Raw genomic sequence first — 66084 nt, forward strand, 5'->3', positions numbered from 1 at the left:
TGGTGCCACGAAAACCTGGACCTCACTTTTGGCAGGACCACGACGGGGTCTGTGAAACACCCCGGTGGAGAGTCCCAGCAGCCCCACAGGCTGGGTGCTGCAGGAGAGCCCAGCTCACCTGGTCAGGGCTGGGCGAGCGGCTGCAGGCGCACGAGGCAGCGCAGGAGTCGCAGAGCGCCTTTATTCACTTATCCATTAACGTCCTTTGTCATTTCCAGAAACACTGGGAGCTGTTTTCTGGCTCGGCTGCTGCTTCCCCTTCCCTCCGGCCGGCAGATGCCCCCCGGTGCTGCCGGGCTGGGGCAGGATTGCTGCGGACACTTCGGTTAAAGGGCTGTGGATGAGCCCACATTTTGGTAAGTCCTTCCCTACAGCCTGGGGTCCTGCTGCTTTTCTCCTTTTCCTCTCCCTCCCTGATCTGTGATCGCTGTGACCCCGGGGCTGGCATCCCTCCTGCAGGGCTCCTTGTGGCAATGCTCCTTATCTGAGTCCGGTTTTCCTTTTCCCTCCCCAGGAGCCCATGGGATGAAGCTGCTCTCCTGAGGAGCCTCCCCGGGTGCCTGTGCTGTGATGAGGAGCAGGACGTGCCCTGTGGACACCTGAACCCCGCAGCTGTCAGATTTTGGAGTGCTGAGACGGGGGGTTTCTCACCTACCCGCACACAGAGGGGCTCAGCCACAGCCATGGAGGGGGACGGGGCCAACGTCACCACCTACGAGCTGGCCCTGCAGAACCGCTCCAATGCCAGCGCCCAGTTCACCGGGGTGCAGCTCATCCAGTCCTTCAAACCCCTCATCATCCCCTGCTATGCCCTGGTCGTCCTCGTCGGCGTCTTCGGCAACTACCTGCTCCTCTACGTCATCTGCAGGAGCAAGAAGATGCACAACGTCACCAACTTCTTCATCGGGAACCTGGCGTTCTCCGACATGCTGATGTGCGCCACGTGCGTGCCCTTCACCCTGGCCTACGCCTTCAACCCCCAGGGCTGGGTTTTCGGGAAGTTTCTGTGCTACTTTGTCTTCCTGATGCAGCCCATGACCGTCTACGTCTCCGTCTTCACGCTCACGGCCATCGCAGTTGACAGGTAAGTGCCGGCAGGTGTCTCTCCCCCCTTGTCCCCTCAGGTTGTTGCTCCCTCAGCTCAGGGTGTTTACTGACAAACACTCAAAACTGGAAAAGGAAAATCCCCGAGGATTCCCTGAGAGTATCCCTGCAGCCTTTTCTTTAGCACCAGGACTCAGTCTGGGGGGAGGATGCGCAGGGGGGACGTTTGGCATTAGCAAACAATGCCGTGCAGTTCCGTGTCCCTGTGTGAAGCCGTCACCACTGAAATCCCAATCCGTGCTCCCGGCACAAGGGCTCATTGGAGTTTGCACCCTGGTTTTCCTACTTTGGGTAAATTTGTGCCCAGACCTCGTGCGTCCTGGCCCTGGGGTGGAGAGTGTTTGTGCCACATGAAGTGTGCTGGGTTGGGGGGTTAATAAAATTTGTGTTTCCATAAAGATCTCCTCTCATCAGAGATGATCCAAATGCTGAGGGGACAGAGGCAATGCCTCTTATGCTGGTTCACCTCTGCCTTGGGGGGAGCGGGGCAGGACCAGGAGGGGAAGGGGAAAAAATAAAAAGAAAAATAATAAAAAGAAGGTTTGGGTGGAACAGCAGAGGAAGCCTGGAGTGCTGGTGCAGCCATGCTGCCCTTGGGGGCTCAGAACATCCTCAGGAGTGCTGGTGTTTTTCTGCTCTTCAGCAGAGCCCAGAGCACCCCAGGGGGATGCTCCGAGGGCTCGGGCTCCCCGTGTGTCTCCCCACAGGTACTATGCCACCCTGCACCCCCTGAGGAGGCGCATCTCTGTCACCAGCTGCGTCTCAGTGGTGGGGGGCATCTGGCTGCTGTCCTGCGGGCTGGTGGCCCCCGCCGTGGCCCACACCTACCACGTGGAGTTCCGGCAGGAGGGATTCACCATCTGCGAGGAGTTCTGGGTGGAGAAGGAGACGCAGCGCCTGGCCTACGCCTACAGCACCCTGATCCTCACCTACATCCTGCCACTCTCCGCCGTGTCCCTCTCCTACCTGTGCATCTCGGTGAGGCTGCGGAACCGGGTGGTGCCCGGACACCCCACGCAGAGCCAGGCCGAGTTCGACCGCCTGAGGAAGAGGAAAACCTTCCGCCTCATCGTGCTGGTGGTGTTGGCCTTCGGCGTCTGCTGGCTCCCCATCCACGTCTTCAACGTCCTCCGGGACATCGACATCCACCTCATCGACAAGCGCCACTTCCTGCTCATCCAGCTGCTGTGCCACTGGTGTGCCATGAGCTCCTCCTGCTGCAACCCCTTCCTCTACGCCTGGCTCCACCACCGCTTCCGCACGGAGCTCCGCAGGATCTTCGCCTGCAAGAGGAGGATCCGCCCCGCCAAGGCCTGCGGGGCTGCTGGTGGAGTGCTCTGAGCCCGGGGTCCCCCTGCCCGGACCCTCCAGGGCGTGTGCCTCGTCCCGGGCATGGCAGAGCCTTCCCTGCTGCTGGGAGCAGAGGGGATGGGGTGAGGTGGGAGGAGGGAGCAAAGCTCTGTGCCCAGCCCCTCAGGACCCCTCCTGTCATTATGCCGTGTCAGCGAAAGGAAAGGGCTGTGGGAGCGTGGGGAGGGGGCATTAAATGAGTCCCATGTTTTGGAAGTGGCATTTCTCCTGTGAGATTGGCTTTTTGGAGCAAACAAGTAAAGGGATGGAGCCAGTGCCAGCACAGGTTGGCCTGCTCAGCCTCACACACCCCTGCATGCACTGGTACCCCACAGCCCCCCTCACCTGGACCCCTGGACACGCACCTGGCTGTGCTCACAGGCACCTCTGCACCCCTGAAACACCCACACCCGGCCCTGTGCAGACACGTGCAGCTCTGCCCCTGCACAAAGCCACACACACACCTGTACCTACACACACCTGTACACACCTGTACACACCTGTACATTCATGCACCTGTACATGTGACTTTAACATGTCACACACCTGTACATACACACATCCCAGTACATACGCCTGTACATCCCTGCGTGCCTGTAACAACACCTGTGCACACCTGTGCACACCTGTACACGAAAATACCTGAGCGCACCAGTAACGTCACATGCACCCCTGCATCCCTGTACCGACACCTGCGCACACCTGTGCACACCTGTGCACACCTGTACATCCATACACCTGGACACAAAAATACCTGAGCGCACCTTTAACCTCACACACCTGTACACACGCACATCTCTGCATTCCTGTACCGACACCTGTGCACACCTGTACACACCTGCACACACCTGCGCACACCTGTATGACTCGCGCCCCGCCCCTCCCAGTCCCCGCCCACCCCGTACTCTCGCGAGAGGGGCGGGGCGGGCGCACCGGGCGGCTCCGCTCCCTGTCCCTCTCCCGGTCCCATTCCCATCGCACTCCCGTCCCGGCCCCGTCCCGGCCCCGCTCCCGCCATGGCGGCCCCGGGCTGGGCGCCCACCCACGCGCGGGTGACGGTGCTGCGGGCGCGGGGGCTGCGCTCCAAGGCGGCGGGCGGCGGCGGCAGCGACGCGTACGCGGTGATGGCGCTGGGCCGCGACAAGTTCCGCACGTCGGTGGCCGAGCGGTGCCGGGGGGAGCCGCTGTGGCGGGAGGAGGCCACGTTCGAGCTGCCGCCGCGGCCCGCGCTCCGCCTCACCGTCCTGCACCGCGCCCTCACCGGCGCGGACAAGTTCCTGGGCCGGGCGGAGGTGGATCTGGCGGCGCTGAGGGACGACGGAGGGCGGCGGCACACCAGGTGGGACAGGGGGACAGCAGGGGGGACGGGGGGGACAGCAGGTGGGACGGGGGGGACAGCAGGGGGGACGGGGGGCACAGCAGGGGGACAGAGGGGGACACCGGGTGGGACGGGGGGGACACCAGGTGGGACAGGGGGGACAGCAAGTGGGACGGGGGGGACAGCAGGTGGGACGGGGGGGACAGCAGGTGGGACGGGGGGGACACCGGGTGGGACAGGGGGGACAGCAGGTGGGACGGGGGGACAGCAGGTGGGACGGGGGGACACCAGGTGGGACGGGGGGGACAGCAGGTGGGACGGGGGAGGACACCGGGTGGGACGGGGGAGGACACCGGGTGGGACAGGGGGGACACATCAGGTGGGACGGGGGGGACACCGGGTGGGACGGGGGAGGACACCGGGTGGGACAGGGGGGACACATCAGGTGGGACAGGGGGGACGCGGGACAGGGGCGGCACATCAGGTGGGACAGGGTAACACGGGACTGAGCTGGGAAGGGACTGAGGAGGGCATGGGATGGGGGACTCTGGGCACCACAGGGGATGGGGAGAAGGATGGGGGGACCCTCTGTGTCCTACGGAGGCTGGGGAGGGGCCAGGAAGAGGGGTGCAGGGGCTTCTGTGTTCCATGGGAGCTGGGGAGAGGGATGAAGAGGGGACTCTGTGCCCCACAGGGTCTGGGGAGGAAGTTGAGGGGGCCCTCTCTGCTCCTCGAGGGTCAACCCCAGTTGATCCTCATGGGATGTCCCTGTTCCTCGTGGAAACCTCTGTACACTACAGGCATGTGTGGGTCTAGGGGGGAACCCTTATGCTCCACAGGGGACTGGGGTTCTCTTGGGAGACACGCACGCCCCACAGGGACCCCTCAAGCCCCATGAATGCCCATGGGGTGACCCCTCAGGGCAGGGTCTCCCCCAGTGTGGGTGAGCCCCTGATAGCTCCTGGAAGAGGCCAGGGGCCCCTGGGAAATGTGGCCAGAGCTTTTCCAGGCAGTCCTGCCTGGTCCTTGGGTTTGATTTTTCACTATTTCTGTGTGTGTAGTGACACTGTACACAGCGAACAGCCAGGCTGGCTCCCGAAACCGGGTGTCCTCGGAATGCCGCCTCCCTGCAGCGGGGAACGAGCGCAGGCTCTGCCAGCTCTTTATTTATTTTCCTTAATAAACACTTAGCACATGCCAGGGTGGATATTTCCACGGGCTGCCCTCGCTGCTGTCAGCAGGACACCGAGCCGGGGTCGTTAATGCCCAGCTCCAGCTCTGTGTCACACTCTTTGAACATAAACAGTGGGGCGGTGAAATCCAGGGGTGGTGCCTGGGAGGGTTTTACTGGGAGTCAGCAGCCTTGTAATGTGGCTGGTGAGTCACCTTCCTCCTCTGGCTCACCTGAGCAGGGCCAGGAGCTGCCACCCCTTGTCAAGGCTTAATTAGGCCGCGGGTTCATTAAGGCTGTGTCAGGCACTGCTGTGTTTACACTGCGCAGCCCAGCGTGCCCTCGGTCAGCAGAGCCCGGGGCCCCGGCGGGTGCCTTTGTGTCTGTCTGGGCAAAGGAAAATTGAGGGGCAGGAGAAAAGAAAACACAACTTCGGTGCTCCTGGGGAAATTTCCCGATATTTTCGGTTGTTTCCAGCCCTCATTTCCTGTTTGAAGCCTGTTTTGTCCTGGCTGCCACGGCGATGTGCAGCTGGAAAGGGCTGGTTTTATTTGGAGAATAAATACAGGTGCTCACGAATGTGATAAATGCCATTAATGAGGTTTTTTTGTGGTTCGGGGGGTTGTCAGTCCGTGATTTCCTTCCAGTGGGGCTGTGTTTGGTCGGGGCTGAGCTGCCTTTGCTGAACACGTCGTTTGCTCCCGGGCAGGGAGCACATGGGATCAATTGTGGCACCGAAGCCCTGCGAGCACAGGATGCTCCTAGAAACCACGGGTTTGGAACAAAAGTGCCCAGTGCTGGCTCATATTAAAGGCAAAGGATCTGTGATTCCCAGGCTGCAGCCTCAGGGACTGGGCAAAGCCTCAGTTTCCTGATAAAATCTCTTCCCTTGGTACCTTGTAACTCCAAGCTGGAGCATCTGACTGTAGCTCAAGGGTTCATTTAGAATTATAGAATCACAGAATGGGTTGGGTTGGAAGGGACCTTAAAGCTCACCCTGCCATGGGCAGGGACACCTTCCACTATCCCAGGGTGCTCCGAGCCCCATCCAACCTGGCCTTCCAGGGATGGGGCATCCACAGCTTCTCTGGGCAACCTGTGCCAGGGCCTCACCACCTTCACAGGGAAGAATTTCTTCTGTATATCCATCCCTCTGAAGTGTAGCAGATTCCTGAATCCATCTCCTTCAGTAATCCTCATTACTTCTGAATTTTCTCTGGGGCAAATTGCCTTTTCCTGTTCTCTTTCTTGTTGCTTCCAGTGCACCTTCAGAGGTTGAAGTGCAAATTTGATGGTGAGGCACATTTGCATGCTCTGTTTCCTTCCATAATTTTCCTGTTCCATCTGGTGAGGAGCAAGAAACCAGCGTTTTCCAGGCAGCCTTTCCCGTGGGTTCTGTGGAGTTGGGAATTCTGCGGCTCCAGCAGTAGCCAAAACCACAGTGGTGTGCAGCGCTGATAATTCTCTTTCCTGGCCCACATGTGGTTTGAGAGTCACTGAGTGGTGGTTGAGGGTGTATGGATGGTGGGATTGTGGTTTGGGATGCCCTGAGCACTCACCACACGGAGCTTGGCGTTCTGGAGCCAGGTTTTGGGAAGGGATGTGACTCTGTCTGAGCAATGTCCTTCCTGGTGCTCCCTGCTCAGTCACGAGCTGGGGGAGGTGGGTGGAAATCCCCAGCGGTCTGCAGGGCTGGGGTTGGCTCTCTCCTGCTGATTAGAGGTTCCTTGGCTTAAGAGGCATTAGGGAGCTGGAATGAAAGGTATGAGGGTGTGGGACGCGTGTGCAGCTCTTGGTGCCTCGTCTCGCTCTCGGCTCCCACTTCAAAGCCGTGGCCTCTGCGAGTGTCAGGAGGAGATATGAAAGGGCAGAGGAGAGTGGCTGAGCTGAAATACAGGAATTCCATGTTGTGTTTCTGTTTTTCCTCCTTCTTTTTAACCCCTCCTGATCTGGGTTTCAAACCAAACCTTACTAATAACTTTCTGTTCACGATAAGGAATGTTTTCCTTGGCACCTGGGGCCGTGACTGTGACGTCCTCGTAAGATTAAAGGCTTTTCTTTTCCTACACTGGAGGCTGATTTGATTTTTCAAACATAAGCAACCTCTGTGTTCTCAATTACCCGTGCCTTGGGAACTGGTTGGTAGAAGAAGTCTCCTTGTTGCTGCAGGTGGTACAAGCTTCGCTCCAAACCGGGGAAGAAGGAAAAGGAGAGGGGGGAGATCGAGGTGGACATCCAGTTCATGAGGAGCAGCATGACAGCCAGCATGTTTGACCTGTCCATGAAGGACAAGCCTCGCTCTCCCTTTGGGAAGCTCAAAGACAAGCTCAAGGGCAAGAGGAGCAGTGGCCTCTCGGACACGGCGTCGGCGATTGTTCCCAGCACGACCCACTCCCCTGCTGACAGCGAGGACGAGGCGGTCGAGAAGGAAAAGAAGAAATCCAAGTTCAAAGCGCTGTTCTCCAAACCTGGGCTGCAGAAGACCCTGTCCCAGTCCATGTCAGTGCTGCCCACGCAGCAGCCCGTCACCCAGAAGGTTCGGCTTCGGCCCAGCGACTTCCAGCCCCAGTGGGATGAGGAGGAGCCTGAGACCTCTCCGACCTCAGAACGTGAGTATTGGCACTCGCTGCACTGGTGAGCACAAAGCCTTTCTCCAAAGGGTTGTTTACACTTTCCACAGCACTAGTTAAACTCTTCTTTCTGAAAAAATCCATGGAAAGCCCCTCCTGGCACTGAGGTTGTCAGTAGCAAGTGCCAGAGGAAAAGTTTTTCTTGTATCTTGAATTTCTCCCTGTTTGATTTTTTTTTTTCCAGGAGCCCTTGGAAATGCCCTGGAAGAGAAGCCAGCTCCTTCTCCTCTGTTTAAATCTCGCAAAACAGCCCTTTTGGACAGCAGGCAGCTAACCCAAGGAACCAGTAACCACACCAAGAAGGAAGGGCTCTCTTTGTTCAGTGGCCTGAAATCCAAAAGCGATCCCGTTTCCAAGTCTAGCCTGTGTATCAACGGCAGTCACGTTTATATGGAAGAGACCACAACGAAGGACAACACTCCAGCCTCCTCTCCCTCTCCTCTCAACTTCAGGAGGAAGCAGCTCTTCGCTTCAGAGGAGAACCTGTCCTCCAGGTCCAGCAAACCACCTGAAGAGACGGGAAGAACCTCTCCTAGTCAGGCTTTCTCTGGGCCCACGTCCTTGGAGACCTTCAAATCCATGACTCTGCCATCGTACAAACTGCTGAGCAGTGAGGAGCCCCTGGACACCAGCGTTCCCCCGAGCACCGAGGCTGTGAGGGAGCCCAAAAAACCAGACCACAAAAAGTCTGCCTTGCTCTCCCTGGTCACCGGGAAGAAAGAAGTGGGGAAGATGGGAGATGCTGAGAATATTCCCGACAGGACCCTGCAGAGTGAGGAGAACAAAATTCCAGAAGAGAACAGTGAAGAGGAGGCCAAATGTCTTGAACCCCCAGCAGAGCTGGGCAGAGGGGACCCATCAGGAGACACTCAGAGCACAGAAGACACCTTTGCAAACAAACAGCCACTCGGCCCTGGTGAGGAGGAACGGAAACCCGAAAAAGCTGCTGCCCCAGCCAAGACCAAAGCTGTGAGGCCCACAGTGAAGCCCAGGTGAGTCCCAGCTGCTGGTGGGAATTGGGATGGGCAGTGGTGGTGGCAGGGTGGTGGTGTGGGCTGTGTCCTGCCGCACCTGGGCTTGGCTGGCGTTGGGCACTTTGGTGGCCAAAAACTCCCAGGCTCTTTCTGGGTACGAAGAAAAGATGGATATAGGAATGCTCCTTGTAAGTGATGCCAGAGTAGTGGTTCTCTGAGTGCAGGCACCTGTGTAGGTACTGCAGGGGTGATTTTTCTCACTGGATCTCCTGCAAAAACTAACTCTGCCTGAGCTGTGCGACTGGAACCTCCCTGGGGTCAGAAATACCTGTTCTAACATCTGTGCTTTCCTCTTCTCTACTTGGCTGTGGTCTTCCAAAGGTTAATCTTGGAGCCCTTCTGCTTTTGGCATCATTCACAGCAACACGAAGGGATTTTGTGTGGGTTTGTACACCAAGGCTTTTTCGGAAATTCTGCTCCTCTGTCCTTCATATGCAGATATATATAAATTGTGTGTGTCTGGGGTTTTATATATATCTGTAGGTATGCCCTACTAATAAGGCTGTGGTTTGTGTGTATCCCTAACTCCTCATTTTCAGTGCTTATCATGTTTAAATTTCTTGCCTATGAAGTGTTTTATGTACTAATAGACCTGCTTGGGGTGCAAAGAGATGGTGCTTAAAGCAACAAAAACAAGCTCTGCAGCAGAAGAGTTCTGACACAAATGACATAAAATCCTTTGTAAAGATGCAGTGAAGGATATAAAGTCTCTCAGACAGGCTCTGAGGTCTCTTGCAAATATAACTCATCCCCAGTGGCAGGGGCTGATGGAGGCTGGTGCTAAAGCTTGTCTGTTCCTGCCTCGTGTTGCATCTGCAAGTGACATGCGAGTTTTTTGTCCCTTTTTGCAGACTGGGCCTGTCTCCAGAGGAGGAACCCAAAGCCACGCTTCCTACTCTTGCACCTGACCCCCTCCCTGCTTTTCTTTCTGTGCACCATATCAGCAGTGCCAATAATCCTTTTGTTTCTAAAACGGGGCAGAAAGTCCAAGTGCCAGACTCTGAAAACATCACTAGTTCTTCTGCCTCTCTCACTTCTCCTGCTTTTGCTGCAGAGCTTTGGAATGACAAGAACCCCTTTAGTCCCGAGTGGGACAGGGCATCCACAGCCCTGGATCCCGACAGGATTGCCCCTTTCCCTTCATCCCATCATCTTCCAGCCTCTGTTCCCAAAGCACCTCTTCCTGGATGGGTTTCTGCCAGGGGTAATAATCCCTTTGCTGCTGACTGGGGGCAGGGTCCTGAGAGCTCTGCTGTGGGGGCTCCCCAGAGTCTCTCTCTCCCTCCCACACCTTCCCTCCCCTCTGGTTGTCACTTCAATGACAATAATCCCTTCGTGTCCAAGCGTGGGGGACAGGCAGGTTTCCAAACTGTCGCTGGTTCTTCCCCTTCCTGCCTCCCTCGTGGTGAGGACTGTTCCTCAGCAGGTCACCCTGGTCATGGTGCTTCAGGGGGCTCTGCAGATGTGGCTGTAACTAAAGATGTCACAGCTGTGCCAGACCCTCTTGGCACCTTGTCTGATCCCCCTTCTGACCCTCCTGGGCTGGCTCAGAAGCAGCACTGCGATTCTCCCCAGCTTCACCCCGAGGATTCCTTGGAAAGCTCTCAGCTGGGCGATGGGAAATCCGTGTCCGTTGTCCTGGGTGGATCGCAGGGTGTTGCAGCAGGTGGTGGAGGTTTGGGTGGGCAGGAAGGTGGAGAGCAGTGCTCTGATTCCACTGGAAGGTTGGGTCCAGGGGCAGCAGGGGGGCGGGCAGGGTTTGGTGATGAGCTGGGAGCAGGGCACTGCCCATCAGCAGAGCTCTGCAGTGACAGCACAGGTCCCCTTCAGAACAGTGAGCCCACCGTGTCCCCTCGGGAAGCAGATGCAGAGAGGGATGGCAGTGAGGTCCTTGTCCCACCAGAGCCAGCCCCACGGAGGGCTGTGGCACTGAGGAAGGGCCCATTGGTTTCCCAGGCTGAGTTAAAGGGTGATGCTCCTTCTTCAGGTGATGGTGTAAAATCCGTGCCTGGGCTCCTGTTACCTGCTGGTGAAGCCTCAGCTGCTCGTGGGTGCCTCCCCCAAAGTGGCTCCTCTGAGACTGTCCCTCCTCCAGTGACACCTGGAGGTGACAGGCCCTTAAGAAATGAGGGTGACGATGATTTATCTGCCGGTCTCACGAGTCTCAGGGCTGCCACTCCCGTTCCTGGAGACCGCGGCTCCAAAGTGGCCAGTTTGCCAGTGATCCTGGAGGGAGGCTCCGATGACGAGCTCCTGGGGGACTGCCAGGAGGGCCGTGGGCTCACTGCAGGTGATGAAGGTGTTTCAGGGCCTGGAGAGCAGCCCCGAGGTCTGGCACCTTTGCATGGAGAGCTCTCTGAGAGCTCGGCTGCAGCCCCCATGACCCTGGCTGCTCCGGGAGGAGGAGGAGGTGTTCCTGGTGCTTGTAAGCCTGGCAGATCACCCGTGCTGCCTGCTGGAATGGGTGCTCCCAGGGTCAGTATCCAGGGAGCTGACTCAGGCTTAGGTGTGACGTCTCATTCCGGGGAGTGCAACAGTCATTTTGAGAAACAGGAGCTGGAAACCAGTGCAGGTGTTGAGGAGCCTGCAGAGCGTGACCTCTCTGAGCCTTCTGCTTCCTCTTCCTCCCTCTCAAGTCCTTGCCACCCCTCCTCTTCCTCTCACTCCCTTCTGTCTGACACCCCAAGTCGTAGAGCAGAGTCTCCGAAAAAGCCAACAGCCGAGGGCTTCGCAGCTAAAGCGGGAAATTCGGGCAAGAAGAAGCTTCTCCAGGCACGGGTTTCACCCTCTGAAACATTCCCTAACCAAACCCTGCGGGGTGGTGAAACCGTGTCTCCCAAGCACAGGTGAGACCACGTGGGGGTCACAGCAGGTATCTCTGTGTAGGTGTGAGCTGGGCTTTTGCTTCCAGACCTGTCCCTCCAGCTGCTGGATCTGCTGCTGCTCTTTGCAGTGACTTGGCATCAGGCAGCCCTGACTTCCTCTGGGGCCTGGATTTGTCAGGGCCTGGGTGCTGTGGGGTCGTTGCTGGCTCCAGAAGGATCTGTGCAGCTCCTGAGGGTGCCCAGAGGGGACCAGCCACTCATCAGAGCTCTCAGGAAAACCATTAGGGAAAGTACAGCAGGTGAATAGGGTCATTTCATCCAATTGGGGAAATGGGCTGCAATTGGGCCCTTTTTCAGACGTGGGAGAATGGTCACCCTGATAAACCACAATGCTTCATTTCCTGGCTGAATGGGGCTCCTCAGAGTGATCACAGCAAGTGGTGCAGCTCCTGCTGTGCCCCTGACCTGTCAGCTGTGGGGGCTTCACCTGCCTGGGGTCCAGGACACCTCTGGGCCAGCACTGGCTGAGATAGAAGTAAAATTTGCTTCCTGTGTTAAAACTGATGATACAAATCTTGCTCAGGCACATAACGACAGCACTTCTTGGCAGCTCGTGGTGTCAGCTCAGGTTGGAAAAGGCCTAACACGCTTGTCCCAGGACAGTGGAAGTATTTGATTATGTTGCAAGAACCACAAATATGTTCTGGTTAGGAAGGTCAGGCTGAAATACCAGTGCCTGAGATCAGAGAAGCTGCCCTGTGTTCTGCCTCCTCGTGTAGCCCATCCTGGCTTTTCTTCCATGACACACTCGGGATGTATTTCCCTTCCTGCTGCTCCTGCTTTATCTCCAATGCCTTAAGTCAGTAAAGATCATAGAGAACTGGAGAATACCTACAAAATCCCTATAGCTTAGAAATGCCTTGTCTGCTGAAGCTGAACCTCTTCTCTCAGGAGACAGAGAAGGGTAGGAATCTTCCCCCATTTCCTGCTGTATTTGTTTTGAGTCAGGAGATCTGTGTCATGCTGGTGTTACATGTCCTGCCTAAACAACAGAAACCCTTTTTTCCTGTTGCAGACTCCATCCTGTGAAGCCAATGAATGCCATGGCAAACAAGTCTCAGAGTAAGAACCTGAATGTCATCAGCACCATGAACGAAAAACTGCTGGAAATGAGTGTGAAGGTATGGAGGGAAGTGGCACTTTTCACTGCTTAAGCTTTGGTTTGATTGAGGAGTTTGTGTATTCCAGATAATTGGCCTGGGCTCACATCTCGTGTCCTGGGCAGAAAAAGAACCCTGGTTATTAGAGTGTGTTGGGTGTGAACTTGCCTTTGGTCAGCCCCCAGAGGTGGGGACAGTCTTTAAATATTTATTCTCTTGCAGACTGATCTAGAGTAGAGTTGATCTGAACGGCTGGGAGCATTCCTGGGTCAGCAGAGAAAACCCTGGGCCCTGTTATTGTCTCTGAGGGTATTTTGGGGAACATGAGAAGTTAGAACTGAAATAACAGCAGTGCCTCCTTCTGGTGTGAGGGTGTGAATGAAGTGATTCAAACTGACACACTGCTGTTCTGAGCGAGTTGAGAACTTGTTGTGGTGCTCTTGATTCCTCGTAAATCGTGTGTGAGGCACCATGGGAGCCTGTTGTGCTCACATTCCCTGCCTGGGCAGTGTTCTGGGAGCTGGAGGAGTTGGCAGGAGCTGCCCAGTACCTGCCAAGTTGCTTGAGCAGTAAAAACAGATTTTTCAGAGAAATAGGAGGAAACACCAAAGGCCTGGAGGGGTGTTTCTTGCTGTTTAAGCTGAATTTGCCTTTCCCAGTCTCTGGTTTGTTTAAGCAGTGGCTGTCCCAGTGCTTGTCTGTAAACGATGGTGGTCGGCAGGGCATGGCTGTAACTTCCACACATCCATGACATTCCTTATTCCTCCAGCATAAACTGCAGCAGGGCTGAGTTACAGAACTGACATCATGCAGGGGCTTGATGCTTTTTGGAAGGTGTGGAGCACAGAGCAGCTGTGGCTCTGCCAGTGCCATTTGTAAACTCCTTTGCTGGTGCTTTGAATTCCCCAGGCCGGTCCCGGGCGTGTTCTGTTGCTGGTTTGGAATGCCCGTGTGTCTGGACTGACCCTGCCTTCCTTCTCTCCCCAAGAAATACGAGCCCTCAGACCCTGCCTACGCCTATGCCCAGCTGACACACGATGAGCTGATCCAGCTGGTGCTGAAGCAGAAGGACACGATCACCAGGAAGGACGTCCAGGTGCGGGAGCTCGAGGACTACATCGACAACCTGCTCGTCAGGGTCATGGAGGAAACCCCCAACATCCTCCGTGTTTCCATGTCTGGGAACAGAAAAGCTGGGAAGATGTGAAGGGTCTGGGCATGCTGGAGAAGAAGGGCCGAGTTCCCACCGGAGGAGCGTGAGGAGCCGGTGTGGAGCTGGTGGTGCCGGTCGTGCCGCCCCTGGAAAATGACCTTTTTCCTGTTTCTGCCTTGAGCAACTCTCGGGTTGATTAGTAGTTCCATCAGCTCTTGTAATGGAGTCACCTTATCATATTTATTACTTGTTTTCTTCCCATTATCTGGGAAGATCAGGCATTAATCCAAAGGCTGGTAGTGTTGGAAGGGAGGATGGTTTTTGATGTGTTTTGCTTCCCAGCAAGGCACTGATGATCCTTTAGGAAGATTGGTTTTTTTAATGGTTTTGTTTTGTAGCATCTCTGATAGATCAGTTACTCTTCTTTCCATATCTGAAGTTGTAGTGCAATATGGAGCCTTGTACAGTAGAGCTTGAAGATTTGATTGTTTTTAAAATAATAATTAACTACACTGGAGAAGTCCAAAGATGTCCCAGCTTCAGACCTGGGCTGTAATTTAAAAGGAACTAATGCCCTGAAAGTTGAACCTTAGTTGAAAGATTAGAAAGGAAGAAGCAAATCTCAGTTCAAGTGGATGTTGTTCCAGAGAGTTCTCCAAGGGGAGTTTTGCAGGTTTTTTGGTGTAGGAGACGTTGATGTTCACGGTACATCTCTACCATAGGAATGGCAGCAATGGATTTGGACCAAAGGTACCTTGCTGCTCAGAGGGGGAGGAATCCTGTGGAGCTGAGGGGTGGTGGTTTTGCTGGACAATCAGTGGAGACACTGCTGTTCTCCTCCCCACCCCACAGCAGGAGCAGCTCAGTGCTGCTGAGCAGCCACCACAACCTCTTCCTCCTCCTCCTCCTCTGAAAACTAAATGTGACTTTTTTTTTTTTTTTTAAGCGAGCTCTTGTCAAAGATCAAAAAAAGAAAAGAAAGATCAGATGCCTCTTTGCACCTCTGGGATTTACCAGGGCTGGGAGAGTCCCTAAAGGGCTTAGAAGGAAGTTGGAATACAGAGTGGGGAGCAGAGGACCAAAGCTTCATGAGGACCAAAGCTTAAAACTTTCCAACCTTAATTTTGTAGAAGTAAACACTCCCACCTTTGGAAGTTGTTGGGTTATTTGCTCTCACCCCTGGCTCGGGGGTGAGTTTCTAACTCACTTTTTCTACAGCAAAGCACTTTATTGAGGGACTGGACCAGCTGGCTGGACTCTCACCCTGTGAGCAGTCTGCCTACAATTGTCAGAAACCACTGGAAACCACTGGAGATCTCAAATACTGTATTTTTGTAGCAAAGAGCAGTTTAATATATTTGCCTGGAGATGTAAACATTTATTAGGAAAATCAAAAAATGCTGTTAATGACTTTTTTATTCCTCTAAACTGACCTACTACCAAAGTCTGGAGCTTCTCTGGCAGAGCTGCCCCTTAGGGGGAGCTCGACCTGAAACAAGCCTTAAGTTCAAGAGTCTTCCAAGACTTCAGGTACTTCTTTTTCCTCATTTTAGTGTTATTTGAGCAGTGTCTGCAGCGAGGGGGGTTCTCTCTGTTCTCTGGTACCCTCTGCTGTGAATGAAGGGTCCCAAATGCAGGCGGGGGTGGTTTAATCCTGAGTGGTGCTGGTTGGCCTTGCTGAAACTGCTGCTGCTTCTTGTGCCTTCTCGAGGGAGGAAGATGAAGGATTGATTTGTTTCCTCCTTGTGCCTCGGTGGATCTCTGGAAAAGAGGATCCTGTACCTCACTGACAGATTTGGATTTTAGACTTTTATTCCTCAGCTTTTCTGATCTGGGTCACAAAGGAGAGCTGTTTGTGCCTTGGACCTTGTTTTTACTGACAACACTTCTTAAAAGCTTCCTTTGGTGTGCGGGGACTGGCATTTTATTTCCTTTAAGGGCCTTAAGAATCAAATATATTGTTTTATTATTATTGAAGGATCTGAATGTATTTCCCCCCCTCCCTGTTTGTACTCTCTGCTTTTTAGCCCAGGTACTGTTTTGTTTTTAAACACCTTTTTGGTTTTCATGGAACACTAAAAATAAAAAACACCTTAAACCCACCGTTCCGGGTACCGTTCCCAGCTGTTGTCTTTAAGCATTCATTATAAACACATTATGAAAAGAGCAGATTCAGAAGGGCCTCGTCCTCCCCTTGTGACCGGCTCTGCTCATCCTCCAGGTATTTCGGGGCAGGTTCTGGCAAACAGGGTGGGGAAACCTGATGGACGGGCTCGCCCGCACCTGCAGGGCCGAGAGTTCCTGCAGAGCAAAACCAAATGACCGCGTGAGAGATGAGATGTCCCCGCTCCCCGGCGGCAACAACGGCCCCGGATTGCGGCGGGGCTGGAAGGAGCGGGAATTGAGGAAATCAGCCTCCCGCTGCCCGGGCGGCCGCTTAGAGCCTCAACCCGCAGCCCTGAGCGCTGTTATCGCCCCGAGCGTCCCGCGGGGAAGGCGCGGATGGTCCGTCCGAGCATCCCGGAGCCGCCGCCGCCTCCTCCTGCCCCGCGGGCGGCGGAACGCGCGGCGCCGGAACGCGGCGGCTCGGCCGGGCGGGCGGGGGGGGCACGGACCGCGGGCGGCGCCGCTATTGGTGGGTTGCGGCCGGGCCGCGCCGCCATTGGCTGTTGGCGGCGCTCCCCCTCCCCGCGGTCCCCCATGGCGGCCATGGCGGCGCGGGGCCGCTGCCCCGAGTGCGGCTCGGCCGCGCTGGTGGAGGACGCGCTGTACGCGCAGCAGCAGCTGGTGTGCGCCGCCTGCGGCTGCGTCCTGGCCGAGGGGCTGCTCACCACCACCTACAGCGACGAGGAGCATCTGCGGGGTGCGGAGCGCGCTGGGGCCCCGCTGACCCTCTCCCCGGGCTGTGTCTCGGTGTCTCCCCCCACCCCCGTCCCTCCCGGCGGTCTCCCGGGTCGCACCGGCCGCTCTCCCTCCTCCCTCCATCGCCCACAGCATTTCCCTGCCGGGGTTTGGGCTGGGAGCCGCTGATGAGCCGCTCCTGGGCGTTTAAATCTCTTATAAGGGATTTACGGTGTGGATTCCTTATTAATAATGAAAAAGGCTGTCGAAATCTCGTTTAAATCTCTTAGAAGAGCTTTAAGTGCAGTGGGCCGTTGGCTGGGTCCATGTGTGGAGAATCCCCAGCCCTGGGGGGATCCCTTTCTCACCTGAGTTGCTCTGTCCCTTCTGATCGTTGGAATGCAGCCCCTGGTTGCCCCAAATCCCAACGACACTGTCCCCCTGGGATCACTGCAGGGCTGTCTGACCTAACCCTGTTTTCCAGAGGTGGCCTATTCCCAGAGCACTGGGCAGAAGGAGCAGCTGAGCCGCTGCCTGCAGCGAGGTAAGAGCGTTTCTCCCCCACCCTGAGCCTCCCTGGCTGCTGCTCCAGTTTTTTTGGTGTGTTTATAATGCTTAAAAAAAATGGTGAGACCCTTTGGAGCTGGTGGCAAAGCCTGGATGAGGCAGCTGGTGCTGCACCCAGCCAGCACTGAGGGATGGGGAGGTGCAGGAACCCGGCTGCTCTGGCACCTGTGCCCGGGCTGGGTGAGCTCTGCCTGCTCCGGAATCCTGAGGAGAAGCTGCCCAATCCCACTTCTGAGGGCAGTGTCTCCCCACAGGGATCCGGCGGGTCCAAGACCTGTGCAAAGTCCTGCAGCTCCCGGCGGTGTTCGAGGAGACGGCCGTGTCCTACTTCCAGAGGGCCCTCCAGCTCCCTGCCTTCCACCTGGTCAGCCTGGAGAAGAAGGAGCTGCTGGGGGGCTGCTGCGTGTTCGTGACGTGCCGCCAGCACAACTGGCCCCTGACCATGGGCACCATCTGCTCCCTCCTCTACGCCAAGCAGGAGCTGTTTGCCGGCGTCTTCCTGAGCCTGCAGAAGGAGCTGGGGCTCTCTGTGCCCTCCCTGAGCCTGGCAGACCTGGTGAAGACACACCTGAGCAGGTAACAGGGGGGGCACAGATGGGGTGAGCTGTGTGACAGGGGTGTGGCTTTTGTGCCTCCCTTGTCACGCCTGGGCTGGGATTTTCTCATCTCCTCAGTTTGGAGAGGTGCTCAGGGAGGTACCATGAGTTCCAGAATCATGGAATCATTGAGGTTGGAAAAGACCTCCAGGGTCATCGATTCCAACCTGTGCCCCATCCCCACCTTTGTCCCCCAGCCCAGAGCACTGAGTGCCACGTCCAGTCCTTCCTTGGACGCCTCCAGGGATGGGGACTCCACCACCTCCCTGGGCAGCCCCTTCCAATGTTTTAACAACTCTTCCCATGAAGAAATCCCTCCTGGTGTCCACGGGCAGCAGCCCCTGGCAGGGGCAGGGTGTGTTTGTCCCAGAGGGCCTCCCTGCAGCCACATCTCCCAGGTGACCGAGGCTTCCCTGCTCCCACAGCTTCCGGCTGTTCCAGCCCTCGGCCGAGGTCCCTGCCCCGTTCCTGGAGGACAAGGAGAAGCTGGTGGCCCGGACCATGGGGATTGTGGAGCTGGCCAGCGAGACGTGGCTGGTGACAGGCCGGCACCCCGTGCCCGTGGTCACGGCCGCGGCCTTCCTGGCGTGGCAGTCGCTGCAGCCCCGCGCCCGCCTCTCCTGCCCCCTGGCAAGGTTCTGCAGGGTGGCAGGGGTGGATCTGCCTCCCCCCGCCCACCTGAGGCTGAAGGAGCTGCTGGAGATCCTGCTGGGAATGGCCTCCCAGCTCGCCTGGCTGCGCGGCTTCCGCCTGGACAAGAAGACGGTGGTGAAGCACGTGGGGGACCTGCTGCAGCACCGGGTGTTCCTGCTGAAAAACGCCTTCTGCCAGGAGGGTGGGGAGGAGCAGCAGCGTGGTGCGGCCTCAGGCCAGGGCTCCACAGGCCAGGGCTCACCAGGTGAGGGCACCCCAAGCCAGCACTCCCTGGATACGGACACTCCAGGCCAGGACTCCCTGGAAAAGGGCTCCCCAGGCCAGGACTCCCTGGAAAAGGGCACCCCAGGCCAAGACTCCCTGGAAAAGGGCGCCCCAGGCCAGGACTCCACAGGCCAGGACTCGCTGGGCCAGGGCTCTCCCAGCTCTCCTCTGGTGGCACAGGAGAAGGGCTGTCCCTTGGCAGGGAAATGCCTGAGGCCTCTGCTCCCACCCTGCCTCATCCATCCCAGGAAGAGGCTGCGTTCGGCAGCTCCGAGCGCTCCCGACCCGGCCGTCACCGGCGACGAGCCCATCTCCGACAGCGAGATCGAGCAGTACCTGCGGAGTCCTGAGGAGATCCGGGCCTTCAGGAAGGCCAAGGCCTGGTCCTGAAGGTGGTTGTGGCCTAGAGGATGGTCCAGAGGCAGTTTTGGGACCAAAAGTGTGAAACCCGCCAGGGACAGAGCGGCTGTGCTGCGGGACAGTCGCCTGGGAAATGGGGTTGAGGGGCCTTTGTGTTCTGGACCAAAATGGGGCTTTTTGTAGAGTGACTGCTTTGGGTCGTGTTAACATTTCTGATAGAAATAAATGGAAGTGCAGGTGTCAGGTTTTCCAGGGCAGCCTCACCTTCCACTTCTAATCCTTCAGCAGAATGAGTTTGTGAGTGTCAAAAAAACCCCCAGGGCTGGGCTGTACTGAACATGAAGTCTGAGAGAAATAACAGTGAGTCTTGGCAGATTGGCAAGTCTTTAATATATTAAACAAAACATATCTGCTAGAAACATTCTATTCATATAAAAATGCAAAAAGACCCCTTTAAAGACATTTCTTTGGCATATTTCCCTTCCCTCCCCCCCGGATATTGCAGGAAGCTCTGTTGATATGTCGTTCGCTTGTAAACAGACAAAACAAAGTGTAATTAAGAATACAAAGCTTTTCCTCTAATACTGTCACAGTGCAGCAAAGCGATAGAACCACGGGGCACCAGCCAGGCTGAGGGGGCTGCAGGAGCCACAGCAAGGGTTTAAATTGTGTTAAATACCAGGGACAATGAAATATTTAAGCATCTGAGCCAGGCAGAGAAGCCAAGGTAGGTGGGGAAGCGGCAGGTTAAGCCCAGGGGTGCCCCAGCCCTGCGGGTTGAGGGGTTCTGAGGTGAGACCAAGCCCCACTAAGTGCTTTTTCCTCCCCTGGCTCGTGGCCCCCGCTGGTCCCACGACCCCTTGGAGGTAGCTATGTAATTAAACTCATTTGCACGCAGGGGAAGCTGAGGCAGGGGAGGCTGGAAAGGGCAGAAGTGGCACCAGACTCCCGTCCTGCATTGCTGCAGCCCTCCCTGCTGTTTTACCTGCCTGCTGGGAAAAAGGGGGGGGACTTGTTTTTCAATGGAAACAGTAAGTGCTTATCCAGGTTCCAGCCCTTTGACCGCATCGTGGGAACTGTCTGAGGAAGGTCCCTAATTCCTTGGCATTGTTATCCTGCACTCCCAGGAATGGTCCCTGCTCCCCGGGAAGGTTTCTCTGCCTTCCTAAGAGCAAACGTGAGTTATTTTCTGGATTAAGGACATGGACCTGCTCTGGGTTTGTCACACATCTTGGTTCTTTGGTGCTTTGGCGCAGAGGGTCAGTCCCAGCTCCACCAGCCCACCCCATTGCATGGCTTGTGCCTCCAAGGGCCTGGGAGCCCTTCCTGGCCGTGACTTTAGTGTCTGGCATCAAAGCAGTGCAGACAATCGAGGTGATCCTCACCTTGGAGCTGAGGCTTCTCTTACCTTGTGCTTGGCTTTGCAGTATGGCTTTGGCACCGCGCAACCGCCAGGGCTGAACGCCGGATAAAACCACTCCAGAGGGAGCAGCTGCTCTCCAGCAGCCGCCTGCTCAGGCTGGGGCTGCAGTGTCTGGACGTGAAGGGCACTTGGGGTGGTCCCTCAGCGGGAATATTGCAGTCGTGGCACGAGCAGGCCCTGGCCCAGTGCCCATCCCCTCCCAGGGAACGTGGGTGGGGAGCGAGGCCCTCGCGCCACTTACGGCTCTGTCTATACATATATATACATTCAATAATATAGCTTTGAAAAATAGACATTTCCTCTGTATAATATAAAATAGCATTTAGGATCAGTCTCAAGCGACACGCCGGAGTGATTAAAGCACAGTCGCAATTCCTGCAGGGATTGCCTGGAGCCCCCACCCGGCACCACTGCGAGAAGCTCGGAGCCTCCTCGGGGTGGGGGGGGACAGGTGGGGTCACCCGGGGTCACCGGAGCCCCCCGGCTGTGCTGCCCGTCCCTGCTAGTGCACGTGGTGATTCCCACAGAGCAGCTCTGGCCGCAGCTCCCAGAGGAGATCACCGTGGCCGTCGGTCCTTCCCCGCCCTCACACGGTGGTCTCGCTCTTCCAGAGGCCGGTCTTCATGCCGGCCACGCCATCGGCGCTGGCCAGGTTGATGTCGTACTTGCTGCCCTTGAGGCCGCCGTTGTGGCTGCCCACGTTCAGGGGGTAGGAGCGGCGCTTTGCCTCCCTCTCGGCGGTGCCGCCCGGCCGCAGGCTGTCCCGGCTGGCGCTCCTCCGGCGACCCTCGGCGAAGTCGGGCGCCCGCCGCCCGCCATCGCTGCCCTCCGAGGGGCTGGCGGCTGCCTCCCCATCCTGGGGCCCCCGTGGCCCCACGCGGCTGCCGCTGGCCGGGCTGGTCCTGCCGCTGGGGTAGCTCTCGGAGTGGCTGTTGTGGAGGCTCCCGCTCTCGCTGGACGGGTGCTCCGAGGGGCCCCGCAGCATTTTCAAGCGGTGGTGCTTCCCGTCCCGGCACGGCTTAGTTCTGCCCCGGTGGCTCCTGCGGCCGTGGATGTTGCTGGTGTGCCTCGTGGGCTTCCCATCAGCCGCATCCGGCTCCAGGCAGGTGGCCGGGCGGGCGTCCGCCTGGCTCTGGGCGACCTGCAGGTTGGTGAGCTTGCAGCGGCCCCCAGCCGAGCCAGCACTGCTGGGTGAGGAGGAGGAGGAGGCGCCAGAACGAGCTGCCTCTGGGTCACAGCCAATGAAGACCTGCGAGCCGTCCTCCGGCCCCAGCCCGGGGTGGACGTAGGCCTGCATGGGCAGCGCGTTCCGGTACGACGGGCAGCAGGAGAACCAGGAGCTGAGCACGTCCCAGCGGCGCAGGCAGTGATGGACGAAGATGAAGAGCCCCAGTGCCACGGCGGTGACGCCGTAGAGGCAGCTGAAGACAATGTTCAGGTACCAGCGCTGGGACACGGCCATGGCGCCGAACGTCCACAGCGCCACGTACAAGGCGTGGGTGGTCACCAGCGCCCAGAACTGCACCCGCAGGGAGTAGACACCGTCCCCCTCGGGGCAGGGTGGCCCCGAGTTCAGTGTCACCGAGATGGACCCAGAGTCTGTCAGGAGGTCACCGGTGCCCCCCAGCCGTGGTGGTGGCTCCAGTGGCTCCGGGATGTCTTTCTGGCGTAAGGGTCGGCACTGGAGGCTCAGCCCGGTGCAGAGGAAGTAAATCCAAGTGACGAGCAGGATGAAAGCCACGGGGACGTAGAAAGCTCCCAGGCTGGGCCGCCACACCAGCCAGCAGCTGTGTGGGACGAGAGGGGCTCTGAGGGGTCGTGGCATGGAGGTGCTCAGCAGCCCTACCCTGATGGCACGGGCTCTGCAGAGCTGTGCTGCTTGCCTGGCTGATTTTTCCCCAATACATGGATAACTCTTGGGAAAAACCTCACTGGCTTTTCCCCATCTTGCCCAGATTCCCAGTTCCCTGCCCCAGTGGAGGGAGGCCACCCGTGTGGGGAGGAAGGAATGTCGAGTGGGAACACTTACTAGGGGTTGTTGTCGTGGTAGTTGTGGATGTTGACGGCTGCCGTGATCCCGCAGATGATGAGGGGGATCCCACCGGCGATCAGGTAGAACCTGCACGGGGAGGGACGGTGTCACTGCAGCCCTGCAGCCCCTCAGGAGAGCCCTCAGGGATGGGCTTGCCCAACAGAACAAGTCCCGCCCCAGCCCCTGGGTGTGGGGCAGGAGGTGCTCCCGCAGCTCCCCCCAGACCGGGGCGAGGGGAAGGGGGGTCTGCACCTCAGCATGGGTCTGGGGGCTGCCTGGGATGTGTCCCCGTCCGGCTGCCGCGGCGCCTTCCAGGTCACCTCCTTGTAGAGCACTCGGGCTTTCACCGCCATCCAGAGCAGGGTGGAGAGGGAGGAGTAGTGCAAGATGATGCCGACCTGTGGGAGAGGCCGTGATTGGGGAGGGGGTGCTGCTGACATGGCTGTGTTCCCCCCAGTCACCGCCCTGCAGAAGCCCACAGCATTGGGCTCTGCCCGTCCCTCGGCCCGGTACCCACCGCCTGGCACACGATCCAGTACCCGGTGAGGGTGATGCCTCCTGCGAAGACGGCGGCTGTCATGGCGATGTGGAAGCAGAGGTTGAGCAGCATGTGCCAGCCCTTCCGCGGGATGAGGATGGTGCTGGAAGAGCGAGAGGCACAGCCGGTACCTGTGAGCTCCTCCCCGGCCCTGAGAGAGCCACAGCTCCTGCTGGCACAGACCCTGCATCCAGAGGCCCAGGCCAACAGCCAGTCCCTGGCCACGGAGCATGGCTGGTGGAGAAGCTGTGTAGGCACACGTGTGCACACAGGACCCAGGGCTCCTGGGGCAGTGCCACTTGCCAGGCAGCACGTTCCTGGAGGGTCGTGTCCTGAGAGCCCATGTCCTAAAGGGCCTCATTCCCTGGACGACTATCCCCATGCACTTTCCTTCTGGCCATTGGGGAGCCCCTCCAGCTGCCACAGAGACACCCACCCCTGCACAGCCCCCCAGCCACCTCCGTGGGCACCAAGGTGCTCCCTCACCCGTGGTGGACGATGTAGGTGATGATGGTGGTGAAGAGGCAGAGCAGCAGCACGGCTGTGCAGGTGTACATGGCCGGGTGCAGCACCTCCACGGCGCCTCGCGCCTCGCTGGGGAACCCGCTCAGCTCCTGCACGGCACAGCACAGCCCGTCACACCCCACGTCACCATCCCTGCCCCCTGTCCCCCCCCACATCCCCCACTGCAGCCCTCAGGCTCCACACCCCCCCACCCCAGCAAGGCTCCCAGCCCCACCGCTCTCCCACACCCACCATGAGCACGGCCACGTTGCTGAGGTGCCGGCAGTGCAGGGAGGTGACGTTGGGCTCACGGGCAGCCAGCTGGCACCCCTCGGCGCTCCAGCCCCCCATGCCCCCCAGCACCTCGAAGTTCCAGTACGCAGCCACGGGGTCCGCGCCCTCCCCGGGGTGCCGCAGGGACACGGCCACCGGCTCCGACAGGTTTCCCACTCCGCAGCCGTCTGCAGCAACAGAGAAACCCGGTCAGCAGGACAAGTGACACCCCTCCACCTGCACCCCCAAAGGGGCTGGACATGGGGGATGCCCCCCCCACATCCCACCTCTCCACGAGAACCCCAGGGATGGCTCTGCGCTGCAGGAACACCCCATCAACACCCCAAGAAGCCCATGGAGCTCCATCCCCCAAGAAAAACACCCCCAGGGCAGCCCAAGCACCCCCCCCCCCCCCCCGCCGCCCTTACAGGTCCCTGCGTAGATGACCGGGGTGGCCACGCTGCGGCGTTTGCCGTCATCGGCCAGCCGGGAGGAGTTCCCGGTGCTGCAGAAGAGTTTCCCGTTGCGGAAGACCAGCAGCTGGAGCTTGCAGTCAGTCCCTGGAGTGGCTGAGACCGGGCTGGCAAACAGGCTGGGGGGCAGCTGGATGGAGGCCAGGGCGATGCTGTTCTGCGGGCGCAGGGTTGCTGGTGAGCAGGGGCCGACCCCCGGCCCCCCCCTGGCCCCCGGCGTAGCCGTACCTTGATGTGGAAGCTGGTCAGGGAGACGTTGGGGCGCCCCGTGGTGCAGCGCAGCCTGAGCTGCTGGTCGGGCACGGGCTCGGCCCCCCGCTCGGCCGGGGGGGGACGTCCCGGTGCAGCCCCGTCCCGCCGCTGGAACGCCACACAGCTCAGCCCCACGTAGCTCTCGGGCTTCACCACGTATGCCTCGAAGGCGATGTTGCGGGAGTTCTGCCGGGCACAGCGCCGTGGGGGGGTCATCAGTCCTGGCAGAGCCAGAGAGACCCCTGGCACAGGCAGAGACCCGACACCAGCCCCCCAATTTTTCCTTCTCCCTCTCCAGCCCCCCCTCACCACTGCCATGTGCTGGGAGTTGCTGCCCAGCGTGTGGGCTGCGATCCTCTCCAGGGAGCGGACGATGCTGGTGCAGGCCTTCTCCTCCTTCTGCGACATCCACAGGATGTGGTCGTCCACCAGCATGATGTTGCTGGCCATCTCCACGATCACGTCCGTCAGCTGCAGGGACAGTGAGTGGCTCTGCAAAGATCTGCCACTGTCCCCCGGGGAAACACCCCAGTTCATGCTTTTCCACCCCAAAACCACGGGGCAGCGCTGGGGCAAGCAGGGGACAGCTGCACCACTCATTACCTGCTTGATCTGGTCCACGTAGCCAATAAACTTCTCTATCATCTGGGCCACATAGAGGACATCGACCATGTCAGAGAAGTTGGCTGCCTCGGCCGTGTAGACGCGGAGCTGGTGCGCCAGGGTCAGGGCGTTGGAGGCGTTGATGGGCATCTGCAGCGCAGCATGGCCCAGTGGGGGCAAAGTCACTGGCTGTGCCTGTCCCCCCCAGCCCCAGCCAAGCCCCCCGGCCCCCCTGCTCACCAGCACGAAGGTGTAGAGCACGCGGGTGATGTCGTTGGTGTAGAGGCAGTGGGAGTAGTCGCCGTCCTCCCAGCGCCCGGCGCGGTCGCAGCGCCGCCACGCCTGCTTCTCGCCCGCCGCGCCCGCGCCCGCCGGCCCCGCGGCAAACGGGTGCTGCAGGCAGGGCTGGTAGGCCGTGATACCCGCCAGTGTGCGGGGCCACCTGCGGGCACCCACACACGGTGACCGCGGGGCACCCGCCACCAGCGTCCCCCCCGTGCACCCCCTGCCCAGCGCCGCTCATGAGCACCGCAGCCCCCGACACCCTCCACCAAGCCCCCACCTCTCCTGGGCTCCGGGGGGGGCTGAGGGTGATGCTCCCCCAAAATCCCCCCACCCCCTCCAATCCCGTATCCCGCTCGGCCCTGGCAGCGCAGGGGGAGGCAGCGGGGGCGGGGGGCACCGCTAATTTAAGCCACATTGACTGTGCCAGTAATTTATATTCCGTAAGGGCCCCGCCGGGGTTACGGCGGGCGCCCGGAGCCTTTCGTCTCGTGCCAGAGAAATTCCAACACCTCTGCTGCTGGAGCCAGGCTGCGCCGCCGGCACGGGAAGCCCTTCAAAAGCGCGCGCGCGCTCCCCACGGCCGCTAATCGCTACCAGACGCCCGGTCACCTGTGGCGAGGGGAGGCGAGGCGAGCCCCCCGCCCGGCCGTGCTCCGCGTGGCACAGACCACGTGTGTCCCCACCTGAAGTCCCCGCGGTTGTTGGTGACCCGCTCGGCAGGGCAGTAGGACGCGGAGGTCTCCAGCACCACGATCTCCACCTTCTTGCTGACGTTGCCCTGGGAGGTGGAGACAGCGCATTCCCACTCGCCGTTGGCGGAGACGTGGATGTTGGAGAGGATGAGCTCGCTGCGGGCAGAGGGGACGGGCTGGCACGGTGGGGCTGCCCCATGGCGAGCCTGCAGCAGTGGTCCCCCAGGCCTGGGGGCTCGGGGACACACGCCATGAAGCACAGGAGGTGCCCACACTTGGCAGCCCTCCTGTGGCACTCGGTACCTGCAAACCTGCAAGTCCTGCAGCCACGAGTGTCCATCCCCATCCCCATCTCCATGCGGTTTGTATTGCCATCCCCATCTCATCTCCATCCCTGTCCCCATCTCGTTCCCTTCCCCATCCCCATCCCAGTCCCCACCCCTGACCTGGTGATGAAGGTGCAGTCATGGATGAGACTCTCCTCCACGATGACGCCCGTCCGCTCGTCCTCCTCCACGGGCTCACGGTTGTGGAACCACCGGATCTGGGTGCTGTTGTCCAGGTACGTGGCCGTGCACTGGAAGGGCAGCCGGTCGCCCTGGAAAACCACCTGGCGCAGCGACGGGATGAGGTGGTGGGTGTGCAGCTCCGGGGCGCCCGCTGCGGGGGACACAGGTGAGCCCGCGCCGCCGCCGCCGCCGCCGCCCCCGCCCCGGCCCCGGCTCACCGCAGCGGAGCTGCCCGTCCCGCGCCCCGCGCAGGGCCACGCCGCGCAGCTGCCGGGGGAACGCGCACGCCGTCCGCTCCGAGATCTGCGCCGAGCGGTCGCGGGCCCAGGGCAGCACCCAGCGCAGGTTGCAGTCGCACGTCAGGTACTCGGTGGCGAAGTCCCTGCGAGGGACGGCGTCACGGGGGTCACACGCCGGCCCTGAGACCCTCGGCGGGGATCCCCCTCGTCCCCCCGGTGCCAAAATCCCGGGGCACAAACTCACACGACTTTCAGGGAGGGGAGCTCATCAAAGACACCGGGCGGGAGGCTGGAGAAGATGTTCCCGGACATGTTCCTGCGGGACAGGAGAGAAAGGTGGCATGGAGGGGAGTGGGGACCTGCTGGGAGAGGGGACACATCCTGCCCCCTCGCTGTGCCCTCACAGTGCCCCTCTCTCAGGGTCCAGGAGGGAGGCCTGGCCAGGATGTCCCCGGGGAGCTACTTACAGCCGGAGGAGGTTGGGGAGCCCCTGGAAGACGCTGGCACTCAAGCAGCCGATGCGGTTGTTGGAGAGATCCCTGCAAGGTGAGCGGAGGGACCGTCAGGGCTGGGGACACCCCGCTGTCCCCGCTGTCCCCAGGGCCAGCCCCACATGCTCTCGGGGGCTGTGCTGGCACTTACAGCCGCTTCAGCTCGGGGAGGCCGAGGAAGGCGCCCGGCTGGACTGTGCTGATCAGGTTGTTCTTCAGGTCCCTGTGGGGAGACAGACACAGACCTCGGGGTGTGACACGGGGAGCCCTGTCCCCAGGAGACACAGCACAGGGGGGCCAAGGGCACCTGATCCACTCCCAGCCCTCATCTTCTTCCTCAGCCCCCCTAGGCACTGCAAACACCCTACAAGGGCCTCATTAGCAGTTTTCCATCCCATTTCCCTCTCGTTATCTCTCCGAAGGGTGCAGGGAAGGCACGAGGCTCCTCGCTGCTCCCAGGGGGATGCCAGCCCCTTGGCACACTCCGAGTGCACCAAGAAGCATCACATGCCCCTGCACATTGGCATTGGCTGCTGGCATTGGCCTCACATTGCTTCCAGAACAGCCATGTCCTGGTGGGTTATCTCCTGCATCTGGGATAAGAGCACAGCCCTGGATGGGCTCTGTGGCCCTTGGGAAGCTCATTTGGCTGATTAGCCTGATTGCAGGCACGTATCTAATCAGGGGCTGGTCAGGCTGCCAGCAGGGCTGGCAGCACCGGTGGCATCAGCCTCTCCATCCAGCCCCTGGGACCCGAGGCAACTCCTGCCGAGCACCGGCACTGGCTGGGAGAGGAAATGGGATCCATATGGATCTGTGTTTATTTATAGCAGTCTCCAGGGAGCTCAGCGCTGGGTCTCCCGCTGCTCTGCCTGAAGCCCTGGGGACACCCCATCAACCACAGCCCTGTTGCAGGGCCAGGAGCCAGTGCCTGGGATGAGGAGTGGTGCAACCCCTTCCAGCAGAGCCAGAGTGCAGGGGGGTGGGAGTCCAGCCAGAGAGACACGAGGGGCCCTGCAGGGAGAGGAAACGCAGCCGGCGTCATCCCGGCCCCACTCGGCTGATGCAATGGCTCTGCACATGCCTGCCATCCCCTGCCTTCCCGAGCAGCAAACGCACGTCCCGGCAGCTCCCATGGCCAGCAGTGCAGGCAGGTGTGCAGGCAGGTGTGCACAGGTGAGCGCTGGTGCTGAAGGAACAGCTCCACTCACCTGTACCGCCACCACCCACTGCACCAACAACAGGCACACTGCAAACACCCGCCCTGCAAACACCCACCTGCACACACCGAGGGAGACCTGGGCACCCGCCTCAGCCCAGCTCAGACAGGGTCAGATGAAGGGACAGAGTCTATCCCTGTCCCTTCTGTCACCCGCCGAGCCCCCTCGCAGCCCCCCTGGGCCATTCCCAAGCGGGGCTGTGCTAATGAGGCCGCTGCCACATACCGGCCCCGCTCAGACTCATTAATCTCATTACGCCGCTACAAATCACCGGAGATGCCAAGCCCGGAGGGGCAGTGGTCCATGGGGGCACTGCTGAGACCCCGGGAATCGGTTCTCCCCATCATGCTGGGACTCTGAAGCACCCATGATGGGCAGCCAGGGTGAGCAGGGGCCCTGCGAGCCCCAAGATGAGAAGCAAGGGGTCCTGGAGCCCCCACCATGTCCCCACCACACCAGCCGGACTCTCCACGGGGCACGTCTGTGCCGTGGCCCCAAACTGACCTGATGAAAACAATTATGGCTCCTGTCGAGGGCAATCAGGAGCTGCACAGGGAGATGCGGCCGGCCCGGGGTGGGGGAGTGCTGCCCACCCTCCCTGGACCCCTCTGACCCCGTGGTGAGCAGCAGGTGACCTGGGGTGGCTGGTCTCCCAGGGCACAGAGACCTTTGTGGGGATCCTGGACACCCCGGGGGCTGCAGAGCCAGAATCCTCCCCAGGAGCAGCCTCACTGCTCCTCAGCATTAATGAGAGCTCGGTGCCAGGGGCAGGAACTGACCCCAGGCCTGGACCCACACTGGAGAGGACTTGGCCTTGTGGGATGGTGCCCCCAAGGTGACTGCTTCCCGCTCACCCCAAAAGCAGTCCCGTGGGGATTTCCACGGGAGCCCGCGGGGCGCCGGAATGCGCGAGACCTTGGCGGGGAACAAAACGCCCTCAGTGCCGGTCCCCGCGCCTGCATACCTACAGATCAAACCCATATGGGGGCCATAAATCTCCCCTCCTCGCAGCTCCCTCTATAGAGATGCCTTTCATGGAGAGATAAGAAAGTTGACTTTGTTCGGGGGGACAATGTCGCTTTTCATACCGGCCCTCACGGAGCGCGGCCCCCCCGGTGCCTCCTGCCCCACCACAGCTCCCGGGGTCCCTGGGATGCCCGTGGGTGCCAGCAGCAAATTCCATGCCCCAGGGTGCCAGTCCCGCTGCAGCTCACAGGAATGACACCAGGAGTGGGATGTGGGTGGTGATGCCGGCACCCACTCCATTCTCATCCCATGGAAGCCCTGCCTGCCCCCCACCCTCCTGCCCGCCGGGCACTCACAGCTTCTCCAGAGCCCGCAGCCCAAAGAAAGAGCCGTTCTCCAGCACCGTGATCTTGTTGTTGCTCAGCAGCCTGTGGGAAGAGCAAAGGGAGAGAGGCAGCCTCGTTACCTGACCTGCCGTGGATCCCCAGCCGTGCCCTGGTGACCTGGGGGCTGGAGAGGAGTGGGAACAGCCAGACCCCCCTGTGAGAAGCCACAGCCCTGTGCCGCTGGAACGAGGTGAACTCTCAGGGACAGGCTTGAACAGCCAGGTGGGACCATGGGATGCTCTGCATGGTCCTCATGCCATGGAACATCATGTGGTCCCCGTGCCAGCTCTTGGGGCATCACCTGGGAGCTGCACGGGTGGGCGATGACCCCCCACCCCAGCACCCAGGACACCCCGAGGACCTGCAGCCAGGAGGGGACCCCCAGCTCCTGCTGGTCACAGCACTGCGGCCACCCCGGGAGCCTCCCAGCCCGGAGATTCTATTCCAAAATAAACAGCTTTGCTGGCCGGAGGGGCCCTTGTGGGGAGACGGGAGCGGACGGAGGGCACCGGCACCCGACGATTAAGCCAGGACCTCATTAAAGCTGCAATTAGCAGAGCCAGACGCGGCTCTCGGGGACCGGCGGTGCCTCCCGGGCGGCCGCGTGGGCACCGGCGACGCCAGCGCCGGCAAATGTGACCCGGCGGCAGAGCCGGGGCAGGCGGCGGCCGGGGCCGGGAGGGCACCGGGGAGCCTCGGCCGGGGGGGAGGCGCGGGGAAAAAAGGGCTCATTGAGGGCCGGGCCGGGGCTGTTTACACACGGCGGGCCCGGCGGCCGGGCTGAATGGGGGCTGTGTGCTGCCAGCCCGTCCCGCCCGGACGCGCGTCCGCGCTCGGCTCACGGGCAGGACCAGACCCGGCTCGGGAGGGGGCTGCCGCCCCCCCGGGCTGGCTGGGAGGGAAGGGCCGGGGTCCCGCAGCGCGGCCCCCGCATCCTGCGCTAATGAGGAGCCGACACCGGGCACCGGCGCGTCCGCGGGACCCTCGCCCCGGCCGGCGGGGAGCGGAAGCGTCCGGCAGCCCCGACGGCCGCAAATTGCTTCCACACCCCGGCGGCCGGAGCTGCCGGGCCCGGGGCCGTGTCTGACCCTCCCCTCCCTGCCGGGACCCCTCTTTGCCGGGGCTCGGCTGAGCCCAGGACCCTTCCCAGAGCAGGGGGCAGCAGGGATGTTTCCAGAGCACCACCACTCCCAGTAAAGCCCCCGCTCTGGGCCACAGCAGCCCCTCAGGGTGCCCTAATTCCCCGTCATGGTGTCGGCGGGGGCTGTTGCTCAAGGCTCCAGGAGGTTTTCATTCCAGCAGCAGGAGATTTCACAACCCGAAGCACTGGCTGTGCAGGGGGACACAGCCATGGCCATGCCCCAGTGGGGTGGGCAGAGCCGGGAGGGCCAGAGCACCAGGGAGCTGCACCCTGCTGGGAATGCAGCCCCACTGCTAATGCAGCCCCGCTGGGAATGCAGCCCCAGGCCGAGCCCCGGGGACACTCACTCTGTTCTTGGACCCCTGGGACCATCCGCGCCTCTGCCATTCCACATCTCCCGCCTTAAAAGGCAACGCTCCCATGATCCAACGGGATCAGCCGCCCCCGGGGGCCACCTCGGCAAAGCCACCCCTGGAGTCCCTCCAGAACTGGCATGGTGTGGGACAGACACCCTGAGCTCCAAAAGAGAAGAGATCCTTGCCCAAAACCAGAGGTTGACACAAAAAGCTGCATCGACAGCAACAGTTTGCCCAAAACTTTTCTTTCCTGGTAAAATTCTTCCCGGGTAGGGATCCTGGCTCTTCTCTTCCCTGTCCCACAGAAGCCAGCCGGTTCACGCTCCCCTGTCACAGCCCACATCCTCCAACACGGGTTTGTTTTGTTTTCTCTAGTTTCATGGATATTATGTTCCCAATTGTTTTCGGTTCTTTTTTTTGTTTTGTTTTTTTTCCCAGGAAGTTCTCATCAGGCTCCACGGGACTTTCTGCTCTCGCGTGTCCGCAGGCAGCTGAGCCTTGTGCAGGCCCTCACCACCATCCCCTGAGAGGAGATACCTGAGAAACCCCAAAATACTACAGGATCAGTGTGTCTGCCGGGCCACCCTGACCCAACACACAGGGGTCACAGGCCAGCAGCCCCCGAGCCTCACTGGGGACCCCACACAGGGACCCAGCCCTTGGCACACAGGGACGAAACCAGACCCCCGCTGGATTTCAAACCACAGGAGCTGCCCCGGGGAGGAGGGATCACCTGAGGGGGAGAGGGGATGGGACCCCTCAGCTCAGCAAGAGGGACGCCCAGCCCAGGCTCGGAGCGATGTGCTGGGTGGGAAGGGCTGGGGACCCCCCCAGCCCTCAGTGCCCGACCACCCCCACGCCTCTCCCACCCGAAACGGCACCTTCATCCTACCCAGTGCCCTGAGACCCTCCGGCCCCGGGGAGCGTGGGCGGGTGGGGGGCTCCCGCCAGGGACAGCCCCGCCACGGGGACAATAATTGGCTAATTGAGCGGCGGCTGGAAAAGTCCCTCCGGACAATGCAGGGATTAAGGACCAGAGCGTGGAGTCAAACGGAAACGATGGGGGATGCGTGGTGGGGACGGCGGGGAGAGCCCCGAGGAGCATCCTCCCATCCTGGGGGATCCGGCCCTGGAAGGGGTGCAGCATCCACGCTCCAATCCCCCCCTCGTGCCGGGGCTGTGGGGGCTTGGAGCCCACGAGGCTGCCGGCAGGGAGATACAGACCCCTTCTTCTTCTTCTCTTTTTTTTTCATCTCAAAAAGAGGAGCCAAAAGCGAAAAAAACAAGATTGTTTTTTCAAGCGTGCTGGAATCCACTTGGATAAATAACAGCTCCAGAAACTGGGCTGCTGAAACAATAAACTTCCTCTGGACCCAACCAAAAAAGGACGCGGGGAGACGGTGGCTCCCCAGCCCGGGCAGGGAAGGCAGCGGCGCGGAGGTTCCTGGGGGGGCCGCGTTGGGGGCGGGGACCGGCCCGGCTCTGCTCTCCAAGTGCATTAATTCAAAGCATATGCCGGGAGCAGATACGGCGCAGGCTGCGCCCCGAGCACGGCTCGCTGCTCTGCAGAGGGATTTGGGGAAGAGAAAAGAGGGGCCCCGGGGCTGGTGAGAGGTGCCGAGGGCTCTGGCAGCAGGGAGGGCTTTGGGGAGGCAGCATCCATGGGGAGGACAGGCAGCAACCCAGAGGGACCCTGCAGCATCCCAGGGGGGAACCCATGTCCCAGGGTGGACCCCACAGCATCCCAGAGGGACCCCACAGTTCCCAAGGGGACCCCACAACATCCCAAGAGGGGCCTCACAGCTCCAGGGAGGGACCTTGCATCCCAGGGGAGATCTTGCAGGATCCCAGAGGAGACCCCACAGCTCTCAGCCCAGTGGGACTGGAGACCCCCCAGACCTGGCTGGGACCCCCGTCCCCACCTTGTTTGGGTGCTCAGGGGCTGTTCCCTGCCCCGCCCATGCCCGGGCGTTGCCTCCAGCCTCACGTCACGCTGGGCTATTTCGGATGGTGAAAATTATTGTTCCAAGCCTCAGCTTTTGTTAGCACAGGAAAAATAAGCCCCGGAGAGAGGGTGAAGCCTCCAGAGCTGGCGTGGGCTGGGATGCTCCGACGCACAGGGCAGCACCACGACCCTTAGACCCTGGAAAACCCAAACCTGATGGAGCTGCAGCCCAATAAACAACAAATAAAAAGCTGAGGAAGGTTTCAGAAAGCAACCATCTGCAGGGCCCAGGATAGAGCGGCCTTGGAGCGGGGAGTTCAAGTAGAACTGGAAATTGGTCATAAGTCAAAGCCCTCTATTCCCTGCAGACAATCTGTAATTTCAGTGCAATCAAGCTGTGCACATAAATGAGGCCTGTGCTGGGATTCCACATCTGGAAGAGGTTTGGGCTCCCGCCCGTGTGACAGCGGGGCTGGCCACTGCTCTCCAGCTCTAGTTGGGGATATGGCGCTTTTTCCACCGGCCGATTAGCACAGGGGTCAGCTGGGGGGGATTAAAGCCTTGTTAATCCACGTCTGCAGTGCCCTGGCACCTCACAGCCAAGCTGGAGGGGCGGCCCTGAGAGGTCCCAAATCCCCCGGCCCCAACAGGAGCAGGATGTGGGGCTGGGGGATTGCCCCAGGCTGCATCAGTGCCAGCCCTGCCAAAAGAGCCGGGTGAGCTCCACAGGGCCACGTCAGAACAGGGTGACACCGAGGCTGGTGCTCCTCCTTCCTCCCTGCAGGGAGCTGAGGGCAGGAATGAAACTCTGGGTATAAACCAGGGCGGGTGTCAGAGAGCACACGCTGTGTGTGTAATGTCTGCTGGGGCTGCAGGGGGGTTTGTGAGCATCACCCCGCTCCCCAGACCCCACATGTGTCCCCATGCTGGCTCCTGGTGATCCCTGCGAGGAGCCAAAGGAAGAGGAAGGAGACACAGCTCTGCTTGGAAGATGTTCCCAATCGGACACCAACATGTGTCTGGGGCACTGGGACTGAGGCCGAGCCCAGTGGTGTCTGCAGGTCCCCAGGGTGCACTTTGTCCCCTCATCCTTTGTCTCCTGTCCCTGCTGCGATGCCAGCGAGCGTTTCTCAGGCACAGGGGGGGTAAATGCGCAGCAGCTGCCGAGGAGGCAGAACAAGATTCCTCAGCACAGGCCTAATAATTAAAGATAAATAAAGAAGTAAAGCGAGAGTGTGGGAAAAAGCTGAAGGAGGGACCCACAGGGCGACAGACCTCCTCCAGCCACCCGACCTCCTCTGGCCGTCCGCCTGTCCCCGGCCACTGCCCAGACAGACGGAGCCGTGGCTGGGCCAGATCCCTCCCGCGCTGGTGGCTGCTGGGAAGAGCCTCCCCCCTGCACTCAGGCACTCCTGCCTCCAGGCTGGACTGGATGACGACTGGAACACGGCTCTGCTTTGAAGCATTACTGCCCCAAACACGCCCCACGCTTCCTGCTGCTGGGCCAACAGCGATGCTGAGCACCCCGGGGGACGGAGGGGGCCTGAGCCCCCCAGGGCACAGCTGGGACCCAGCACCCCAGGGCACATGTAGGAGCCCTGCCCAGCCCCGGCTCACCCACAGGGGTCAAGATTTGGCTGTCCCCAGCAGGGTGTCCCCAAGGCACGTGCAGCCCTTGCCACGTGCCCGGGCCCCTCCGCTCCCTGCCCGCACCCCAGTGGCTCCAGGAGACGCTCCCAAAGTCGGAGCCTCTGGTTTTGATTGTTCCATCTGGAAAGGGTTTGGAATAAATCATGTTTACTGCGCGAGAGCAGAGCCAGGGTCACCGCATATTTGTAGGTTTCTGCCTACGCCTGTAGGTTTCATGTCACGTTTTAGTGGGATCGTGTAATGCCCTAAATGCTTCTGCACCGTCATCCCAGCCCCTCCGAGGGAGCCAGCCCAGCACAGGCGGCACAAACCCTCTGCCCTGCTGGGAACAGCTGGAGAGGGCACTGGAGCAACCATGGGACGGGTTGCCTTTCCCAAATACAAACCGACAAGGGACTAAACATCCCCACGGGTGTTTGCAAGGGGCTGAGGCACAAGGAAGGGCTGTAGGAGCAAAGCCACGAAGAGCAAAGCTCAGGATGTGATGGAGAGCCCAGCTGTCACCTGCCCACAGCCACCCAGCGTCCCCCACCAAGGGGTGCCGGGGACACCCATCAGTGCTGTTACTCCACTACGACTTCATGCTTTTGATGGGACTGTCACACTGAGCCCCTGCTCGTGGCCCCACCCTGCAGCACCGGTGTGTTCCACAGCTACATTCCACACGGGGACAGTGGTGCCAGCGGGGTCCCTTCGCTGCCACCATCACCCCGAAGCGAGGAACCCGGGCAGTGATTGGCACCCAGAGCAACAGCAACGCGACCCAGCGGGTTCCAGCGTGTGGGGATGGACGGCACCAGGAGCTCGGCAGCCCCCAACCCTCAGCAGCGTCCAACCAAACCCACCCGAGGAGCGGAAAGTGGGAGCCACGACCACGGGCACACTGGCGTGGACTGCCCACCCTGACTGGATGACACCCCGGGTGAAGGCGACGTTCCCCTCAGCTGCAGGGCTGCCAGCCCAGCCTCCCATCCAGATTTTAATTCAAACATCTCCTCCGGAGTTATAAATAAACCCTGCAGCGAGCAGCGCACGGCTGCCAGCGCCGGCTGAACCCCAGCCCCCGGCAAGGGGGGCGTGAGGAAGAGGAGCCTTTAGGGACCAAGCAGCAGCTTTAGACCCTTTGCACAAACTCCAAACCCATTAACCGCTCCTTGTCGCTTCTCAGTAAATATTTCCAGCGAGAACAGTCACTTTCAAACAAAAACATCCTCCCCAGCACTCAGAAACGCCGCGGAGGGAAGCGGGAGAAGGAGCCCGTTTCCTGGATTTCCAGCTCACGTCCACACCAGCCCCGCGCTGCCGCCGCGCCGTGGGGACAGCGGGGTCCAGAGCCGCGACACTCCTTTTAACGCGAATTAAACCACGTTGCGAGGCATCGAGCGACGCTTTCGCTGGTGCGGAGGCGCTTATCGAGAGAAAAAAGGAACTTCATTGCGCTCCCCGACCCCGCAGGGCTTCACCCCCCGGCTCTCGTGTCCCGCCAGCACCTCCCCGAGCCGGGGCGATGCGGGGTCCCCCCGCACGGAGCGGGCTCAGCGCGACCCACGCGTGGGCTCCTGTCCCTCTCGGGGCGCCCCGGGGCAGCAGCGCCCGGCCGGGGCAGTGCGGGGCAGTGCGGGGCCAGAGGGAGATGCCCGCGGGGATGCGGGGGCGATGCCCGGGGGAGATGCCGCGGGGGCAGGGGGGATGCCCGGGGCGGTCCCGCTCGCGGTACTCACAGCGTGACGGTGCCGTCGGGCAGCAGTCGCGGCTCGGGCGGCGCGGGGAGCCCCCCGCCGCTGCAGACCACCCTCCTCCGGGGCGCGCCGGGGCCGCCGCCCGCCTTGGCCCGCTCGGCCGAGCACTTGCAGCCCAGGCTGAGCGCGGGGCAGCTCCGCGCCCCGGCCCCGGGGCCGCTCAGCGCCGCCGCCAGCAGCACCAGCGCCGCCGCCCGCATGGCCCCGGCCCCGGGCCGCGGGAACGGGCTCCGGCTCCGCGCCCGCCGCCGCCCCGCTCCCCGGGGCGGCTCCGGCGGCACCGCCTCCGCCGCTCGCCGCGCTCCGCCGCCGGCCCTGGCACCTCCCCCGGCCCGCCCCGGCCCGCCCCGGCCCCGCCGAGGGCAGCGGCTCGGCCCCCCCGGGCCGTGCGGGAGCGGGGGGGACCCGCACGGAGCGGAGCGGGACCCCCGCGGGCTGGGGATGGAACCCCCGTCCGGGAGCGACGGACCCGCACCTCCCCTGGAGGGCTCCGGCTGCCCCCACTCCGGGCCCGAGCTGGAGCCCCGGGCAGCGGCGGGGACGGCTGGAGCCCCGCGCGGGTCAGCGAGCACATCCCGGCTGTGGCAAGCACAGGGTGCCGCGTCCAGGGTGGTGACACGCACGTGGCCCCGCCAGATCTCCTGCGCACGGGGGGCTCTCTCTGCCTGTGGGACCCCGGGACCCCGCGCCACGCAGGAAGCCCCTGCACGAACTCACCCCGTGGTCACACTGCTCCATCCCCTCCTGGCCTCCGCTCCGCGTTTAACACTCTTCCCCCATTAGTTCCCTGTTTGCTTCACTGCTTTTCACACTAAGTTCAATATTTTCCTTCCCGCTCCCCCCCTCCCACGTCCCCGCTGCCTCTTGCCTGCCCCCAGCCCTCTGGTCCCCCCGGGGCTCCGCTTCTCCGAGGCCACGGCTCACTGCAGAGCCAAATCGAAAGGGATCAAAAGCCGGCAATGAAGTGTGCGGGACCCCGTGCCAGGGAGAGGTGAGAGAGGGTCATGGAAGGACGGCAAGACGGTGCTGGGAATGCGGTTTCTCTCCAGGACCAATCGTTCCTGGAGGGGAAAAGAAATTTACTCCTCTCTCCAAATAAATACAGCTCGCTGTGCTGGTGGATGTCGGGAAGCAGGGATTCCCCTCAGCTCACACTCCAGGCTGTTCCACACGAGCTCTTGGTTGGCACCACGAGCAGCCCGGTGCCCATAGAGCTCCCAGCCCAGGCACCCACTGCCTCCAGCCAGGCAGGGACAAGGACTGTGACCCCAAGGGCTCTTCTGTGGTGGGTGAGACCCTCCACAGCCCCCCCCTCCCTGCCCCGGGGGGTCAGGTGTAGGACCTCAGAGCCCTGGAGACTGGCGTCATCCTGTTAATAAAAAAAGACCATCAGGTGTCCCACATTTTTCCGTCTTCGTGGGTTTTATTTTCCCTTTTTTCCACTGAGCAGAATTTTCCCTGCAGAAATCCCCCTCCCGTGCTCAGGGCTGCAGGATGCTGGTCCCAGATCCTGCAGCTGAAGCTGGAAGAGCAACAGGAAACCACTTGTGTCCAGTATCCGCTCCGGGATCCTGCGAGCATCGGCACAGCATGGAACCCTCTCAAGTCCCCAAACGGTGAGAGGTGCCTCCTGCTTTCAGCAAGAGTGGGCTTCCCTCCTTCTTCAGAATCTCAACCTCCATTAAAATTCCCCACAAGAACAGTGAGAACCTTGTCCAAACTAGGACGTGTGGAATACCTGGCCCCAGCCTCGCTACGAGGAGAGGAGCTCAAGCAACACTTCCCACATGCTTCGAGCCTGATGGAGTTTGGGTTCTTTCAACTGCTTCCAAGCCCCTCTCTGTGCTTTCCCAGCCCCGACCTCTCCTGATGCCTCTGGCCCAGGAGACAAAGCCTCCCGTTTGAAACCCCATCACCACAGACGTGCCGGTGCCAGATGCCAAATCCCCGTGTCCCTCGCTCCCACTCAAAGGTAAAAAGCCTCCTTAAGTACTGCAGGCCCAGGGAAAGACAACAAGCATGAGACTCTCTTAATTCCTTTCACTGGGATCCAATAAAAACCTTGGCAGTGGCCGTCCTTCCTGCCGGAAAGCCGATATCCCAGAAATAAACACACTTTCCACTTTGAAGGGCTGCGTCGGGATCCGCCTGGGCCCGGATCCGAACTGCTCCCGGCCACCCCAGACTCCCACCTGCCCACAGCCCCCGGGAGCAGCAGGGAACTGACCCACAGCTCCTGATCTCTGCTGCTCCTCCACCGGCTCTTCCCCGAGGATGAGGATGGCCATGGGTGGCCAGTGCAGCCCCCAGGAGCCAGGGAAGGAGAGGCAGCAGCAAATCACTCTGTCCAGCATCATCCACGGGTTTGTTTTCCCTCTTAGAGGGACCAAACCCCAGCGTGGAAACAAGGGTCACCTCAGGGGAGTGCTGGGAATCCCGGGGCCTTGCCTTTGCTCCAGAGGGGACGGCGCCTGCGCCGGTCACGAGGGAGGAGGAGTCCCCCCTGTCTGCTGGACGTGTCCCTCCAAGGCAAATATTGACAGTGACAGCACCGAGCACGGGGAGCCCGAGCACTGCTGCCACCCCAGCCCTGCCGGGGGCTCTGCTGGATGTAAATAGAGCCGGGCCGTGGGGGCCGAGGCTCCGCGCGGTTCATTAAGAGGCCGGGGAGCCTTTCATCTCCAGCCCGCTGGCTCCACTCCAGTGACCAACAGCTCCCATCTGCGGGCTGACCTCCGTGGAGGGAGTGGGTGGTCTGTGCCCGCTCCCTTGGGCAGGTGTTTGGTGTCACCGACCCCGCAGCTCCGCACCCTCCTGCCTCGGGCTCCGGGTGGGCTCCTCGAGGAGGAACGGGAGGTGCCCGTGGGCTGCTCTGGCTCTGGGCAGGCTTGGACACGTGGGGAGCACAGCAAAGCTCTCGGGCATGAGGGAAAAAGTCAGTTGGAAGCTTCACGGGTGAGAGAAGCAGCTGCAGGGGAAGGAGCAGACGCTCTTGCTGCTGTCCCTCCTCTCCAGTGCCTTGTCACAGCCCAGCACTGGCTGTTCCAGCCCAGCACCAGCTCTTCCAGCCCAGCACGCAGCCTCATCCCCACAGGAGCAGGGGCCAGACCAGCCTGAGTGCAGGGGAGAGGTGTCCCATGGCAGGGAGCAGCCCCAGGGCCACCAAGAGGCCCTGCTGTGCCACAGCCTCGTGCAGGAGGCCACCAGCAGAGCTGAATGTTTCAGCAGGCGGGGTGCAGGCTGAGCAGCAATCCAGAAGACCACACACTTTCCTGAGCCAGTCTGCTCCTCAAATACCACAGTGATGAGCCAGAGTTCCACAGCAAAGACATCAGGACAAGGCTTGTTCTCCCCCACAGCCACCCCAGCACACTCACCTCCCAGTTTAAACCATTCACCACTTCTTTAAGCTTGGCTAAAGCCCAGTCCCAGCTCAGGAAATGAGATACAAAAAACGCCTGAGAGAGGAAAAGCCAGAGGAGAGGTGAGCCACAGCAGAAGAGAATTCCCAGTGTAAGCCCACCCCTGCCCTGTGCCCAAACAAACCGTGGCAGTGCAGCCCGTGTTGGAGCCACAGCCAGTGAGGGGTGAACAAACCCCCTCAGGCTCCAACCACCGGGGCCAGGGCTGGGCTGGCTCTGCAGCCCCTGCATGTTGGACTAGGGTTCAGACAGAATAGGTGTAAAATACCCCAGAGGTTTTTCCTGTGCAGGAATTTGCCAACACGAGGGTCCCGGTGAGGGCGCGGTGCTGAAATTCCGGGAGGAGAGAGGAGGAGGAAGAGGAAGGACCTCACTCCGGCCATCAGGTGGGAAACAAGGTGATTTTGGGACCCGTCGTTGACCTGTCCCGGCCCCGTGACCGCGACAGCACCGCCACCCAGAGGCTGCTCCGGGGACAGCTCGAGGCACCGACCAGCTCGGTTTTGACCCTTCAGATCAAAAATCACTTCACTTTCTTTGCCAGCTCTGCCTCAGCTGCCTTTCAACCACCCTCCTCCCAGCTCCTAGAGCAGCTCCAGGCTGGGGAAACAGCTCCAAGACCGGCTCAGGCCATTTATTCACCACGCTGGAACATAAAAATAACATCTTTAATAGCTTTGGAGTTGGCACAGATGGTATTAAAACTCATCACTTTTTATTACTGGACTATGGAACCACACATGGTGCAGCGCAGGGAGGGCGGCTCCGACCCCACGTTGCTTCTAAACCACAGAGCTACAACAGGGTGGTGTTGGAGGTGACTCTTCATTTACATTCAGCGTTTAGAGAGTGGAACCAACAGCGAGATTTAACCACACGCACACAGAGCAAAGCCTGGGGAGGATGTTTCTGCTGGCAGCCGAGGCCTCCTCCTCTTAGCAGCCACAAAAGCCCAAAAATCAGCTGCAACACAGGTTGTGAGACTGGCCAAACAGCACAGGACAACAGGAGCTTCTGCTCACACCTGAAGGAAAGTTACTGCAGTGACAGTCCCACTTCCCTCTTCCAGGAGCAGGGAAGGCTGGACCAGCACTTAGGATGTTAAGACACAGCTCTCTCAGTGGCCAAAGGATTTTTTTTTCAGGAACCTAGAATGCAGTGGGACAATAATACTTCCCTTTCTGAAGTACTTTTCCCAAGAAAACCTCCCTGCTGCCCTGAGCCAAGCATGTTATCCTCTCACAGGTGTAGAGGAGGTGGGACTCACCTTGGAAAGCAACAGCAAGCTGGTGGCAGAGCAGGGACCTGGCAGAAAAAGTCCCCTTCTGACCAAAAAAACAGCGTCAAAACTACCAGGCAGGATGAAAATAATTCCCAACAACAGAGGAGGGGAAAGGAAGGGAAGGGAGAAAGCATTCCAGATCTGGGCAGACATGGAGCCATGGGAAAAGTGAATGTCAGCCTGAAAATAACAGAATTGAGCCCAAAAGACACTCCCACACTTGTGATGTGCAGCCAGAACATCACACCATGAACCCCCGGTGGCAGCTGAGCTCCTCACAGCCCCCTGTGTCTGGCACTCGCCCCGTTTCCATGGCCATGGTCTCTCCAGTGTCACAGCATGGCCCTACCCCAGCTCCCACATAACCATCCCACGTCCAAAACTCCTATTTGGGGAAACACTGATGGGTTTCTGGCAAGATCACAGCTTGTTTAATGAAGAATTTAGTCCTCAGTGAAAGCAATCACTGCTGCAGGTCACACCCACCTCACTGGGCAGCAGCTCCAGCCTGACAAACACTCGTTTGCCCAACCCAGTCACCCCAAGGTCTCTGTCCTGGATGACCCTGAGGAGCCAAGACACCACAGCCACTTTCAGCCACCAACTTCCTCATCATCTGTTGGTTATAAAGATTTCCAGTTTCTAGGGGTGCTCTAAAATCATGATGGTTATGAGGCATTTCTGGCCTCTGCTCCGAGGAATTCCCCCTCACCACCAGGATCAGGTGCCGACATGGAGGGAGGTAAAATGCATAGTGAGGTCTCCCAGCAGCGAGGTCTCTCCTCTGGAGGGGTTTGGTTTTCCACCTACTGCCCCTGCACTGTCACAGCCTCTGTTTGGCCTTTACTTCCAGCGGGGGCCTTGCCCCCGACGGCTTTGTTGGAATAATCCCGCTCTCCAAAGATAGTGCTCCCAATCCTGACGTTTGTGGATCCAACCTCTACCTGGAAGAGACAGAGAGGAGGAGGTCAGGGCAGGGGTGCCACCACCCCTGTGACCAGCCTCAGTTCTCACCATGTCACAGAAGGACAGTTTCCCCCACACTCACCACCCAGGGGCTGGTTTGATCCCAGGAATCTACCTCAGGACCAGCAGAGCTGTTTTTCATGGAACAGCACTGTTGGGATCTCCATGCAAGAGGCCTGTTTGGGTGGAATTTGGGGTGCAGGTCCTCTTGTTCCCCGCGGGAAGGGCGGCAGGAGGAACACACTCACTGCGTGCTGGAAGTCCGTGGACATGCCCATGCTCAGCTCCACCTTCTCCACAGGGAGATTCAGCTTCTCACACACCTCCTGCCGCAGGGACAGCAGCATCTGCAGGGAGGGGGGAAGAGGAGAGGCTCACACACCTGACAGCCACGCCAGCTCCCTTCCAGGGTGCCACAGACCACGACTCCTGCCTGTCTCTGAAGTCTCCTTCACACAGGAAATGCAATCCCCACATTTCCCACTGAAGTGGTGTAACAACGCCTGGAGATTTCCCAGATTTATTGACAACACCTCACCTGGGCCACAGGCTCCAGGACAGCAACTGCTGCACAGGCAGCCCTGCCAACATTCTGGCTGCAGCTGCAGAGGAGGGATGGGAGAAATGCTCTGCAGAAAGGAGCCTCCCACCTGCACTGACACTGGTACTGAGGGCTCTGCACTGCTTGAGCGTGGTGTTTCTACAGTCTTAGAGCCTGACTCAGACTGGTTTCACTGGGACAGACAAACTGTAACAGGAGACCAGCCCACAGTGACATTTTCTCCTAGAAAAATCTTACCTGGAAGTCAGGATTTGGACCCTTGCTGAGGTCGTGCCCGATGCTGCCGATCGTCATCAGCCCCACAAATTCCAGGCTGGGGCACTTGTTGATCACGTGCTCCACGGCAGCCGTGGTGTCTCCAGGGGGAAGGCCGTGCTTACCTGGAAAAAATCAGGGAGATCTGTGCCCAGCCCTGCCAGAGAAACAATCTGAGAGCACAAACCAGCCCATCCTGCTCAGGTTCTCTGAACAGGAGTCAGAAAGGGCTGCACATCTTCAGAAAGGGCCACTTACTGTCCTCCCCACTCGTGTTAACCTGCACCATGACCTTCAGCTTCTGGGATGTCCCTTTTTTCTGCCACGAGCTGTTGACTCTGTCTGCCAGCTTTACAGAATCCACTGTTTCCAACATGAACAGGTTTGGGACAGCTGGGGAGGAAACAAAGGCTGAGGCAATTCTGCTGGCACAGGAGTGTTTGTCCCTAGAGCAGGTGTCGGGGAGTTCCCCCTCTTTGGGGAGAACCTTTTCCCAATATCCAGCCTAAACCTCCCCTGACACATCTGAACACTGAGAGACTTCAGCCCACACAGAATCAAGCAGGATTTACCAATCAGCTTGTTGACATTATTTTTCTGCAGGTGGCCAATAAAATGCCACTTGATGTCTGGACAAGACGACAGAATCTGAAAGCAGAGAGAACAGTGAGGTTGGAACGACAATTCCCTCTTCCCCCACCCAGCACTTTGGGCTTAGTTTGCCCACAAACAAACACCAGACACCCAATTTCTTCATTTGTTGACTCAACTCGTGGTTGTGCTGAGGTTGCTGCACAGCCTGGAGAGGGAAGGGGCTGTGGCTGCAGGGAATGCTGTCCATGGGAATGAGGAAGGCAAAGCTCTTTTACAACAGTCATAAAATTATATTTTCCCCAAACTGAGTGTTAACATCTCTTTTAAACTGTGCCTCTCCTACAGAAAGCACAAAAGGCACAGCACTGTTCAGACAAATCATGACTAAGACACACATATTCTCAGACTCCTCTGGAGCCAGCAAGGCAGGAGGGGGGACGGGGCAGAGAGCTAAGAATAACCCACCATTTATCTGCAAAGGCCCAGTGAAATTCCTAACAAAAACCAGGACTTTGGCTGAACAGCTCTCAGGACACAGCTATACAAGGAAGAAAATATGAAGGGGACTGAGTACTTACTCTTGAGTCTGATGCCTTTTCCAGCAACTCCTGAACCTGGGAGAATGCAGGAGAATCCCGTTAAACCCATGGCACATGTAAGATCAGTGTCTGTGGGGTGTGTGTCCCTGGGACCAACAGGAGCCCCAAAAACACGAGGCCAGGGGGTGATGCTGTCACCAAGCCTGGCCCCCCACCCACAGAGCCACCCAAACTGGGCTGCCCTGAGACATTAGGAGGAATTTCTTCATAGAAAGGGTTGTTAAATATTGGAAGGGGCTGCCCAGGGAAGTGGTGGAGGTGTCCACCCCTGGAGGTGTCCAAGGAAGGACTGGACATGGCACTCAGTGCTCTGGGCTGGGGGAGAAGGTGGGGATGGGGCACAGGGTGGACTCGATGCTCTGGGAGGGCTTTTCCAACCCCAATGATTCTGGGATTCTGTGCCCTCAACACGAGGGCCTCTCCCATGCCTGTGGTCCCTCTCCCAGCCCTGTGGTCCCTTTCCCAGCCCCGTGGTCCCCCCAAACTCACGTAGTTCTCCCCGAAGCTGCGCTGCCCGTGCCTGTATGCCTCCATCACCATCTCTGCCGGCTTCGTCTTGCTGACGGCCACGAGCCGCGGCTGCACGGCCGGGAGCCCCTGCGGGACCACCGGGGCTCAGGGGGGGACACCGGGGCACTCCCCAGCCCTCCCCAGCCCCGACCCTCCAGCTCGGGAGAGGTCGGGGGTGGCGGGAGGTTTGCCCCTCTGTGTGTGTGCGGGTGGATCAAGCAGGAGGGAGGCCTGCTGTGATAGTGGGGTGCTGTCTTCTTTGCTGGGGGGCTCAGGTGCCCATCTCCGTGGTGGGACCTCTCCCTGTGGCACTGGGGGAATGTCCCCACGGTGACACGGGCCCTGCCCTCACGGTGGCACCTATCCCTGTGGCACTGGGGGAATGTCCCCACGGCGACCAGGGCCCTGTCCCCATGGCACTGGGGAATGTCCCCGCGGTGACACGGGCCCTGTCCCAACGCCAGGACCCCTCCCGGTGGCGGTCCGGCTCCGTCCCCACGGCGACGACCCATGACCTGTCCCATGGCGCGGGCCCGTCCCTACGGTGACGGAGGCCGTGCCGCCGCGGCAGCGGCCCCCCACGGTGTCCCCCGGGCCCCCCCCGTGTCCCCGGTGTCCCCTCACCTGCGGCCGCCGCGCCGCCGCCTGCTGCAGCTGCTCGGTGACGGCGCGGAGCGCCGGGCCCAGCCCGTCCCCGGCGGCCATGCCCGCTCTCCACATCCCCGCCCGCCCCGCGCCCACTTCCGCCACACCTTCGCCCCGCCCCCGCACCGCGGCCAATGGGAGCGTCCCGCCGCGCAACACCGACCAATGGGAGCGCCCCTCCGTGCAACGCCGGCCAATGGGAGCGCCCCGCCGCGCCATGTTGGGAAGGTCGCGGTCGCCATGGCGGCCCCCGCGGGTCGGGGGGGACACCGGGCATGGGGCGGTCAGGGCTCCCCCCGCTCCCCTTTCACCGGGTTTGGCAAAAATCGGTGACAAATCCAAGCCATACCCGCGCCGTGGGGGCGGCAGCGAGCGCTGCCACCCACCCCACCTGTCCCTGCCTGGGCCTCACGCCACTGAGAGGGGCTGCGAGTTGGGAGGGACCCCCAGGGGTCATGGATCCAACCCCTGGCCCTGCACAGACACCCAACAATCCCACCCTGTCCCTCAGAGCGTTGTCCAAACGCTCCCTGAGCTCTGGCAGCCTTGAAGCCATGACCAAACCCTGAGTTCCACTGCCCGACCACCCTCTGTGTCCACCCCAAAAAACTGGGTTCTTCCCCCTCCATGAAGAGCTGCGGCACCAGGGAGTGAATTTCAATTATTTCAGGGGGGGAAAATGCCCAAAAAACAAGGGCAGGCAACAGGGCTTATCCTGCAGGCCTAGTTTAGGGGTGGGGAGTGTTGGGGAGCACTTGGAGCAGGGCCACAGAGCCCCAGAGCAGCTGGAGTGGCTGTGGCTCCGGGACAATGCCCGGCTTTACTCGCAGCAACTCGGGTTGAGAGGGAAGGAATGGGAGCCTGCCAGCTGGAAACCATTAACTCAAATATTTGTCTTAATGTGCAGAACTCCACTGTCCCTCCGCAGATTCGGTGTTTACACAGCTGGGCAAAAACACCCAGAAGGTTCCTGCCCTTTGTCCAGTAAAACATGACAAGGATTTTCTGCAAACTTTACCGAATCCGAGGCGTTTGCTGCTCCATGAGCAAAGCAGGGACTGACAGACACTTGTGGGATTCCTTGGACACGGACACCTCTGCCCCTTCTTCCACTTTCCTCCTCCTCCCTGGAGAGGGAGAACCAGCATTGACCCCCAGCACCCCCCAGCTCCCCACTCCCACCGGGCACCGACAGCCTCGATGCTCCCTCTGGAAAATCTCCCCCTGCAAATACACCCACACATCACGTTAAAGCTCCTCCACAAACCCTGGTGTGAAAACTGAAGATAGTAAAATCGAAGGCCATTTTATTGTCATAGCAAATACCAAAATAAAAAGGCTTTGAATTCAGTACATAAGAAGATCAAAGAGCATTCCCATGCTCCCTGTAGCCATTCCCAGGTAGCAGCAGTGCCACAAACCTCTGTTTCCTTTGTGAGAGAGTGGGTTTAAAATTCAGATCTTCACCTCAAGATCACGGAAACAGGACAAAATGCCCCTTTAAGAGGGAGACAGAGGGAATAAAGGTTTACATGGAATGACAGATCCACTCTGGAAAATTCAGGACATTTTACAAAGAGTGAATGAAGATGCAACAACGGATTTTGGCTTGTCAAGACTGATACACTCAACTTTGCTTTTGATTTTTTACTCTTAGCACAATTTAACTAAATTACATTAATACTTTAGCAGTCATGGTTTTAATTAAAAGAATCCTTAAGAGCTCTTTATCCCAAACTATTGTCTTGCTGTGAAGTCATACATTAAAAAATGACTTTATAATACCACTTTGGCTTAGTTGGGTCCTTTCATTAGTGAAAAATACTTGTGTAAAAGGAGGTTTTAGTTGCTGATGGAAACCTCAAGCATGAACATAGAACAATCCCAAACAAACTCATCCTCAAGGGATCAGGTACTACCTTCCCATTGCTAAATTTCTGCTATTCCCTGTTTATAATCTCCCTGCACAGACCTAGTTATGAGTGAGGAATACTGCAGCCCCCCTGGGGATGCAATTGTTTGAGTGCTGTGGGTCTGATGTAGGTCTGGAGATGGGACTTCCCTTAGGTCCTATTTTCCAAGAAATACAAAGAAGATGGGACTCTTCTCCAGCAGAAACGCTCAGCTTCTACTTTGCATTTTCAAGTATCAAGAGTCATTCTCCCAACAGGGAAGAGAGAACTGCTGTAAAAGCCCTGGAGCCAGCAGCTGAGATCCATCAGAACTCTGTTAGTGTGATGCCTTGTTACACAGACTGCTGCAGATTTAAACACTGAAGGGTGAGGCCAGGGGTGGTGGGGAGCAGGAATTTGGGGCACGAGCCTGTGAACGCAACAGGCTGGTCTCTGACGAGCACTGGCATCATCTCAGATGAGGATATTGGCCTCAAATCATATCAGCAATCAACTACCAGGCTCTGCTGCCAAGTGCAGATGGAGTAGGGAGAGAAAAAAAATGTTCTCTCTAGGCCTGAACTTCGAATTTTGCACGTGGAAAACAAAACTCTGTTCCCTCCTCGCATCTGGGATGTGAGGAATTCCTCAGTTCTCTGAAGTGGAAGGTGCATTCCAGCACTGTTCTGAGAGAAAGAGGGGAATTCAACTTCGGGCAGTTCAGACAAGAGCTGCTTCTCTCTGCCCTGGGACCTTTCAGGATGATGGTTTGTGCCCTTGGCTACTCTGAAATCTTCCCTCCACAAGGTGTATTCAGACCCAAACCCACAGGAGCTCAGTTCTGCTCATCTCAGCTCACCCGAATGCCCTTTTTCTAGTCAGACTCTGAAAACACCGAGATCCAGTTGCTCTTGCAGAGCAGATAATAAGCTGTTAACGACTGTCTGGTCACTCCAGCAGCTCCTCCCCTGCAAGGCTTTCTGCAAAGTCAGGGTCCCTGAGACAAAAATTCCTTCCTCCCTGGTTTTTCTGACTGTGACTGTGACAATTTCCACGCCTGCAGCCTGGTTTCACCAAAAATCATGTCCAGCTCTGCCCTCCAGGACACTGCCCCTGTGCCCACACCCTCACCCAGCAGCCCAACTGCTACAAAAAACACGACAAGTGGAAAACAAAGCAGTGTTAGGATGCAGAAAACGAGGACTTGGGGTCACTGCCTGCGTGACGTGCGGTCTAAGGCTTCGATCCCCCCCCAAAAGACTGGGAACCTGCAGGATTCCAGCTGAGCTTCTGTCCCTCGTGGTGCACGTGAGCTCAGCAGAACCTGCCACTGCCCAGGCCTCGAGCAGCCACGTGTAGTGTACAGATCTAGCACCTTGTTTGGAAAGGGGGTTGAAACAGAGTACTTGGAATTTCCAATAAGAAAAAAAAACCCAACAAAACAAGTCGTAGCAGCGATTCCCCTCCCTCCAAAACCTCAGCATTGCTTTACCTCCAACTGCTCCAAACCACTTCAATCTCAAATTAAGTTCCCATCCAGCCTCTCCAGACTCCTGGGTGTGTGTGACCAAGAGCAGGGGAGGTGCAGCTACAGGACACACCTAGAGTTGGCTGCTTAGAAGTTACCCGAAAACCCACCCCATAATTACCAAAGTCCTTGTGTCTAATTGTCATACAAAAGATTGAAAGGATTAAGTCTGATTCATCTCTTTCAGCACGGGAAAGGGGGAAAACAAAAAGGAACTTCCCAGTTCATGGGGTTTTTTTGATATAAAACGAATAGAAATCTTTCAGTTGACACCATGAAGCAGTTTTGTGTCCTCGCTGATTCCTGCCCCATCTTCATCTTGGATTCCTTCTGCCAGTCCCTCTGCAGATTTGGTCTGGCTCCCTGCAGAGTCCATGAACATATTGGGAATATCTTTGCCAAAATAGATCTTGCTGTTGGCTGCAATTGCCTTGTACTTCATCAGCTGCAAGTACTCGGGAGTCAACTTGAGCTGCATGGAGAGAAAACGGGTCACAACAGCCCAGATTTGGGCAAAAGCAAACTCCTGCCAGGAGCACACGAGGCACCTCCTTTCCACAGCCCTACCAGGAGTGCCCAGCCCCTCCACAGGGCAAACAGAGTGCCCTGGGAAGGTTCTCTGCCAGCAGGGCCGAGCAAAGCTCTAAATCCCAGTGACTAAATGGCACATTGAAAAGTGAAGTGATGGGAGCAGCTGGGGAAATGTTCAACCCAGACGTGATGGAGATGCCCGAGAGCACATCCCTCACTGCAACCCTTGCAATGTGAGCTACTGGGAAGGAAAATATCCCTGGCTGTTTTCCAGGAAGGGTGTTTGGGTGAGCAGAGCTCACTTTTTTTTCAGGATAACGACATTATAACACAGAGGATGGAACAACTGGGGCAAAACTTGTGCAAAAACACCCCAGGCCTCTGTCCTCCTCACAGAACAGAAGTGCTTCCTGCTGGCACGTCCTGGGAACTTGCTGTAGGCAGGAACACACCTGGCAGCTGTATCCATGTAATTTTCCTGTTTCCAGGTTGGGTTTTTTGTTTTGGTTTTTTTTTTCTTTTGCAGTACCAAGGCTCTGCCAGGGTGTCCGAGATCAGCTCCGTTTGTTCTTTCCCTGAACTGTGATTTACTCTACCCCTGCCTGTCACCCCGGAGATCTCCCTGCTCCAACTGCCTGCCAGCTTGAGACTGGAATAATCCACATTTCTCATCACAACTGAAACTGATATTCCATCCACAGAGAGAGCCAGGCCCCCTTAGCATCTGGCAGAGCAGAGATTTCAGACATCCTGACATATTTATCTGTCCAGAGAAGAAAATGAACTTGCAAATAAGGATCTAAATGCTTCAGTCAGGCGGAAACTTTGCTGAGAGGAGATGGTTTTGTTTTGTTTTTTGACTTAGACAATAATCACTGACTGCTCTAGTGCTGAGTATTCCCCTGCAGCCTGATGCTGAGGCACCACAGAGGAAACCACAGTACCTTGTTGGCCTCAGCCACCTTCATGGCAGTGTAGCACTCAGCGTCAGCCCTCGCCTTCTCCCGTGCAAGGAATGCAGCATCTGGAAGCAAACACATGCTCTGAGTCAGATTTTTTTATTTCCAGCCACGTTAGCACCGTTTGCAGCTGGAAACCTTTAAGATAAAGTGGCCAGTGCCACATCTGAACTGCACGGGATACAACGAGGGGAAGAGGGAACAAAATGGGAGCTCAGTTTCCAGCTAAATGGCTGCAGGACGAGAGCATTAAGTGAGTAAATTGCATCTCAACTGCAGAGCTCAAAGCATTTCACAGACAGCAGGGTTTGATTATCCCCATCACGTGGGCCCAGCTCGCTCTTTCTTCTCGAGCCAGGACTGACTCTCGTGCTGAAACGCAGCAACTGTTCCCCTGCAGACGTGGGATTTACCCACAGCCTTTGCCCAGGACTCCAGGAACAGCCTGGAACAGCCCAGCAGACTCTCTGCAGATGAGGTCTGTGCCTGTGGATTCGATTCCCAGATGGGATTTGGTCTGGGATGTGGAGATGAAGGTTCTGGCACGCAGAGCAGGGGATTTTAACCTTTACTGGCTCTGCTCCTCAGACAGATTGCTGCAGAGCTTTCCTCTGCTGTATCAACAACTGCTCAAAGGCTCTGAACCTGTGGGATACTGAAATTCCTGACTCCTAGCAGAGCCATTTAAGGAAAGGAACACTTCCCCTTTCTGTACTGCACTCCTTTTTCCCTCTGGCTTCACACCTACCCATGACAATGATGGGATACCAGGCCACCACATCCAGGCTAAGGTTAGTGTAGTCCTGCTCATCTCTTGACATTCCTCCTAGGACATGGAGCCACACAAATGCAACAGGCCAGTCTGGATTTGGGGGCTGCACAGCTGGATAAACCATTTTTTTACCTCCTCTAGCAGGGAGAGCTGCTACACTTAAAAAGTCATGTAAACAACTGGATGGTTTGGCTCACAACTTCCTCTCTTTTGGCCAAGAGGAGTTGTCTGTCCCAGTCAGAGACACCAGGAAGAATGAGGGAGGCAGGAATCCTCTGCCAGCACAGCCCTGAACTGAGGGGCTGACACCTGCTGACACACATCTACAAGAAATAAACCCCATTGTATTTCTGCAAAGAACTTTTTAATGAGAAGCTGCTGATCTGTAAAACTCTTCATTGGCTCCTCATTGGCTTCTGCAAAGCTTGTCATTCCCTAGAAGGAATGGAAGGGAAAATAAGGCCTTGCCACTCCGAGCTGGAATTGCAGAGCCCTTTCCATGCCCTGGAGTCTCCTTGATAAAGCATTGTATCAGGTGGGTGGGGGGACATCTCCTTAACCTAAGAGCACAACCTCCTAGAAAGAGCACCTGAGAGAGGGAGTTTCAAGATGCACAGTCTGCAGAGAAACGTTCCTATTCCTGCCTCTGCTCAGAAACTCCACCCCTGTGAATGTCAGCCTGGATTGAAGAACACAGTCAGCACAGACTTCAAGAACTCCTTGGCAAACTGCTTCAGGATTTACTGCTGGGAAGCTCAGCCCCCCTCACCTTCAATCTCCGAAATTCGCTTCTCTGTTTCCTTTTCCATCACTTTCTGTCCATAAGTTATTTCAGCAACTTGTGCAATCTTTTCTGCCTCTAAAATGAAAACAGGAACACACCCACACTGTCATCACACCATCTTCTGAATGTCAGAAGCAGCCTCACCCGGGAAAGTCCTCAATCATCACCCACTTCAGGTGGAAATAAATACTGGGAAGAATTTCCAGCCCTCAGAAGGCAAAGCTGGAACCCACGTGCAAAGTCCTGAGTCTCTCTGGGAGAGTTTCAGGTCAGAGATGACCCCAAATTGAACAAGGTGCACCCTCCCTGGAGTCTGGGGACCTTTGCTGCCTGCCCCCACAGCCAGCCCTGTGTCCCAGCCTCCCAGCCCAGCCACACAGACCGATGAGAGCTTTCTTCCTCTCTGTCTCTGCCTCCTTCTCCACCACCTTCTGCTTCTGCGCCGCAATCAGCAGCTTCGTCTTCTCACTCTCCCTGGTGAGCAGGAGAAACCAGTTAAAAACCTGAGCTCACTGGTGTGGGGATTCCCCCCCCAGCCCCAGCTGGCTCACCCCTCCTTCCAGCACGTGTCCATGTCCACCACTGAACCATGTCCACCACTGAACCATGTCCCCAAGGGCCGCATCCACATGTGTTCTGAACCCTTCCAGGGGTGCATCTTACACACTAAATCCTTTTCTACCTTATTGGTGTTACTCACATTAATGAGTTCGAAAAGTGTGATCATAAATAAAATACCCTGCTCCTGCTCACAGTCAGGGAACAGACACTGGAATTGAGAACAAGCCTCTCAACACGTCCTGCTGTATTTATGGCAACAGAACACAGGCTGATTTTGGGACTCTCCTACCATGACCATACCACACAGGACTTACCACAGTCCCAAAAGGTCACATGAAATGCTAGGGAAGCAGAATGGATGAGAGGGGTCTCATTCTGCCCTACACATGCTGTTGGCAGCAGGCTCAGGGAACACAGGCATGCCTGAATGACCAAGGGCAGGAGGAGGCAGCTGGCTCAGGGCATTGAAAAGGGATCAGCACTGTCAAGTGCTATTAAAGAAAGTTATTTCAAAGCTTTGCAAGTCTTCAGCCTGTTGAATCAACAGTTTCTCCATCCCAGTCAAACAAGAGGATTAGTGGTGAAATCCATCCACCTGCCCCTCACCCACCACACGGGGCCAGTGCCAGGGGGAAGGAGCCCAGGGGCAAATCATTCCTGTGCTCAAGGGTTCCAACTGGAGAAACCTCTCCTCCCCCAGCAGGGACCTGCCAGCCCCTGCAGTGCTCAGCACTGCACCCCTCTAGCCCCACTGCACCTCTCCAGCCCCTCCCTGAGGGTGGCACGAGGCCGAGGGCACTGCTGATCTGCCCAACTGGCTCCTTTTGGGATCACAGAGGTGCAGAGTCCGAGGCACTTACATGAGCTCGTAATTCCTCCGGATTGTTTCAGGGATGTTTGGCTTTGTAACTCGAACTGCCTGCAGAGAGAGAGCGAGGAAAACTCGGGCAAGCAGCCAGCAACCAAAAGCTGAGCGGCCTCTGGGGCTGTGGGGGACGGGGGGGGACACACACTGCGGGTGTGCTCTGCCACACAGAGCTGCACAAACTGTCACCAGGCCCCAAACCCACACAGAAACGGGGCTGGAGGATCTCCTGACGTGACAGGAGGTGGTAACCTGGGCAAACCAGCACCCAGAGCAACACCAGAAGCTGTGTGGAGAATGGGAAGGGCACTGCTCCCACTGGAGTGAAATGAAATCTGTGCTGTAAAGCACTTTTTTAAAGAGTTTCAGTTTGCTGCTTCCTTTTAGCCCTTACCCCTCCTCAGGAGCTGCACCTTCGATATCTCAGTCAAATCCTGATTACCTGTATGATTAATCCAGGGGCCATCGTGGTTAGGTCTTGCTGCAAGGCCAGTTTAAGGTTTTCATCAATCTGATCTAAAGGAGAGAAAAAAGAAAAGGTAACGAAACACCCCCAAGGCAGTTTGCTGTCAGCACCCAGAGTGAGCTGGGATGGCTCACGTTTCTTATTGCTGGAAACTACAAATGTAAGTTGGATATAGAAGTGCTGGGCTGACCCTGAGGCAGGTTCCCAGCTCTCCCAGTATCTCCAACACCAGCACCAACACTTGGGACAGACCACAGGAACACTGCAGGCACGAATTCCCATAACCTGCAGTTTGGAATCTCCCTGAGCCAGAAGTGGCATCTTTATGATAAAGAATCTGTGCTCTAACCCCCTCCCCCACTGATCTTCCCAACTGGATCCTGAAGTAACATGGTCCAGCTAAACCCTGACTGATTTCAGCTTGCACCTGTGCCAGCATGACACAAGGCAAATGGAAAGGCAAGAATGGGAAATGGCTCCATCAGTTACTTTAACAGGCTGCAAAAATCATCAGTAATGTCTCTTTGGCTCAAGGAGTCCCAGAACTCCAGCGGAGCTGAGGATTTCAAAAGGAAACACAACCCAAAACCCTGCTCTGATGAAAGCTCCAAGGAGGGCAGAGCTTCCAGTTGGGGCCTGCTGGGAAGTGCAAAGGGAAGAAATCTGTAACAGCCTTGAGAAGGGATCACATCACACTCCTGGATTGTTTGCTTTGGTCCCAGTTTCCTATCTGGAACTCAGGCTCCTAATGAAGTCCAGCCAGGAGTTTTGGAAGCAGCTGTTATCAGTTCCCTGCACCTGCTGGCAGCTGTGGGGGCAGAGGATGATGAGAGGCCGCCAGAGAGGGGCTGTGCCCCAGTGCAGAGCCCCGAGCCAGACCCAGCCAGCCCAGACCAAGAGCTACAGGGGAGTTTGTACAAGTTCCTCTTGTGCAGACTGGGTACTTTGAGCCCATTTCAAGCAGTTGTCGTCAGCAGCTGCCGACATCTGGAGCCTCCACGGGCCAGGAACCCCCCCAGCAGGAACTGGGGGGATCCCAGCCCCAGGTCTGCAGCTTGTGCAGGAAGTGGGAAGCCAGGCTCCTTGGAAAGCCCAGTCTGAACAGAGAACAGGAGTTTGCAAACACCCCGTGCTCTCTCGGGCACAAATCCCGTCCCTCTGGGCTCCCAAAGCGTTCCCAGCAGCTCAGTGCCCGCAGGCAGCACTGCCAGTGCTGAAAGGCTGGATTTCCTGTCAGTCCAGAGCCAGAAACAAAACACTCAGCACTGGCAGCCACTGGACTAGTTCTAGCAAGAAACCACAACCCTTCCTCAGCCTCTCCTGCCATGTGTCTCCCTGTGCTGCCGGATTTCCCGTTGGGAAGGTCAGCAGGCCCCTGCCAACACTCCTGGTTTATGGGCACTGCAGCCACGGGCATGACCCAAAGCTCATCAAACCCTCAGGCCAGGAAGTGCTTGCTCAGACTTTCTGTAACAGCAAAGAGCCACAGACTGGCTTTTCCATCTGGATAAGCAAATCCTGTGACTGATTCAACCCATCACAGCTGCTACACACCCAGAGAATGCCATAGAATTCCCACTCCCTTCCCTAAAGCCCTCTGCTACTGGCAGGGCTGGGGCTGGAGTTTATTGTTACAACATATTGAAGCACTCAGCTCCAAAAGATAACAGGGATAAACGATGGCAGCTGCTTAACAACCCTGATTCCAAACAGAGCAAACACGGGATTAATGGATAAAAGCTCATCAGTTGGGGGTTCTGCACCAACAGCCCGTGGAAGAACCCTTGGAACCAGCAATCCCACGGGAAAGGCCGGGGGCAGCTCACCAAACAGCTCGATGTACACCTCCTGCAGCGTGTGGACGCTGCAGAACTGGTTCAGCTCGTGGTGGATCTTGTTGAAGATGAGAGCCTTGTCATAGTCAGCTGTGTAGTTCTTCACGATGTCGTACACTGGGAGAGGAGACACCCCGGGGGAAGGAGGGGAAGGAGGCTGAGCACCCTCAGGGAAAACCCTGGGGCCCAGTCCCAGAGCAGGTGTGAAACGAGGGACACCCTCCCACACACCCCTTCTGGTCAGGGCACGTTGGTTTATTTTGTGACACCTTCACCAATATCCATCCCCTGCCCTTGTGAACAGAAGGATTTGAACCACCCCCAGCCCTCCCTGTGTGACCCCTGCACACTGGGAACAGTGTCCTGCACGTGCCATGGAACAGAGATCCCAGCAGCTCCCGCTGAGCCAGGCACTTCCAGCACACCACCAGCACGTTAAAAATCAAAGGATTTGGGGAAAAGGCTGCACGGGTTGTTCCTCCTGGGCTCCAGAGGAGCCTTTGCTCCCCCCAGCCCCCTTGGCTGCCCCCCCTGCACACCTCATGGGTTACTCCCATCACTTCTGGTGCTGCCCAAGGCTCGGGGGGGCCGGGATAACACAGGTAATAAAGAAAGAAATAACCAACACACGACATTCCCAGGAGAGCCGGGCCAGGGGTGACACCTGGGAGCTCAAGGTGCCCAGGGCACACCTGTGGTACAGCCTGGCTCCAAACCAAACCCAACCACAAGCTCCTGACCTCCTCTCAGTGCAGCACAACTCCCCCAGGGCGTGTTGGGGGGGTGCAGAACTCGGGACTCACCCGCGCTCTGGATGAGGAAATTCACCACCTCGATCCTGTCGAAATAAATCATCACTCCCCCGCTGCAAGGGAGAGAAAGGGGGGATGACACTTACTGGGGGCTGAGTGGCTTCGAGGGGGGAGAAATCCCCTCCAGTGGGCTCAGTCTGGGACACTCAGCCTGCTCAGCACCCCGACACCCCCAGAACCCACCCCAGCCTGCTCAGCACCCCGACACCCCCCAGAACCCACCCCAGCCCTGCTCAGGACCCCAACACCCCCCAGAACCCACCCCAGCCTGCTCAGCACCCCGACACCCCCCAGAACCCACCCCAGCCCTGCTCAGTACCCCGACACCCCCCAGAACCCACTCCAGCCCTGCTCAGGACCCCAACACCCCCCCAGCACCCCCCAAAACTCCCCCAGCCCCCAGGGACGGTGGCACAGACATGGCCCTGGGTGGGCTCATCGACCTTACAGAGCCTCCCAGTGCTCCCAGTTTGGTGGCTGTGTGGGGGGAAATTCAGCCCCTGAGAACAACCCTAAAGCCCTGGTGTAACCAGTGTGGAAAAGGGGAAGGACCCAGAGTTTCCAGCCAGGATGGAGGAAGAGCTGAACATCTCACCTGGTGCCACACGGGACATTTTTCACCTCGTCCGTCTGCAGCGTGGTCTGGAGGGGGGGATTGAAGGAAAAGAGGCTTAAAGGGAGGGATTTTCGCGGCACAAATCCCGCTGCCCGCGGGGCTCCCCCGGGGGAGCCTCCCAAGACAGAGGTGGACCCGCGGCGCTCGGCCCCTCGCTCGGGGCTCAGCGGGGCCGCCCCGAGAGCCGCCTCCCCCCGGTACCGGGCACTGCCCGGCCCCGCCCGACCCCCGGGGCTCCCCCGGGCCCAGCAGCACCTGCACTGACTTGTAGGACGTGATGAAGGGCAGCATGAGGTGGAAGCCGGGCCCGCTGGTGGAGGTCAGCAACGCGCCGCCGCTGCGAGAGAACGAGACAGGAGGGGGGGGCAGAGAGAGAGAGGCGTGAGCGGGAGAAGCCCGGTTCTCCCGGCGCGCGGGACGGAGCGGGGAGGGGGGCCGCCTCACCGGTAGTAGACGCCGATGTGCCCCTCGTCGATCTTGTGCACGGCCGAGAGCAGCGCGGCGGCCGCGACCCCGAGGGCGAGCGCGGCGATGGCGCCGAGCTGGGCCATGCCCGGCACCGGCACCGGCGGCGCGCCAGTTGCGTCATCACCGCGCGACAGCCCGTGCCGCCGGCGGTGTCGCCGCCAGGGGGCGATGGAGGAGCGGCGGAGCAAGAGCCGGAGGCCACGGGTTCGAGACCCGCCCCCGCCCGCGCGTCGGGACCGCCCCTCGCACCCCCAAAATTCCGCACTCCCCAAACCCCCCACGCCCCCAAAACTACGCACCCTCACAATTCCGCGCTCCCCGCATCCCCAAAACTCCACACTCCCCAAACCCCCCGCACCCCCAAAACTCCGCACTCCCCGCACCCCCAGTTCCAGCTCCAGCGGAGAGCAAAGAAGAAACTGCTGTTCAAACTATAATTTTTTTTCCCAAATTGTTCAAGTTCAAAACGTGTAACTGTTAAAAAAAAAAAAACAACATTTTTTTTTTTCATTCGGGTTGTTCTCCAGTGTTAAAAAAAAAAAAAAAAAAAAAAAGACGTGTAAAAAACATGAATAAAGGAGGAATAATTTGATCTTGGAGCTTGGTGGATCTCTGAGGTTATACAGTGGAGGGTTCAGTGCCCGTTTAGGGATAAGGGATGGAATTTGTCAATCCGAATTTTACGGCTCTTAAACAAGTGTGAAAGGGGCGCTGGGGATGAAAAACACCCCGTAGCTGGTGTTTTTTTAAAGGCGTTTGCCCAGATTTAAGGCCTTGATAAAATGTATTAAATCTTTAAAGGTTTTAATGAATCTAGTATGTGTTTCATAAATCACGAGCCTCCACTCAGCCCCTCTCGGTTTAATAAGGGTAAACTAGGAAATTGCTGTGAGCTGGAGCAAAATATATCCATGGAATATTGAAAAGTAATAGATTTTTAAATGTGGGGTGTTCTGGCTTGCAGGAGAGGTTTTGCCTCATAATACCAGAGCTATATCACTCCCCTGAACGGGAAACCAGCTGCGGCCATGTGTTTAACAGCATCAAGATGTGAACCAGCACAAAGGTAAATATTATTTGTAATAATCCTAAAAAAAAAAAAAATAAAGGCCAAAAAAAATCATTACTGCCGGACCCGGGGCCAGGAACATTCAGTTGTGTCTGTGCCGCAGGGCCCGGGATTTTAACAGCACGGGCTTTTTTTGTAGGAATAAATGGTTTATTGCACCCATTTCTCTCCGGTACTCAAAACTTCTTCATCCCTGCCCCGTCCCCGTAAAAAAATCCCTGGGGGCGTGGGGTGTTCTGCGGAGTTAATGGGGACAGTTCGAGGGTCTCTGGGTGCCCACAGTCCCAGGCCTGCGGGGGCTGGACCCGGGATGGGACATGGGGGGTGGGACGTGCCCGGCTCGGGCTCTGCTGAGCTGTGAGGAGGGTCCCCCCGCCCGGCTCGGGCTCCGGCCCCCGCGGGGCCGCTCCGTCGGGGCCGGCGCAAAGCGCTGTGTAAAGTCTGTCCGCCCTCATTAGCTGTCACAGTAACAATGCCGGGCTGGCAATAAAGGCAATTCCGAGGCTGTTGGCCATTAATCACCGCCTGACAGCTGGGAATAGGGCTGGAAAAACTCTGTCCCTGCCGTTCCTCCTCGGCGTTTAAGGTTACCTCCGTGCACAGCCGGAGCTGTGGGGTGGAAAGCTCTGCCTCACCAGTGCCACCCCATCCCCACTCCTGTTCCATCTCCATTTCCATCCCATCCTCATCCCCGCTCCTGACCTCATGATTTCTATCCCGTCCCCATCCCTATCACCATCCCATCCCCAACACCACTCCTGTCCTCGTCTCCTTTCCCATCCCATCTCATCCCCATCCCCTTTCCTATCCCATCCCAAACCATCTCCATCCCCATCCCAGCTTCTCCTTCCTCGCTGAAACCCAAAGGAGCAGTGGAGCCCGGGAAGGGAAATCTCTGGAAGGAGCTGGAGCTGGAGGGTGCAGAGCACTTGGCCAGGCCCCTTCCCACTCTGCCCCAGCTCTGGAAGGGAAGGGGGTGGGAGAGGGGCTGTGTGGGGGAACCACTTCACAAATTCCGTCCATCCAAGTTATTTGCCGATTACGGGTCAGGATTGTGTTCAAGTCTGTCCGGGCTCGTTCCGTGTCAGCACTAACAATGCAGCACTTGGCAATCCAGGGAGTTCTGTGGCGTTGGCCATTAATCATCCCCTGACAGTCCGGACCTGGCAAGGAGGGAGCAGCTCACATGTGCTGGCCGTGCCCCTTCCCCACCACCAGCGGGGCACGAGGGGGTTCCTCTGCCTCAGGACCCACCTGAACCCTCCACGGGCGACGAGCTGAGGGTCCTGATTCCATGTCCCAGGCATTGCAAGGGGCACGTGGGGCAGGCAGAGAGCAGGGAGACATTCCTGCCCTCGACCAGGGGGCAAACAAGCTCCCAGGGAATGATCCCTCCAGGAAGAGGCGCTTGGGAAAGGGTTGAAATCGTGGCATTTTGCCAGGTTTTCCTCTCCATCGCCATCCTCTTGCTCCACTGGCTCCTGCTCCCCCCCAGCCTCAGGGCCAGGGGGTTTGTCCTCAGGGGAGGTGACCCTGGTGGGAGCCAACTCCCGGCACAGCAGAGGGGAGCTCACCCTGAGGCTTCACTCCACACCCCACGTCGTCCCGCAGGCGCCGGCCCCGTGGCCCTGTGCCAGCCTGCCAGGTCATCCCCCAGTAAATAAAGGAGCAATGTGTTTCCAGCCCCCCGACGCTGTTTTCTAAAGGGAAATGATTAATGGCGCTTGGAAACCACAATTCATCCCGGGAAAGAAAGTAGATTTACCCGAAACATGCGTGAGAATTAGTGCTGGGATCAGCTCCGAGGGCAGAGGGGGGGAGGCTAATGGCAAACAGAGACCGTCTGTGTGCAGAGGGGAGAGAATACCCTGCCAAAAACACGGGCTGGAGGAGCTGGGATGGAGCTGGGATGATGCTGGGACAGGAGGAGGAGAGCAGCCCTCAGAGTCAGGTCCCCCCTGGGCTGGAAATCTCAGTCGCTCCTTCCCTGTTCCACGGTGAGATGGTCACGGCAGAGAAGGGAATTCTCCTCCCATGGGCATTCCAACACAGCACAGCAAGGGGTGGACAGTGATGGTGGGACCCCAGCTGGTCTTTTCCAAGTGTTCTAGAGATACCTGGCACTGAGGAGAAGCAGGAGTTGCACCAGAACACACAGAGCTCTGGCCTGCAAACACCAAATGCTTCAAAAAAAAGGCTGAAGTGGGCTCAGGGAATGATCTCACCTTGTTCCTGCTGGTGGCAGCCACTGGGATGACTGGGATGGGCTGGGGTGCACCAGGACAACACGAGGCCATCGCGGTGATGCTCTGGTTGTCCCCACAACAGCCACCCAGGTGCTTCATCCCCGGGGAGCAGGAAACCTCAGAGAAGGGAAAAACACACTTTTCCTCCACGAGAATGGGAGGGAAGCGGCTGCAGCAGCCCCGGCCTGGAGCCTGGTCCCACTCGGCTGTGGGAACTGCAGCATCATCCTGCTGAGTCACAGAAACAAGGCAGGGGCTGACGGGTTAGGGAATTCATGGAAAAGGCTTCCAGGCACAAATCCTCACCTGGATCCAAGCTGCCATGCTGTCCTCTGCCCGGGAGAGTGGCGAGGGAGGGGAAAGGGCTCCTCTGGGAGGAAGCAGGGACCGGTGACATGGAGTTATCACCCGATCCCAGAGATAAACCCAAGATCCCTGCCTTGGTCTCTGCTCTGGATCAAGGCAGGGCTGGCCCCATGCAGGTCCTGTCCTGTCAGCGGAGGAGCTCGGACAGGGCTCCAGGAGGGAAATTTATTTGTGGGATTCCGGGAAGGGCTGGGGAAGCCTCGGTGAGGTGCTGAAGCCCAGGTCAGGACTCAGCCCTGGCTCGGTGATATATTTAGAGTGGGATAATGTAAGCAACAGGAGGGAAAAAAAATAAAAAAAATCCATGGAGGAGGTGCAGATCCGTCCCCTTGGCCGGGAGTTACTAGATGATCTGAGCCAGGGAACAGATAGTTGGATTTCCCTCATTTCTCCCTTCAAATAAATCACAACTCCAGAGCCCTTTAAACTCTGCAACATGATCTGTTCCAATAAGGAAGGGAATGAAAGGCTGCGCCTCTCTGGAAGCCTCCAGAGCCATAAATCTCCTATGTACAAACACAGACCAGATTTCCAAGTGCATTTATTTTATTGTATTGTTTTAACAGAAAAATCAAACTGCAATAAACTCCGTCCCTCATTAGCTGTCTCCGTGTCCAGGCCAAATGCTGCTAACGAATAAAATCAGGACAAAGGAATGTGGCTGTGGGTCCAAGGCCTGGCCGGGTGCTGACCCCCCGAAAGGCCCTTCCCTGTGAGGAGGTGTGGGATGGGGGGAGCCAAGGGGATGGTTCCTGCACTGCCCATCACTGCAGGTTTGCTGGTCACACCAGGTTGAGCATCCCCGGACCTGGCATCACCGCCGTGGATCCAGCATCCCTGCCACGGGTTTGCCATCCCTGCCTGGCCCCCACCCCAGCAGCTGGAGTTTAGTTCAGGGGTGTCTTGCTTCAGTTTGTTGTGCACCCCAAGCGAGACACCAAAGAGCAGCGGGCACACAGGGCAGTTTGGGTGGGGGACACGTGGGTGCCCCCCAGGCTCCATGAGACCCCCCCAGGTGCCCACGGGAAGGTGCTGCAGAATTAGGGCTGAACTCACTGAACACTGGGTCAAACACCCAAATCAGCAATCTGGAGTTGCTGGTCATTAATCATCCACTGACAGTCCTGAAGGGTCTGTGGCTCTGCGGGGGGACGGGAGAGCTTGGGGACAGGGATGTGCCTGGCACTGGGGGTGGCATGGATGGCACAGTCCCCAGTGACCCACATGGAGCATCCAGTGAGTTTTCCCAAGCCCCCCAGAGCCGCCCCGGGGGACACCCATGGAGGGTCCAGGCACAGAGCAGAGCTGTCGCGTCCCAAGTGCAGGAGATGCAGCGACTCGGTCTGATCCGGGGGAAAAAGAAATGAAAATCAATCCCAAGCTGCCCGGGAAGGAACAAGGAGACTGTCTGCAGGATTTATGGCGCTGAGCCGGAGAGCCCAGAGCAGCGCCCGCGCCGCGCGGGTCCTGCCTCAGCCCACGGAGAAATTCCTGACTTATTGAATCACATTTGTCATCCCTAAATACATATGCAGGCCCGTGTTTCTGAATCCATAAACATCTTTAACTAACTCCGCTCAGCGAGGCCTCTTTCAGCAGTAATTTATATTTAACTTTTTCCATATGCAGGGCCTGTCGCGTTGGTGTCATTTCCGGGAAAACCAGGGGGGGCTCGGGGGGGGCCCGGGGGGCGCGGGGGGAGCGCGGCGTGTCTTGGCCCGCTGGAGCAGCCCAGCTGCTGGCACGGCGCGAGAAATCCACCCGGCAGAGCCAGTGCTCATTAATCATTTGAACTACTAAACTGCCAGCTCCTTTCAAGATCTTTCAAGAAGTGTTTTCACCCAAAATAGAGTTGAAAACGCGCCGGGGCCCTACTTTCAGAGTCTCATCCATCTGGCCATTATGGGGAGTGTCAGGCGGCTCTGACAGACAAGGCTGCTCTGTTCGAGGGGCCCCGGCCCCGCAACCTGTCATATCGCGGGGCTGATCGCAGCTGACAGCTCCATTTGTACCCACCCGGGAGATGAAAGGGCCGCTCCCGGGCGGCGGGAGAAGGGCACGGGCAGAGGGATGAGCAGGGGCACCCCGGGATGCCAGCGGCACCCCTGGCACGGAGAAAACACCCCTCTCGCTCCCCAACAGCCCAGAGCAAGACCCCAGACCTGCATGATAAACCCCAGTGCCCCAAAAGGTTCCCCCATGGCCAGGAGGGCTTGGGGTCTGCCACACCCCTAAAGAGGGTGGCTGGACACTGGCTGCCAGGGCCTGGTGCTCCCTGGGGGTGCTCCCTGGGGAGGAGCCCCCGAGCCTGCCCCAGGGCTCCTCCTGGCTTTTTGACCCCGGTTCCTCAGCCCGCAGGGGTCCAGAGCCAGCCCGGGGGCTGCAGGCACCGGCTCCACCAGTGCCACAGGATTCCTGTGCCTGAGCTGCACCGGAGCAGATGACTCGGATAAGTTTGGGAATTATCAAGGCAGCAATGGGGACAGAGCACATCTCTGCAGCCAGAGGAGAGGGCACGGCATGCACCCAACCAGCCCCGTCCCAGCTGTTGCCAGTACAAAACTCAACCAGAGCCCGAGAGATTGCAGGAACCCCAAAGGGAATGAAGGGCTTTTGACTCCTTTTCCAGTTTCCACAGAACACAGCTCTTCCCACCTCGGAGGAGGACCTGGCCACCATCCCATTCCAGCCTGCCGGTTGTTACCAAGTCTGTGAAGGGAAGAGGAACAAAACCCCTGCTCCAGCAGAAACAAGGAGTCACTTTTAAGGCAGCTCTGCCCAGGGGACCAGGGCTCCCGGTGGGGTTGATGAGCAGCCCCATATTTCTCATCCAGGAGAGAAACACACACCAAATCTTTTGGGTGCTTTGCTGTCCCTCTCCTCCCTCCTCAGCAGAGCAGGAGCGCAGAGAAGTCAGTGAGGGTTCAGCAAGAAAGATCCAGAACATCTTTAACGCTCAGTCCCCCTCTCTCTCCTGTCCTTCACTCTTGGAGCCCCCAGCCGCTCCTCCTGCAGGAGCTGGTCATGGAGAGGTGGCACTGGGACCCCAGGCTCCTACCAGTCCTTTTTCTTTGGTGCAGAAGCATCTCCCTCTCTCATGGAGGTACCAGTGGAGATCCAGGAGCTGCTGTGGTGGGCACTGGCACAGCCCCATGTGTCGCCAGGGAGCTGCCCTTTGCAGATGTGGGGGACAAAAAAAAGGCCATTTTGGTTCTCTGCTCCACTGCAGGAGGGGTCCATAAAGCCCCTAAAGCCAGCAGATGCCCGGGGTGCTGCATGTCCTTTGTATGCTTCTGGGTTTTGCCACACTGGAGGGGTCATCCATCTCCTGCTGGAAGGTGGGATGAAGCCACGGCAAAGCTGCTCTGTGAGGTTTCCATAAACACCTTTATGAAGCACCACGGTCTGTGTAAATCTGTTTGTTATTGTGACTCGGGCTCCAGGAACGCTCTCTGCACATGGAGCTGTCAGCTGAGCACCTCCCTCAGCGCTCTCCAGCAAGGTTCAGTCGAAATGTTTGTGTGCATGGAATTACCACTCTCCAGTTATTCACCAGGATAATAAACAGAGGGATAACTATTAACCAGGAACCGCAGGAACGAGCAGGATCACTCACAGACACCGGTGTCAATCTGTGCAGGGGGGGCTGTGCTCTGCAGGGAATGGCCGTGGCCCCACACGGGGCTCAGCCTCAGGACTGGGGTGTTTGTCGCCTGCCCCGTGCCCGTGTTGGATTGTCACACTGCTCAGACACTGCAAGAGAGGGGAGCCATGGCCACGGGTCCCCCTGTGCACTTCCCACGGGGTCCCCAGTGACCAGCCACGGCCGGGTGTCCTGCTCAGGTGAGGAAGATGTCGGTGTATTGCTGCTGGAAGTTGGTGCCGGTGCTGCTGGAGGGTTTGTTCCACGCACTGATTCACAGCCAGGGCAGTGGCAGCAGCAGCTCTTCAACCGTTATCCAGAGCCACAGGAAAGTCCACTCCCACCCGTGGCATTCCTGGCCACCGCAGTGTCCCGGGCGCTTGCCCACGCTCTTCTGGCTTGGGGGGCTCCCTGAGCACCTCGAGATCTTTGCTCCTTTCCACTCGCCTCCTCCAAGGCCTCTCGTCACTTGTGCTGCCCCACTGCTCGGGCAAACCACAGGCCAGGGCAGTGCCGGGCTCACGGTGCTGACCAGGGGGCAGCTCTGTGTGCCGGTGCTGCCCCATCCACTCCGTGCCACTGCCGCCGGCTGCTCCAGCTGCTCCCTTCCGTGGGGCTCCAGCACAGCTCCAGTGCAGGAACTCCGTTGCCATCTCCAAGCACGGGTCTGTCCCTCCGGGTCGGCTCTCAGCTCACGCAGCACAAAGTGTCTCCCCGGGCAAACCCCTGATGCCGGGCTGGGTGCAGGGACGCTGGCAGGGGGACAGGAGACACCCAGACCACTCTGGCTGTGAGGACGAACACAGAGCCTGTATTCTCCGGCGCTTCCACCAGTGCTCACGTGGAAAGAAAAGCCGCTTTATGCAGCCCATAAACTTCTCATCCACCCACCGTGGCTCTGCTCTGGCCTGTGCCTCTGCATCCCGACCTGACCCCTTGGCGGGCGCTGCTCTGGCCCTCGAGGACGCTCCGGACTCTGAAACGCCTTGTACGTCTGTGGGCAGCCACCTCTGCATCACCTAAAAGACACCGGGGGGTTTGTGTGCAGGAGAGGAAGGAAAACAGCAAGCAAAAATAGGGCCTGGCTCTTTC

General features: G+C 58.5%; 6 protein-coding genes across 8 annotated transcripts; 3 read left to right on the forward strand and 3 right to left on the reverse strand.

Annotated features, from left to right (window-relative positions):
* Window positions 1-683: 683 nt before the first annotated feature.
* Window positions 684-2670, forward strand: LOC135403784 (prolactin-releasing peptide receptor-like). The gene is made up of 2 exons (XM_064638104.1): window positions 684-1084; window positions 1812-2670. The coding sequence occupies exons 1-2, from the start codon at window positions 684-686 to the stop codon at window positions 2443-2445; spliced, it is 1035 nt and encodes a 344-aa protein (XP_064494174.1). The 3' UTR covers window positions 2446-2670.
* Window positions 2671-3378: 708 nt separating this feature from the next.
* Window positions 3379-15848, forward strand: RAB11FIP1 (RAB11 family interacting protein 1). 2 transcript variants are annotated; one of them, XM_064638102.1, is made up of 6 exons: window positions 3379-3793; window positions 7113-7552; window positions 7758-8565; window positions 9459-11453; window positions 12508-12613; window positions 13581-15848. In XM_064638102.1, exons 1-6 carry the CDS (start codon window positions 3471-3473, stop codon window positions 13797-13799), a joined length of 3891 nt encoding a protein of 1296 aa, XP_064494172.1. In that variant the 5' UTR covers window positions 3379-3470; the 3' UTR covers window positions 13800-15848. The 2 variants fall into 2 exon arrangements, with proteins under 2 accessions (XP_064494172.1, XP_064494173.1); XM_064638103.1 differs by lacking the exon at window positions 9459-11453 and having other exon boundaries at window positions 3417-3793.
* Window positions 15849-16432: 584 nt separating this feature from the next.
* BRF2 (BRF2 RNA polymerase III transcription initiation factor subunit) lies at window positions 16433-19304 on the forward strand. The gene is made up of 4 exons (XM_064638074.1): window positions 16433-16608; window positions 17071-17130; window positions 17408-17729; window positions 18175-19304. Exons 1-4 carry the CDS (start codon window positions 16446-16448, stop codon window positions 19055-19057), a joined length of 1428 nt encoding a protein of 475 aa, XP_064494144.1. The 5' UTR covers window positions 16433-16445; the 3' UTR covers window positions 19058-19304.
* A 94-nt stretch (window positions 19305-19398) lies between these two features.
* ADGRA2 (adhesion G protein-coupled receptor A2) lies at window positions 19399-36959 on the reverse strand. Its single transcript, XM_064638073.1, has 19 exons — window positions 36727-36959; window positions 29884-29955; window positions 27493-27564; window positions 27318-27389; window positions 27095-27166; window positions 26830-26993; window positions 26549-26762; window positions 26094-26258; window positions 25366-25567; window positions 25126-25275; window positions 24832-24993; window positions 24499-24708; window positions 24226-24427; window positions 23777-23985; window positions 23507-23634; window positions 23000-23123; window positions 22735-22880; window positions 22480-22569; window positions 19399-22237 (listed from the first exon to the last, which is right to left on the reverse strand). Exons 1-19 carry the CDS (start codon window positions 36942-36944, stop codon window positions 21037-21039), a joined length of 3873 nt encoding a protein of 1290 aa, XP_064494143.1. The 5' UTR covers window positions 36945-36959; the 3' UTR covers window positions 19399-21036.
* A 3861-nt stretch (window positions 36960-40820) lies between these two features.
* PLPBP (pyridoxal phosphate binding protein) lies at window positions 40821-45677 on the reverse strand. 2 transcript variants are annotated; one of them, XM_064638003.1, is made up of 8 exons: window positions 45559-45676; window positions 44914-45021; window positions 44404-44439; window positions 43804-43879; window positions 43490-43624; window positions 43214-43356; window positions 42663-42761; window positions 40821-42392 (listed from the first exon to the last, which is right to left on the reverse strand). In XM_064638003.1, the coding sequence occupies exons 1-8, from the start codon at window positions 45652-45654 to the stop codon at window positions 42255-42257; spliced, it is 831 nt and encodes a 276-aa protein (XP_064494073.1). In that variant the 5' UTR covers window positions 45655-45676; the 3' UTR covers window positions 40821-42254. The 2 variants fall into 2 exon arrangements, with proteins under 2 accessions (XP_064494073.1, XP_064494074.1); XM_064638004.1 differs by having other exon boundaries at window positions 42040-42388; window positions 42659-42761; window positions 45559-45677.
* Window positions 45678-46869: 1192 nt separating this feature from the next.
* Window positions 46870-57784, reverse strand: ERLIN2 (ER lipid raft associated 2). The gene is made up of 11 exons (XM_064638002.1): window positions 57645-57784; window positions 57456-57537; window positions 57180-57226; window positions 56576-56637; window positions 55764-55889; window positions 53914-53987; window positions 53467-53525; window positions 52428-52519; window positions 52031-52120; window positions 50475-50554; window positions 46870-49471 (listed from the first exon to the last, which is right to left on the reverse strand). Exons 1-11 carry the CDS (start codon window positions 57749-57751, stop codon window positions 49262-49264), a joined length of 1029 nt encoding a protein of 342 aa, XP_064494072.1. The 5' UTR covers window positions 57752-57784; the 3' UTR covers window positions 46870-49261.
* Window positions 57785-66084: the final 8300 nt, after the last annotated feature.

Source organism: Pseudopipra pipra, chromosome 28, assembly GCF_036250125.1.
Source record: "Pseudopipra pipra isolate bDixPip1 chromosome 28, bDixPip1.hap1, whole genome shotgun sequence".
NCBI lineage: Eukaryota > Metazoa > Chordata > Aves > Passeriformes > Pipridae > Pseudopipra > Pseudopipra pipra.

Coding starts and splice junctions, on each gene's coding strand:
- LOC135403784 (XM_064638104.1), top strand. CDS start 684: ATGGAGGGGGACGGGGCCAACGTCACCACCTACGAGCTGGCCCTGCAG. Junction 1,085..1,811: donor ACGGCCATCGCAGTTGACAG/GTAAGTGCCGGC, acceptor GTCTCCCCACAG/GTACTATGCCACCCTGCACC.
- ADGRA2 (XM_064638073.1), bottom strand. CDS start 36,944: ATGCGGGCGGCGGCGCTGGTGCTGCTGGCGGCGGCGCTGAGCGGCCCC. Junction 29,956..36,726: donor CCCGACGGCACCGTCACGCT/GTGAGTACCGCG, acceptor CTCTTCCCACAG/GCTGCTGAGCAACAACAAGA. Junction 24,994..25,125: donor ACGTGGACCAGATCAAGCAG/GTAATGAGTGGT, acceptor CTGTCCCTGCAG/CTGACGGACGTGATCGTGGA.
- ERLIN2 (XM_064638002.1), bottom strand. CDS start 57,751: ATGGCCCAGCTCGGCGCCATCGCCGCGCTCGCCCTCGGGGTCGCGGCC. Junction 57,227..57,455: donor CGTCCTACAAGTCAGTGCAG/GTGCTGCTGGGC, acceptor CCCCCCCTCCAG/ACCACGCTGCAGACGGACGA. Junction 49,472..50,474: donor AGGTGGCTGAGGCCAACAAG/GTACTGTGGTTT, acceptor CTCTCCATGCAG/CTCAAGTTGACTCCCGAGTA.
- BRF2 (XM_064638074.1), top strand. CDS start 16,446: ATGGCGGCCATGGCGGCGCGGGGCCGCTGCCCCGAGTGCGGCTCGGCC. Junction 17,131..17,407: donor GAGCCGCTGCCTGCAGCGAG/GTAAGAGCGTTT, acceptor GTCTCCCCACAG/GGATCCGGCGGGTCCAAGAC. Junction 17,730..18,174: donor GTGAAGACACACCTGAGCAG/GTAACAGGGGGG, acceptor CTGCTCCCACAG/CTTCCGGCTGTTCCAGCCCT.
- PLPBP (XM_064638003.1), bottom strand. CDS start 45,654: ATGTGGAGAGCGGGCATGGCCGCCGGGGACGGGCTGGGCCCGGCGCTC. Junction 44,440..44,913: donor GCAGCTTCGGGGAGAACTAC/GTGAGTTTGGGG, acceptor GCATTCTCCCAG/GTTCAGGAGTTGCTGGAAAA. Junction 42,393..42,662: donor CCACGGACTTCCAGCACGCA/GTGAGTGTGTTC, acceptor TGTCTCTTCCAG/GTAGAGGTTGGATCCACAAA.
- RAB11FIP1 (XM_064638102.1), top strand. CDS start 3,471: ATGGCGGCCCCGGGCTGGGCGCCCACCCACGCGCGGGTGACGGTGCTG. Junction 8,566..9,458: donor AGGCCCACAGTGAAGCCCAG/GTGAGTCCCAGC, acceptor CCCTTTTTGCAG/ACTGGGCCTGTCTCCAGAGG. Junction 11,454..12,507: donor ACCGTGTCTCCCAAGCACAG/GTGAGACCACGT, acceptor TTCCTGTTGCAG/ACTCCATCCTGTGAAGCCAA.